At 35.1% G+C, this 72,089-nt stretch overlaps 1 protein-coding gene across 2 annotated transcripts; it reads left to right on the forward strand.

The window, feature by feature from the left end:
- Positions 1 to 23,264: 23,264 nt before the first annotated feature.
- On the forward strand, positions 23,265 to 47,306 carry LOC127545988 (eukaryotic initiation factor 4A-III-like). 2 transcript variants are annotated; one of them, XM_051973463.1, is made up of 12 exons: positions 23,265 to 23,622; positions 33,106 to 33,178; positions 34,107 to 34,173; positions 34,520 to 34,582; positions 37,012 to 37,144; positions 39,163 to 39,243; positions 43,845 to 43,986; positions 44,365 to 44,503; positions 45,112 to 45,227; positions 46,557 to 46,664; positions 46,749 to 46,876; positions 47,049 to 47,306. In XM_051973463.1, the coding sequence occupies exons 1-12, from the start codon at positions 23,340 to 23,342 to the stop codon at positions 47,063 to 47,065; spliced, it is 1,350 nt and encodes a 449-aa protein (XP_051829423.1). In that variant the 5' UTR covers positions 23,265 to 23,339; the 3' UTR covers positions 47,066 to 47,306. The 2 variants fall into 2 exon arrangements, with proteins under 2 accessions (XP_051829423.1, XP_051829424.1); XM_051973464.1 differs by lacking the exon at positions 23,265 to 23,622 and adding an exon at positions 23,869 to 24,082.
- The last annotated feature ends 24,783 nt before the right edge of the window (positions 47,307 to 72,089 follow it).

A 72,089-nucleotide genomic window follows, 5' to 3' on the forward strand; every position in this document is an offset into this window, starting at 1 on the left:
TTCATGTAAGTCTCGCCAGTCCTCTCTGTATTCATCCTGCTAGTCATTTCTTACAGAACAATAATATTCCATAACATTCATATACCACAATTTACCCAGCCATTCTCCAATTGATGGGCATCCATTCATTTTCCAGTTTCTAGCCACTACAAATAGGGCTGCTACAAACATTTTGACACATACAGGTCCCTTTCCCTTCTTTAGAATTTCTTTGGGATATAAGCCCAATAGAAACACTGCTGGATCAAAGGGTATGCACAATTTGGTAATTTTTGGGGCATAATTCCAGATTGCTCTCCAGAATGGTTGGATTCGTTCACAACTCCACCAACAATGCATTAGTGTCCCAGTTTTCCCACATCCCCTCCAACATTCATCATTATTTTTTCCTGTCATCTTAGCCAATCTGACAGGTGTGTAGTGGTATCTCAGAGTTGTCTTAATTTGCATTTCTCTGATCAATAATGATTTGGAACACTCTTTTATATGAGTGGTAATAGTTTCAATTTCATCCTCTGAAAATTGTCTGTTCATATCCTTTGACCATTTATCAATTGGAGAATGGCTTGATTTCTTATAAATTTGAGTCAGTTCTCTATATATTTTGGAAATGAGGCCTTTATCAGAACCTTTAACTGTGAAGATGTTTTCCCAGTTTGTTGCTTCCCTTCTAATCTTGTTTGCATTATTTTTGTTTGTACAAAGGCTTTTTAATTTGATGTAATCAAAATTTTCTATTTTGTGATCAGTAATGGTCTCTAGTTCGTCTTTGGTCACGAATTTCTTTCTCCTCCACAAGTCTGAGAGATAAACTATTCTATGTTCCTCTAATTTATTTATAATCTCGTTCTTTATGCCTAGGTCATGGACCCATTTTGATCTTATCTTGGTATATGGTGTTAGGTGTGGGTCCATGCCTAATTTCTGCCATACTAATTTCCAATTATCCCAGCAGTTTTTATCAAATAATGAATTCTTTTCCCAGAAGTTAGGGGCTTTGGGTTTGTCAAACACTAGATTGCTATAGTTGACTATTATGTCTTGTGAACCTAACCTTTTCCACTGATTAACTAATCTATTTCTTAGCCAATACCAAATGGTTTTGGTGACTGCTGCTTTATAATATAATTTTAGATCAGGTACAGCTAGGCCACCTTCATTTGATTTTTTTTTTCATTAATTCCCTTGAGATTCTCGACTTTTTATTGTTCCATATGAATTTTGTTGTTATTTTTTCTAGATCATTAAAATATTTTCTTGGAAGTCTGATTGGTATAGCACTAAATAAATAGATTAGTTTAGGGAGTATTGTCATCTTTATTATGTTCGCTCGGCCGATCCAAGAGCACTTAATATTTTTCCAATTATTTAAGTCTGACTTTATTTGTGTGGAGACTTTTTTATAATTTTGCTCATATAATTCCTGACTTTCCTTTGGTAGATAGATTCCCAAATATTTTATGGTATCAACAGTTATTCTGAATGGAATTTCTCTTTGTATCTCTTGCTGTTGAGTTTTGTTAGAGATGTATAAAAATGCTGAGGATTTATGGGGATTTATTTTGTAGCCAGCTATTTTGCTAAAATTATGAATTATTTCTAATAGCTTTTTAGTAGAATCTCTGGGGTTCTCTAGGTATACCATCATATCATCTGCAAAGAGTGATAGTTTGGTTTCCTCATTGCCTACTCTAATTCCTTTAATATCTTTCTCGACTCTTATTGCCGAGGCTAGTGTTTCTAATACGATATTAAATAATAATGGTGATAGAGGGCAACCTTGCTTCACTCCAGATCTTACTGGGAAAGGTTCCAGTTTTTCTCCATTGCATATGATGCTTACTGATGGTTTTAAATATATACTCCTGACTATTTTAAGGAAAACTCCATTTATTCCTAGGCTCTCAAGTGTTTTTATTAGGAATGGATGTTGGATTTTATCAAATGCTTTTTCTGCATCTATTGAGATGATCATATGGTTTTTGTTTGTTTGTTTATTGATATAGTCAATTATGCTAATAGTTTTCCTAATATTGAACCAGCCCTGCATTCCTGGTATAAATCCTACTTGGTCATAGTGTATTATCCTGAGGATGATTTTCTGTAATCTTTTTGCTAATATTTTATTTAAGATTTTAGCATCAATATTCATTAGGGAGATTGGTCTATAATTTTCTTTCTCTGTTTTCAGCCTACCTGGTTTAGGTATCAGTACCATGTCTGTGTCATAAAAGGAGTTTGGTATGACTCCTTCAATCCCTATTTTTTCAAATAGTTTATTTAGCATTGGAGTTAATTGTTCTTTAAATGTTTGCTAGAATTCACATGTAAATCCATCTGGTCCTGGGGATTTTTTCTTAGGGAGTTGATTGATAGTTTGTTCTATTTCTTTTTCTGAGATGGGACTGTTTAGGATATTTACTTCTTCCTCTGTTAGTTTGGGCAAGCTATATTTTTGGAGGTATTTTTCTATTTCATTTAAGTTGTCGAATTTGTTGGCATAAAGTTGAGCAAAGTAACTCCTAATTATTGCTCTAATTTCCTCTTCGTTACTGGTGAGTTCTCCCTTTTCATTTTTAAGACTAACAATTTGATTTTCCTCTTTCCTTTTTTTAATCAGATTTACTAAGGGTTTGTCTATTTTGTTGGTTTTTTCATAGAACCAACTCTTAGTTTTATTAATCATTTCAATAGTTTTTTTTTTTACTTTCAATTTTATTGATCTCTCCTTTTATTTTTAGAATTTCAAGTTTAGTGTTTGACTGGGGGTTTTTAATTTGTTCCTTTTCTAGCATTTTTAGTTGCAAACCCAATTCATTGATCTTCTCTTTCTCTATTTTATACAAATAGGCCTCTAGAGATATGAAATTTCCCCTTATTACTGCTTTGGCTGCATCCCATACATTTTGGTATGATGTCTCATTATTATTGTTTTCTTGGGTGAAGTTATTATGTCTATGATTTGCTGTTTCACCCAATCATTCTTTAGCATGAGATTATTTAGTTTCCAATTATTTTTTGGTCTACTTCCCCCTGGTTTTTTGTTGAATGTAATTTTCATTGCATCGTGGTCTGAAAAGGATGCATTTACTATTTCTGCCTTACTGCATTTGAGTTTGAGGTTTTTATGTCCTAATATATGGTCAATTTTTGTATAGGTTCCATGAACTGCTGAAAAGAAAGTGTATTCCTTTCTGTCTCCATTACATTTTCTCCAGAGATCTATCATATCTAACTTTTCTAGTATTCTGTTTACCTCTTTGACTTCTTTCTTATTTATCTTGTGGTTTGATTTATCTAATTCTGAGAATGCAAGGTTAAGATCTCCCACTATTATAGTTTTACTGTCTATTTCTTCTTGCAGCTCTCTTAGTTTCCTATGCCTCTTCATGAGATGTACTATCCCCACTTTACCCTTTTTCTGGTACAATGTCCTTTCCACATCAATTTCTAGAACAAGGTATACATGTATTCTTTATACATCTATATAGTCAAAATATAGTTCCCAAGATTAATCTTTACCTTTTTAGATTTCTCTTGAGTTCTATATTTGTAGATCAAACTTTTTATTAAGTTCTGGCTTTTTCATCAGAAATAGATGAAATTCGCTTACTTCGTTGAATGTCCATCTTCTTCCCTGGAAAAAGATGCTCATTCTTGCTGGGTAAGTTATTTTTGGTTGCATACCAAGTTCCTTAGCCTTTCGGAATATCATATTCCAGGCCCTTCGATCTTTTAATGTGGATGCTGCCAGATCCTGGGTGATCCTTATTGTGGCTCCTTGATCCTTGAATTGGGTTTTTCTAGCCGCTTGCAATATTTTTTCCTTCATCTGAGGGTTCTGGCATTTGGCCACTATATTCCTTGGTGTTTTGATTTTAGGATCCCTTTCAGTGGGTGATTGATGAATCCTTTCAATGTTTATTTTTTCCTCTGTTCCTATGACTTCTGGGAAGTTCTCTTTGATAATTTCCTGGAAAATAGTGTCCAGGCTCTTTTTTTCATCATTCTTTTCTGGAAGTCCAGTGATTCTCAGATTGTCTCTCCTGGATCTGTTTTCCAGATCTGTTGTCTTCCCCAGAAGGTATTTCACATCCTTTTCCATTGTTTGATTTTTTTGGATTTGCTTGACTGATTCTTCTTGTCTCCTTGAGTCATTCAATTCCAATTGTTCAATTCTGATTTTCAGTGAGGTGTTTTCTTCACTCACTTTTTTAAGATCTTTTTCTAATTGTCCAATTGAATTCTTTTGTTCTGTGGAATTTTTTTTCCATTTCGCCAATTTTGTTTTTTAGAGAGCTATTTTCTGTTTCCAGTTCACCAATCCTATTTTTCAAGGATTTTACTTCTTTATCCACTCTCTCTTTAACTGACTTCTCCAGGCTCTTTTGCCAAGCCTCCCTCTCCTTTTCCCATTTTTCTTCTAGCTCCCTTGTGAGAGCCTTTTTAATTACTTCTATGAGGTTCATCTGTGCTGACGAACAGATGATCTCCTCCTTTGGGGATTCACCTGGAGACTGTCTGTTTTTAGTCTCCTCAGGATTTAGAGTCTGCTCTCTATCTGTATAGAAGCTGTCAAGGGTTAAAGTCCTCTTCAGCTTCTTGCTCATTCTGTCTAATAATCAGAGACAAACTACCAAAGAAAAACAGAAAAAACTGGAGTCTTTCTTTGGGGGAGGGGTTGGGTATGTTATTGAGCTTCCTCTACAGACTGCAGGAGGCAGCAGTGAGGCACTAGCAGGACTGTGTGCGCGTGGGCTCTGAGGTCCCAGAGCGTGCTGAGTCACTGTGGGGGGGAAAGGAGAAGCGGCCAGGTCCCGAGAGACTCCAGCTGTTTGGGGTTGTATTCTTCAGCCCCAGTGTTTTTAGCTTCTCTGCTGGGCTGCTGATTTGCTGCCGGAGCAAAGTATCCAAACCTGTAGCAAAGCTCTCCCCGCAGAGACGGCTGCGATCACTCCCCACCCCCTCTCCAGTCTGCTCCTGTGCTCTCACTGCCGCTGCCAGCTGCCTGCGTGTAATGGGCTGAGGCTTGAGTTGATGCACTGAGGTCCCAAGCACATGAGGCTAAATAGTAATTGGACCATACTCTATTAATATGTAAGCTTGGAGAAAGAATGGCCCCCACCCACTCTTTGTGCAAGTCCTGATGTGTTGTATAGGAAATGACGATTTTGGTGGGTGGAGGCAGGGGAGTGGAAAAGAACTCAAGCCTCAGCCCTTAACAAACAGAAAAAGTTGTCGAAAGCAGCAAAAGCAAAAAGAAGAAGAGAAACAAATCAGCTAACAGAGAGAGATGTGAGCTGAGCCAACCGTGGCAATGGCAATCCCAAAAGTCTCTCCTCCCCTTCCTTTTCCACTCCCCTGCCTCCACCCACCAAAATCGTCATTTCCTATACAACACATCAGGACTTGCACAAAGAGTGGGTGGGGGCCATTCTTTCTCCAAGCTTACATATTAATAGAGTATGGTCCAATTACTATTTAGCCTCATGTGCTTGGGACCTCAGTGCATCAACTCAAGCCTCAGCCCATTACACCTGCGCCCGATCTAAAACCGTCCCAGCCCTCCAGTAAAGACAGACCTTTCTTGGCGAATCTCAAGGATGGCTTCTCTTGGTAACTATATGTGGGTTTTTTTCAGTCAAGCATTGATTCAGAGGCTTGTAATGAAGTGGATAGTGAGAGAAAGTGCGAAGCTTATGCAGCTGTGAGCCTCCTCTCCGCCATCTTAACCGGAAGTCCTGCCTTCTTATATTTTTGAAACAGCTCTTTTTGTGGATATTTTCTTTGTCCTTGACTTTCAAATTTTACCATGTGTCTATTTATTTGTATACATGTCTTGTTTTCTCTGTGGCAAAATCACTTAAGTCAAAAACTGCCATTTCCATCTTTAAGTGTATAGTCTGAATACAGTAGGTGTTTTCCCCATTTCTGTGGAATTGAACTCAAAATATTTCACATCTGCCATGAAATTTTGGACAAAAACAAAATCATGAATCCAAATATAAATTTATATTAGGCTCTTCCTCCCCTTTCTATGAAACAAAATAAATGCTTTTATTAACCAAAAAATCTAGGAAATACTCCATAAGAAGAAACTTCAGCAACAAGCCTTCATTTTGGTGTCTACTATGTGCCAGGGATTCTGGCTATTTGAGAGTTTTCAGAAACCTATTAGCAGTGCAAATAAAAATTTAAAAAATTAAATATATAGGCTAAATAAATGAATAAATAAATAAATTAGGATTGCCTGTCACACACCAAGTTTCAAATCTAGAGGTACATGACCACCAAATTATCCAATCAATAGTCAGAATTAGTTTGTGATCAGTTCCAACCAATCAGTTACTAAGACCATCACTTGACCACAAATAGCCAATCAATAATGAGTCTTGTTTATGCCTTGTGGGGAGGAAAAGGAGCTGGGAGGAGCTTCTCACTTGTTCTAAATTTTTCCGTGAGGTTGATTGTAGTTTTCTCCAAGAGATTTATTGGGGTGGAAGGGTGGTTCAGGAATTGGAGAACGTTTTATTTCTTTTTTTTTTTTTTTTTTTTTTTTTTTTTTGGCAGAGGGGCGAAGTTCTTGGTGACTGAATTCTTCTTTCAAACAGTTTAGCAAATAAATGCTGTAGTGTTTTGGTAGCCTAAAAGAAAAAAAATCCTGAAGCTAAGGGAAGTTTGTGTTAAAAGATTTGCTCTGTTCCATTTTGCATATATTTCTGGGTTATGTTTAGGTAAGAAAAAGAAAAAGTATAGGTTTGTCATCTAAGAGCTAATTTGTAAATTGGGAGTTAGAAAGCTATTGTTGGGAATACCTGTTTCAGCAAGTATTTAATCCATGCTAAGAATTTCAAATTTTAGGAAGAGACTACACAGTTGTTAACTCAAGACAGCATTTTTGTGAAATGTTTTGTGATTGTAAAATTTAAAATCATTACCAGAAGAAAAGGGAATGGAAGACAATTTATCCACAGCATCTGAGTTTTGGGGTTGGGGGGGGGGAATCCAGCTTCTCATAAATAAGCACAACCTAGGCACCTGCTTTAGTTTGAATTTCCATATGTTTACTGTGACAAAAAAGAATATTTCCTTGGGGATTAAGAAGTGTGTTTCTGGTGCAGAGAGACCAGATGCTTTCATTACTCATAATTTAAAACACTTTGTATAGCAGCAACAGTAAACACAATGAGGATATATGAACAGCAGCTAGACTCAGTGTAGGGCTTAATGAGAAAGAAAGAAAATGCAGGTGCTTTTGTTGTTTTAGAGAGCCTGTCTTGTCATTTTAGTAAATGTATTTACAGATAATCTTAATTTTCCTAGTGTGGCAAAAATGGAAGAAGAGTAAAAGATAGGACTTGAATAGGATTTTTGGTATTATGTGCTGTCCCGAATTTATACTGTCCACTTGGCACCTTATTCCATTAAAACCTTTGTAAATAGGTTTTTAGCAAAACTAATTTTTACAGGAATAACTCAAATAGGCACCACATGTGTTACTATTTATTGAAAATGAAATTAAAAATTTGGTGTAGCTTTTTGATGGAGGATCTTGGTTATTATGTTGTGGTAGTTGAGAAAGAAGGCTGTCTTGGCTTGAGATTTATTTGAATCTTGGGAGGTGTTTGGTCTTGGTAAAACTAAGCTGTGTGAATTTAAGAATTACTCAAAAACTAGTCTAAATTATCCCAAGTCCATAAAAGTACAATAAGAAAATAATAAATATTCCTTTTTTTTTTTTTTTTTTTTTGTGGTAAAGGAGAACTCACTATTTTTATTTTTATTTTTTATAAAACTTTTTGTTGACAGAACCCATGCCAGGGTAATTTTTTACATTATCCCTTGTACTCACTTCTATTCTTCTTTTTCCCCTCCTTCCCTCCACCCCCTCCCCCAGATAGCAATCAGTCCTATACATGTTAAATAGGTTACATTATATCCTAGATACAATATATGTGTGCAGAACCAAACAGTTCTCTTGTTGTACAGGGAGAATATAAATAAGCAGGGAAGAAAAACAAAAATGCAAGCAGTTTATATTCATTTCCCAGTGTTCTTTCTTGGGTGTCGCTGCTTCTGTCCATCCTTGATCAATTGAAACTGAGTTAGATCTCTTTGTCAAAGAAATCCACGTCCATCAGAATATATCCTCAAACAGTATCGTTGTTGAGATATATAATGATCTCCTGGTTCTGCTCATTTCACTTAGCATCAGTTCAGGTAAGTCTCGCCAGTCCTCTCTGTATTCATCCTGCTGGTCATTCCTTACAGAACAATAATATTCCATAATGTTCATATACCATAATTTACTCAACCATTCTCCAATTGATAGGCATCTATTCATTTTCCAGCTTCTAGCCACTACAAACAGGGCTGCCACAAACATTTTGGCACATACAGGTCCCTTTCCCTTCTTTTGTATCTCTTTGGGGTATAAGCCCAGTAGTAGCACTGCTGGATCAAAGGGTATGCACAGTTTGATAACTGCGTAGTTCCAAATTACTCTCCAGAATGGCTGGATGTGTTCACAATTCCACCAACAATGTATCAGTGTCCCTGTTTTCTCACATCCCCTCCAATATTCCGCATTATCTTTCCCTGTCATTCTAGCCAATCTGACAGGTGTGTAGTAGTATCTAAGAGTTGTTTTAATTTGCATTTCTCTGATTAATAATGATTTGGAGCACCTTTTCATATGGCTATAAATTTCTTTGAGAATTCTCTGTTCATATCCTTTGACCATTTATCAATTGGAGAATAGCTTGATTTCTTATAAATTAGAGTCAATTCTCTATATATTTTGGAAATGAGGCCTTTATCAGAACCTTTGACTATAAAAATGTTTTCCCAGTTTATTATTTTCCTTCTAATCTTGTCTGCATTAGTTTTGTTTGTATAAAAACTTTTCAATTTGATGTAATCAAAATTTTATATTTTGTGGTCAATAGTGATCTCTAGTTCTTCTTTGGTAGTAAATTCCTTCCTCTTCCACAGGTCTGAGAGGTAAACTATCCTATGCTCTTCCAATTTATTTATAATCTCATTCTTTATACCTAGGCTTGAACCCATTTTGACCTTATCTTGGTGTACGGTAATAATAAATATTCTTAATGAAAACAGGAAGATATCTATTCTTCTAAGCCCCCTCCCCCCAAAAAAAAGAACTCTAGGATGAGGGGGTCAGACTGGGAGGAACTAAAATGGGTATAATTAAGGAGCATATATGAGCCTGAGAAAAGAATCAAGTTACTAAGTTTGGACTTGTGGGGAGCCGGCACTAATCTACAGGTGATAAAGCCACATTCCTAAGACTACACTAACCTTGAACAAACATACATCTAGACGCCTCCCACATCATCAAAGCCCTCTGGTCAACTCCTCTTTCAGTGGGAAACAAATCCTTTGTCTAGGGTCCCCTCTGTACTGAGTTTGCACGGCCCCCACTCCCTTACAAACCACCATAAATACTTGTACCAACAATAAACGAGACTTGATCAAAAAGCCTGTCTTGTCTCCAATTCTGCGCATCTCTTGTCCCGCCCTTCCTCTTCTCTCTTCGCAGGGCCTACACACTCTGTCCAGCAGGTTCTGGACATGGACTTAATTTTTCACACTTCTCTTAGATTGCTAATTATGTAGTCAAAAATATTTTCCTTAAATTTTTCTAAGGAATCACATAACCTATTTGTTTTGTTTTGTTTTGTATAAAATAAGGAGAATTCAACAAGCTCTAGTGATGCAGAGTATAGGAAAGAAAAATTGTAAAGTTAGGTGGGAAACCTAAGCCTAGAATAAAGAATCATATCATAAATATGTATACATTTAACAACTGTTTCAAGACCTTTTGAAATTAGGATTTTTCGGTTAACAAACATCTTTCCATAGATGCTCTGCTGGAGTTTGTGCAAATGAATAAGACCTTATTCTTAGATTCAAAAAGCTTAATAGTTTTAAGACTTTACAGGCTTAACAATAGTAACAGAATAATTTAAAGCATTTTGTGTAGAAATTCAAGAGAAATCATTTCCCAGCCAAAGCAAATAATAAGATTAGCAAATAAACCATCACTTAAGCTGGATCTCAAATGGTGTATTCATTTACACAGTGAGAGGTTGGAGATCGAAGTCTTATTAGGCTACATTTAGGGAAATGAGATTGGAAATGCAGCTGGGTGTCAGCTTGCTTAGGAATTACAGTTTCAAATTAAGGAGACATTGTCAATAAGGACATTGGGAAAGGAGGGAAACTGACATAAATACATCTAATAAAAATTAAGAAAATTTTCTAGAGTGATGTGTGAAGCATGAAATGGAGGGGTGGGAGTGTTGAGTTTAATGGCAAGGTAATCTACTATGTTGTTTATGGGGTGGCTAAATTAACTTCACCTGCTTCCTGTTCCACTATTTGTGTTTATGCTTATACATAATTTTTGCATATTGCCTATTTAACTGGTAATCTTTCAGAATTTGGGTTATACCTGATTCTACATTAAAAAAAAAAAAAAAAAACACCTGCTCTAGTAAAAATACTGTGCAGTTAAGATGATGTAACTTCATTTTTATACTTGAATTTTAATCTTGAATCTTTGAAGATACTCAGACATATTAATAACTTTATATCTTAAAGTATTATATAACTCATCATTGTTCCTGTTGTATTTATTGTGTTGACCCTATTTGGGATCTTGTTGACCAAGATACTGGAATGGTTTACCATTTCCTTCACCTCATTTTACAGATGAGGAAACCAAGGCAAACTGGGATTAAGTGGCAAAACTTTGAAGGCCATATTTGAATTCAAAGTACGAATCTTAGTGATTCCAAACCTAGTCCTCTGTTCTTTGCCTCAATTCATCTATGAAAGTTATTTTCTGAAATTTAAGATTTTATTTTTATTTTTATAAACTACTTAAAATATAACTTTTTTCTTAGTTTTATACATCTTGGTTTTATATAGTTTTAATTTAAAAACTAAAATGTTAGTTTGCTATGCTAGAGTTTATTTTTATAGTGACAGTGCAGATTTGAGGTGTGAGATTCCCCTTCTGATCGATGCAAGTTTAATGTGAAAGAATTCATGAACCTGAGAAGTTTGACTGGCAAAAGGGAGTTTATTGTTGAAACTGCAGAACTCAGCTTTTGCTAGGAAGACTGACTTCTGAGTGACAAGGGCCTGGCAGAGAAATAAAGAGGTTTATCTCTGAGAAGAGAATGTCTTCACAGCAGGCACAGATCTTGGCAGGTAGCTATGCCAAGGAGAGAGAGGTTCTTTGATAAGACATAGTCCTGCTTTGGACATTCTGCAAAGAAATGAGTTTAAAATGTCCTTTAATAGGAAATCAGACTGAAGTTCCCAGATGAAAAGAAAACCAATACCCCCAGACCTAGGTACTTATCAATATCTGGCCCAGATCTCCCAATTGAATGAAAATCACTTTGAAGGCTTTTTCAGCCAGAATAGGGGATCTGCTTTCCCAAAAAGATCAGTGGGTGATTTGCCTTAGAAAAATCCAGCCTAAAAAGTATGATTTCTCCTAGATTCTTTGGCACCTTGGGAGACGCCAATGTCTTCTTTTGCAAATCAAAGGGAACAGTTTCAGTGATTATTTTACACAATTTTTACAGTGTTCACCTGCATCAATGGGACACATAGGAAATTAGAAATTATTTTTGAAAGAACAGGAAAACGAATGTAAACTTGAATTATTTCCTTATAACCACATTTAGTTATTTGAATCCATGACTTTCTGAAAAGGATTAATAATGATGTGATAAAATTCAGCAAGTGTGAACATATTTCCTTTCTAGGAAAGGACAAATCTCTTTCTGTCACTCTTGCTGTCTTTAAAATTACTTTGTACCCATCTCCTGCAGAGATATTAAAAAGGGGAGAAAGGAGGACTAGAGAGTGTATATTTATAATATCATAAGTTTGGAGAACATTGACTTAGGGGCAGAGTTTTAGTTTGTTATAGAATTACATTACATCATAACTCAATTCCTTTAAGTTCATGTTAGAGATATTCTTAGTATATTTGGCTAAGAGACTTTATTTTTCTTTCTTTTTTTTTTATAATAACTTTTTATCGACAGAACCCATGCCAGGGTAATTTTTTTACATTATCCCTTGTACTCACTTCTGTTCTGATTTTTCCCCTCTCTCCCTCAACCCCCTCCCCTAGATGGCAAGCAGTCCTATATATGTTAAATATGTCGCAGTATATCCTAGATACAATATATGTGTGCAGAACCAAATAGATCTGGCTAAGAGACTTTAAAAGCAAGGTATAGACAGGCTGAATTTTTGTACTATGAATTCAAGAAACATGCTTTCTTTGTGTAAGACATTTCTGGATATTAGAATGAGAGATCAAAAATCTTGACTGAGATTTAGGCGATAGAACATGCATACAGACAAATAAAAAAAAATTGAGGAAGAAGTAAATAGTAATACTTTAGGAAGCAGACTGGGGAGAGGGAAATGAGTGGGTGGAAGCTTTTAAAAGAAGTCGCATCTGAGCTCCAAGCTTTGAAGAAAAACAAGGCTTTTGACAGGAGGTGGTCTAATGGAATTTAAATATGAAATTCTTAAAATTTAAAAAATAGATACTTTGAGAATATATTAAATTCAAACAAATATTAAACACTGCATTCCATGAAGTATTGTTTCTCCCATTGAGCAACTTGTCAATACAAATTTATTCATTAAAATGCCATTATTAGATGAGTTGATCTATTTGCTTCACCATTTGTCTCATTCTTTTTTAGATCAGTAACTGGATTTTCTCCATACTCAATATTTTTAGATCGAGACTGTTTTGAAATCCTGCCCCTCTAAAACTTAAGTAAGAGAAGCTAATTTTCCCTAAGTCATAAATAAATGACTACAGTGACCAATATCACTTAGTAAAAGCTGGGATAACAAACTTTTGCTAACCCAATATTTAAATAGATGTGAATGAGTTGCAGGTAAATTCCAAAATTGTTGTGATTCTTAGTTTTAGTCAAATAGGGGATTTTGTAATGGAAATGAAAATGCTTAATTAGGTTGTTTATTAGGGATTGCATATTAGGAAATAAACACTTAGAATAAAAGACAAAAAAACAAGAAGTAAATGCATTTTAATAATTTGCATTTTACTTTGTATTGAGGCAACTGGTTCAATACCTTCCTAGGTGATCTTAGAAGTTAATTGCTGATTCCAATAGACTTAGAGTGGAAAATGTCATTGCATCTAGAGAAGAGACCTGTGGAGACAATATGGATCAAAGCATAATGGTTTCACTTTCTTTTTTGCTTTTTAAAAAAAATTCATTTTTCCCCTTTTGGTCTGATTTTTCTTGTACAATGTGACAAAAAGGAAATATATTTAAAAGAACTGCTCACATTTAACCTATATAAGATTACATCCTGTCTTAGGGAGGGAGAATAATTTGGAACATGAACTCTTACAAAATGAATTACAAAAATGAAAGTGGAAAACTACATGTATTGGGGAAAAATACACTATTGAATTCTTTTTTTTTGAAAAGTTAATTGCTGACCTGTGAAATGGCAGAGATTTTAGAGAAATTTGGAAATAATAATAAAAATTCTGATGTTCTGCAGTATCAGTAATTCTATTTGCTTTTAAAAGAATAGCTGATAGACTGAGCCTACTCAAAGATGATATCATAGTCAGTCATTGTGATGTTGAAGTCTTTGTCTCACAACTTTTGAATATTGAAACTGAAGTCAGGAAACTATTTGGCCTGCATGATTTTCATCTCGGTATTTGGTTCTGTACTTTAATGAAAATTAAATTGATAAGCATACACAAATCACCAGGGATAGTAATTGTAAGTCATTTTACTCAAGAAAACGTGCTGAGGAGATTGGGAAATAGAACAGATAAAATTTAGTAAAAACAAAAGGACTTAACATGGAAGAGAGTGCTTGCAACTTAAAGATTTAGGGAAGAATTTACTTAAGAGTGAGTTTAACTGAACCTTAAATGACACTAGGAATTCTGAGGCACAGATTCAGAGCATAAGAGACCAGTCTTTGCAGTGTCCTGGTGGTTGGATATTTCAGTTTAGGAAAAGGTTAGTAATAAAGTTGTTTGACTTAAATATAGAGTTGTGTGGAGAAGACTAATATGAACTACATTTGGGGAACTAAATCAGAATTTTTAAGACTTAGATGTCAAAGTAGAAACTTGCTATTTTGTCATTTAATCATTTTAGTCATGTTTTACTGCGTGCTCCCATTTTGGGGTTTTCTTGGGAAAGATAATATACTGATTTGCCTTTTGTCCTTCCATTCCCCAGTTCATTTTTAAAGATGAGAACTGAAGCAAACAGGGTTAGGTAACTCATAGTGTCACTTAGCTATAAAGTGTGTCTGAGGCCAGATTTGCTCTCATAAAGATAATTCATTCTGGTTCTAAGCCCAATGCTCTATCTATCCAAAAGGCTAATCTAGCTGCCCCCTTATACATAATAGGAGGGAAGAGTTTGAGAGACTTGAGGGGAAAAGAAGTTTTGAAATATTCCTGATGAGAGTGGGATATTCAGGGATTAACAAATTGAAAATGTAGATTTGATTATAGATAACATTAATTTTTAGTGGAATCAATTAGCATTGTTTCTAAATTGCAGAACCAGAGGAATGATCATGATGATAAAATAATACTTATTCTAGTAACACGTAAAAGGAACTAAGGACGCATACTTAGAAGACTTGAGAAAATCTTGTAAAGGTACTGCTTATTTGGAGTACCATATCCCCATGTAATTATATCTTTCCATGGCATTCCCTGGAGAGCCTCTCTTTTTTTCCCCCTTATTCTATTCACTATTTCCTAGAATTAATACTTGTCTATCTTCAGACAAGTTTCTGCATGCAGATCCTTTTCTACACTCCTGTGGGTGTTTTCCACACTTCTGTGATCCCAGACCACTTTGATATTTACTCAATCCTATATTTTGTAGCATGTCTCCCCCACTGATGAGACAATATCTTAATAATTCAATGTTCTTATGTTGCCTCCCAACATACAACTTACTCAGTGGCCATGATCTTTTGTGCCTTTTTCCACTTTTCTGTTAACCATTCTTTTTCAATAAGTCTAGAATTCTGCAGTTAGCAGGAAAGGAACGCTTAACGTCAATCTGCAAGACCTCTGACATCAACGGGGTGTGCCTCCTTGCTCTTTGGTAATGATTGTTTTTCCTTTTTGTTTTTTTCATCTCCATAACTGGATCCCAGATGAGCCCCTCAGTGTGTGAGAATTTACTTTACTGAACTCAAAAAGAGTGAATGTAAGTCTTTAATTACACAACTGCAGAAATGGATAGCCTGTAGAATAGGAATACTTAGAATCAACAGACATGTCTTTTTAATACTTGAAATGCAAGTCCCTCCCCTGATTCTCTTTGGCTAAGTGCTACAAAAATGCCAACCAGTCTCATTTCCCCTAATTATATCATTACATCTTTACCTAATTACATTTTACAACTTGTTTCTTATTCTAATTTATGATTTGCTCCATAAATTTTAGTTTTCCCTTATTAGCCTAAACTTTAGATTCCATTTCATAGGCTTCAAAAAAGTTTTTGGTTTTTTTTTTTTTTTTATTTAAGTTATAGTTCTCTAACTTAAGTTTTAAGTCTAACTCCCTGGAAATTAAAACCTCATCTAATTCTTATACTGGTTTCCCTAACTTTTTATTATCAACACTATTTTTTTTTCCTTAAACCTTTTCTCATTCTGATGTAAAACACTGAATAAAATGAACATTTTTGTAATGAAAGTACAACATAATAGAATTGTACGTGAAGCCGAAAATCTGCTATATGCAAAAAGACTACACAAAATCATCCCCAGGATAATACACCATGACCAAGTAGGATTTATACCAGGAATGCAGGGCTGGTTCAATATTAGGAAAACTATTAGTATAATTGACCATATTAATAATCAAATTAACAAAAACCATATGATCATCTCAATAGATGCAGAAAAAGCATTTGATAAAATCCATTCCTATTAAAAAAGCACTTGAGAGTAGGAATAAATGGACTTTTCCTTAAAATAATCAGTAGCATCTATTTAAAACCATTAGTAAGCATCATAAGTAATGGGAATAAACTGGAACCATTCCCAATGAGATCAGGAGTGAAATAAGGATGCCCACTATCACCATTACTATTCAATATTGTATTAGAAATGCTAGCTTTGGCAATATGAGCTGAGAAAGATTAAAGGAATTAGAGTAGGTAATGAGGAAACCAAATCATCACTCTTTGCTGATGATATGATGGTATACTTGGAGAACCCCAGAGATTCTACTAAAGTTATTAGAAATAATCCACACCTTTAGCAAAGTTGCAGGATACAAAATAAACCCGCATAAGTCATCAGCATTCTTATATATAACTAACATAATCCAACAGTTAGAGTTGTAAAGAGAAATTCCATTTAAAGTAACTACCGATAGTTTAAAATATTTAGGAATCTATCTGCCAAGGGAAAATCAAAAACTATATGAGCAAGACTACAAATAAACACAAATAAAGTCAGATCTAACCAATTGGAAAAATATTAAATGCTCTTGAATAGGGCAAGCAAATTATCGTAAAGATGACAAGACTACCTAAACTAATCTATTTATTTAGCGCTATACCAATCAGACTCCCAAAAAACTATTTTAATGTCCTAGAAAAAATAACAACAGAGTTCATATGGAAAAAACAAAAGGTCAAGAATTTCAAGGGAATTAATGGGGAAAAAAAATCAAATGCAGGTGGATCTAAAATTATATTATAAAGCAGCGGTCACCAAAACCATTTAGTATTGGCTAAGAAATAGACTAGTTGATCAGTGGAATAGATTAGGTTCAAAGGACAAAATAGGCAGTAACTTTAATAATCTAGTGTTTGAGAAACCCAAGACCCCAGCTTTCAGAATAAGAACTCAATGTTTGACAAAAATTGCTGGGAAAATTGGAAATTAGTATGGAGAAACTAGGCATTGATCCACACTTAACACCATACACCAAGATAAGGTCAAAATGGGTTCATGACCTAGGCATAAAGAATGAGATTACAAATAAATTAGAAGAACACAGGATAGTTTACCTCTCAGACCTGTGGAAGAGGAAGGAATTTATGACCAAAGAAGAACTAGAGATCATTATTGATCACAAAATAGAAAATATTGATTATATCAAATTGAAAAGTTTTTTTTTTTTTTTTTTTTACAAACAAAACTAATGCAGACAAGATTAGAAGGGAAGCAATGAACTGGGAAAACATTTTTATAATCAAAGGTTCTGATAAAGGGCTCATATCCAATATATATAGAGAATTGACTCTAATTTATAAGAAATCAAGCTATTCTCCAATTGATAAATGGTCAAAGGATATGAACAGAGAATTCTCAAAATTAAAACTATTTATAGCCATATGAAAAGATGCTCCAAACCATTATTAATCAGAGAAATGCAAATTAAAACAACTCTTAGATACTACTACACACCTGTCAGATTGGCTAGAATGACAGGGAAAAATAATGCGGAATGTTGGAGGGGATGTGGGAAAACAGGGACACTGATACATTGTTGGTGGAATTGTGAACACATCCAGCCATTCTGGAGAGCAATTTGGAACTATGCTCAAAAAGTTATCAAACTGTGCATATCCTTTGATCCAGCAGTGCTACTACTGGGCTTATTCCCCAAAGAGATACTAAAGAAGGGAAAGGGACCTGTATGTGCCAAAATGTTTGTGGCAGCCTTGTTTGTAGTGGCTAGAAGCTGGAAAATGAATGGATGTCCATCAATTGGAGAATGGTTGAGTAAATTGTGGTATATGAACATTATGGAATATTGTTCTGTAAGGAATGACCAGCAGGATGAATACAGAGAAGACTGGTGAGACTTACATGAACTGATGCTGAGTGAAATGAGCAAAACCAGGAGATCATTACATACCTCAACAACGATACTGTATGAGGATGCATTCTGATAGAAGTGGATTTCTTCGATAAAGAGATCTAATTCAGTTTCAATTGATCAAGGATGTACAGAAGCAGTGACACCCAAAGAAAGAACACTGGGAAATGAATATATAAACTGCTTGCATTTTTGTTTTTCTTCCTGGGTTATTTATACCTTCTGAATCCAATTCTCCCTGTCCAACAAGAGAACTGTTCAGTTCTGTACACATATATTGTATCTAGGATATACTGTAACCATTTAACATGTATAGGACTGCTTGCCATCTGGGGGAGGGGATGTAGGGAGGGAGGGGAAAAATAGGAACAGAAGTAAGTGCAAGGGATAATGTTGTGGGTTCTGTCAATAAAAAGTTATTTAAAAATAAAAAAAAGAAAAGAAATTTTCTTACCCCTCTCTTTCCCTCCCTCCCTATAGAAATCTTCTCCTTCTCTCCCCACTCAACAAACTTAGTTGGCTCTATCTTCAACTCTCAAGTGGCCTCCACAATATCTACAGAATATTTCACACTGTTTCTTACTTTTTCTTCCCATCCAGATTTTGGGCTATTTTTAAAATAGCTTGCACAGAAATATATTTAGCAGGTGTCATGCATTTCAAATGTAAACATTTCAGACACTGTCTAAGTAATGGAGATACAAACACATACCAAAATCCGTTTACTGGAAATTTCCATTGGTGGATGGTGCTCACTAATATTAAAAACTAGAAAGCTGCTCCTGGGAAAATAAGTTAGCAATTTGCATAGAAACTAAATGTGATACTTTTGATTCAAAACCACAGTGTATATATAGCTTTAACTTTGGGCGAAATGGTCACCTTCCATACAAAACAGAGGTTTCTTGATGACTATATTTGCAATTTATGATTCTAGTGACAGTCATCAAAGAATAAAAAGTACATGTTTGATAGCTGTATTTATTTCTGTTATTGTTGTAGTAACAGGCAAGTTCTCAAAAGAGGTTAGACTCAGACTGTCTCCAAATTAAGCAGAAGCATTTATTGGTGGAAACACATCCCAAAGGCCATTCTCCTTAAGGGAGGCAGTCTAGTCCCAAGCAAAAGTGATTTCTTTATAGAATGAGAGTTCCTAGTATTACAAAGATAATGAAAAAAGTCTATCATGCCACAATTGTGAAGAAACAACAGACTCAGTGCACATGTAATTTCCCAGGGACATTAGTCACATCACGATTCCCCCCCACTTCTGGAGGTGGGAGAAGACTGCAATGCTATTATATGTTAATGAGCCTAAGGCTACTAAAAGGTAGCAGGCTATATCCTGGCACTGTTTCTGAGGAAATTTTCATAATTAACATCCCGTATAAGCTGTGTATCCATTGGCCAGCTTGTTTCTCTCTGTTCACGTGAGAATTGTTTTGGGGACTAGATGTTTATTGTTCACAGAAGAAACATGTATGCTGATCGTATCATTACAGTAGGGTTCTGATCATTTAGAAGTTTGTACCAAGTATCGATAAACTGCTAAATTAGCAGTTCATAATTCCTTTTTCTGTCTGGATTTATAAGTCTTCTGTTGATCTCAGATTTCTCATTTTATTAAATACCTATTAGTTTTTCAGATTAAGTACTCTAAATATTCTCTCTTGGCTCTACAATTAAGAATTCTATGACACTTTAGTCCAGCGGTGGGGAACAGCTGGCCAGGCTGGCTCTGAGACAACTGAAATCATTAGTTAAGGCAACCACAGGTGATGATAAACTGAAAGATGCAACAACCTACTGCTTGAGTCCTTTCACTTAATAATTTTGTATGACCCACGAATGATATAAATTTCCAAATGGCCTTTGGAAGGAAAAAGGTTCCCCAACCTTTCTAGCCTATTATGGGCCTGTTAGTTGAATTTCCAGTATAGTTGAGGATTAAAATCTAAGATTTAAAGTTCACAAATTACAACATAAACATAAATTACAATCATTTGCATGACCAGTTTTGGTAGGGAGGTTTAGACCATTTCAGAGTTTTGGAGAAATAAGTACACTTACTCTTTCCTGGTGAAATTGCAAATTTGTAGAAAACTTTACTGGTGAGCAATTCCTCTATATATTAGTGACTAGAATGTAGTAATTGAGCCATTCAGAAAGTTGATTGTCCTTTTGTTGATATATAAGTGGGTATAGAAGGCACAGGCTTTTTCATTTAAAAAAAAAAAAAAAAAACCAAAGTTGACAGTTAAGGGATAAAGCATTCAAATTACATAAGTTTTTTTTTTTTTTTTTTAAGTTAAGCAATACATGATTTAAATGAAAGTGTAGATCATAAGTATTGACACACATTTTTTTTTTTACATATATGAATTTGGAAAGTAAAAGTAAAGATGATTTCAGAAGGTTTTTATCATTTATATGTGTTGCAACTAAGATCTCATCTTTCCTCCTCTTGCTATTATTTCAGGTCTGAAACACATAGAATATGTTAAAAAAATTTTATCCCAGATTTCTTTGGTTTTGTATGATTAGCTTCATGGACACCTAATTTGGACACTGTTAGCCACAGTTAATAAAATCAGCCTAATACAATAATAAACACCAACAGACAAGAAATGTGGCTATCAGTCAAGCTTGTCTAAATCAAAATTCTTAATGTTACAGGTTATCAGTTTTCCATTTACTTTACGGAATGTTTTTACTGTAGTCTAAGGGCTTTATCTCTTGAATTGATGGCAATAAAATTTCTCGGCTTGTACCGGTGAGAAATAACTTTGCACTTGGGAAGATGGTCAACTTAAAAGTCTAATTTATTACACAATTGCAGCAGTGAGTGTCCTATAGAATAGACACATTTGAAGTTAAAACATGTATTGAGAAAAACTGAGTCTGATTTGAAATGGAAATTATTTGTCAGAGGCTGCCAGGGGCTAGCAGCCCTATTCAAGCACCTCTGAACGGTGGGTGGGAAAAGGTTTATAAAGGTTAAAATCCACAAGTTTGAGGGCCAATAGTTGCATTAAGTAGGAAGACAGCAGTAGTTATAATCTTATAGCAAGGAAGTTCTGAAAACAGGAACAGAATGGATTGCTCTGAGCATAGACAAAATTCCTGGGTAAAGGACAGAGGAGAGGAACATAGGGGAGAGGAAGATAGGGCAAGCAGGTGCTAGTACAACAATACCAAACCAGAAGTTTATCTTTCAACATTCTTAAATATTTCAGATTCAAGCTATCTTTTGATCCCCAAACTTTATATCTAAGGCTTGACCCTCCTCCCCCACCAATACAAGTTCTAACAATGAACACATACACAGCAAATTTAAAAACCCATTTATCCAAATCATAGCAAAACAGAAATCAGGAACTCAACTTGAGTTCAGAAGAAGGGGACTGGTTGAGAAATAATGTCTTATTTCTCTAGTTTCTAACCAAACTCACCTTATCCTTTTGGCAGGGCAGGGCCTTCATCTCTGCCATACCAATGGACTTTGGAACTGGGGTTATTATAAATGAGAACATTGAGGCTTCTTAAGTGGTTGGTCCAAAATCATATAAATGGTGAATAAAGGAGAAATAGAAACCAAGGATTTTGACTTGACCCCTGATCTTTCTACTAAGCCACAAATAGTGGCATTCATTATTAAGAGTCCAATAATTATTTGCTTATTCAGGAAGATATTTACTCTAATTTATTCTCCCACTCCACCCTTCTTATATTTAATCAGTAAAAGTGCTGTTGATTCCTTCTGTACTAATATCCCTAGTATTTATCTCTTTTTCTATTCTCAGTGTTACCATCATGATTCATGTTTTTATCAATTTGTGTACAATTACAAGAGACACTCAAACCTTTTTTAATTCGTCCTACACACTTTTATCAAATTTAACTTATTTTTCATTGTACTGTTTTTCTGATTTAAAACGTTCATTGAATTCCCATTTCCTGGAAGATAATGACCAATCTCCTTAATCTTGAAACTTGAAACTTCAAACTTAATTCAGGGCTCTCCTCAAGCTAACATTAACCTACCTTTTAAACTTTTTCTTTCTACAAAATGTAAACACATATCTTTGTTTATTATGGCTTTATTATGACTGACTATATTAAGCAAACTTATAGAGAAATAAAAGTAATTGTTATAAGAAAAGTTTCTCCATTTCCCTATTTAATATGTAATGAAATAGAGGCCCTAGCTAATTAGTTTAAAAGACCTCAGTTTATTTATGAAAAGGATTCTCAACTTTGTTAGGGTGGTTTCATGACAGATGCAGAGCATGCAAAAGATCCATTACTAGCAAAACGAATACTAATGATGAATTATAATTCACAAAAGCAAAAATTTCTTTAAACTTCTTGTCAACTAGCCTGGAGCTAGAACACCATCTTTAAAAATGAGTTCAATTGGATCCACACATTCTGGAGAGCAATTTGGAACTATGTTCAAAAAGTTATCAAACTGCGTATCCTTTGATTGAGCAGTGTTTCTACTGGGTTTATATCCCAGAGAGATTTTAAAGGAGGGAAAGGGACACACATGTGCAAAAATGTTTGTGGCAGTCCTTTTTGTAGTGGCAAGAAAGCAGAACTGAGTGGATGCCCATCAGGTGGAGAATGGCTGAATAAGTTATGGTATATGAATGCTATGGAATATTATTGTTATATAAGAAACCATAGTGAAATGAGCAGAACCAGGAGATCATTGTACATGGCAACAAGATTATTTGATGATCAATTCTGATGGATGTGGCTGATTCAGATCAGTTCCAATAATCTTGTGATGAAGAGAGCCATCTACACCCAAGAGAGAGGACCAAGGGAACTGAGTGTGGACTACAACATAACATTTTTACTCTGTTGTTTGCATTGTTTCCTCAGGTTTTTTTTTTCCCTTTTTGGTCTGATTTTTCTTGTGCAGTAAGATTACTAACTATAAATATGTATACACATGTTGGATTTAACATGTATTTTAACACCAGCCAGATAGAGGAGGGAGTGGGGAAAAAGGAAAAATTTGGAACAAGAATTTACAAGAGTCAATGTTGAAAAATTATCTATAAATGTTTTGTAAGTAAGATTTACTAATAAAGTAAATCTTGATTATTTAAAACCCTTTAACAAACAATTATTATGAACCGTGCCCGAGAGCCGGGACTTCGTACCCTGCTAAAATATAATTTCCTCCCCATCCCCCATATTCTTTTAGCTATTTAAGTGGCTTAAGGAAGCTTTATGGGGCCCGGAAAAGGCTGAGGCAAACAAGGCGCTCAGCCCACTCCAAGAGAAAGCGCGATGTCTTTCGCGGTCACGTGACTTGGGGACGCCAACGAACCGTCTGCACGTTCCTGCATGTACACCCGCCTATCCTAACCTTTTTTATGGCGATGGGCGAATGACGGCGCAGCGATTCAGCTCTTTTTGTGCACATTTTTCTGAGGTCTCAGCTTGCGCGCGCGAGCAGTTCGTTGCCCCTCCCCCTACCCTTTTTTCCGGCTTTCCGGGAAGTATGGCTGCCTCAGCCACGATGGCTACTTCAGGTTCTGCCCGAAAGCGTTTGCTGAAGGAGGAAGACATGACCAAAGTGGAATTCGAGACCAGTGAAGAGGTGGACGTGACACCCACCTTCGACACGATGGGTTTGCGGGAGGACCTGTTGCGTGGCATATACGCCTACGGTGAGCAGTGCGTGGGGGCTGACGAGGTTGCAGGGATCCCACCGACCGAAGCAGGCACGCGGCTGGAAGGGAAGGAGGCACGGACCAGGGAGAGAAGGGTAGAGTGTGCCCCGGACTTTTAGGAATGAGATGGCGTGTTGTTGAGTCCGGTGCCTTTGTAGGCCTTCGCTCAACCGGCAGCCTAAGTAGCTTCAAGCCCCGCCCTACGGTGACCTCACTGGCCGGGCCCTGCGAGCTTCCGTACTCGAGCGTGCATCGGAGCCCTTGGAAGGAGGGGAGCTCTACGCTTCCCCAGATTCCCATCAGCAGAATAGAGTTGGGATCATCATCTAGTTCAACCTACCCATCTGTATGATGAGGAAAACTGAGGCCCATAGAAGGAAGTTCTCCAGCCATTTAGTGATTAACTGCTTTCAGATAATGCATCTTTCCATCATTTATGATCCCTTCCTCCGACCTGGTATCATTCCGCTTTGTGCCTTTATCTTTTTGGGAGATGATCGATGCACTCCAATGCCCTCATTTTTCAAGGGAGAAAAGGAGACTTTCGCTAAAGATTTCTTGGGAGTGTTTTCACAATCAAAGTAGCTGTAATTGGTGGGAGGAAAAAAATCTGCTTTAGCCAGAATGCTAACTTAAGTCGTTTCTATTTTACAGCTCTGTAAATTATTTTTAAAGTATAATGATATAATAATAATATAAAGTATTATGAGGAAAAAACCATAATTATAGGTCAAATAAAGTTGACTTTGCAAAGGTTTTTCCCCAGCGTTTCCATAAAGCTGGAAATACAAATGTTCTTATAAAGATACTGAGACAGTTATCTTTTTTACTCAATTTCTTGAGTCTAGCATTGGGATCCATAATCAAATCCTGGTCTCTTTATAGTCTAGTCATCCTGTACTACTCTACTCACTCACCTACTCTCCATATATATATTCTGGTGTGGAGGTTTGTCAATTGCACATTTGCAATAGCAACATTTATGGAATACACCCTCTTCTAACACTGCTACTGCTCTAATGCAGGCCTTCATCATCTCATGCTTGGACTGTTGTCATAAACTGCTGTCAGATAGGCCTGCTTCATGTCTCTCCCTGCTTCAATCCATCCTCCATTTAATCACTTAATAGATTTTCCTAAATCAAAGTTGTGACCATATAAACTATCACCACATCCCCACTCAAATTCCAGTGGCTCCTAAAAGATGCTCTCTTTGGTATTCAAAGTCCTTCATAATCTAGCCCCCTTCTACCTTTCCAGACTTATCATACGTTATTCCCTATCACCAATTCTTTCATCCAGTGACATTAGTTTTCTTGCTGTTCCATTAACAAGACTCTCCTTAGCACTGGGCATTTTCTCTGGCTCTTGCTCTGGCCTGAACTCTTCCCTTTCTCTGCTAACCCTACTTCCTAGGTATTTTTAAGTCCCAACCAAAAAAAAAATTTTTTTTAAACTAAAAGCTAGAATCAGCCCCTCTTTAATTCTGGTGACTTCTCTCTATAAATCACTTATATTTGTCCTGTTTATAGGTTGCTTTATATACATTTGTATATTGTCTCACCCATTAAATTTTGCAGTTCCTTGAGATTAGGAACTATCTTTTGCCTCTTTTTATATGTGTGGTTAGCACCATGCCTGTACTTAATAAATGTTTATGGATTGACTAATTTTTAGTTTTGTATCTAGCAAAGTACACATAATTTGTGTACTTAAATTCACATTTACTTGAAAGTCACATAAAGTCACTTAAAAGTATATTGGTTGAATTAGAAATGACAGATTATTGGAAGTCAAAGTAGTGAGCATTTACAAACCAAAGATATAGTCTTTTCCTTATTATGTGCCTATGTGAGTTGTTTTACAGTGGTAAATTCAGTTTAGCATTCACTCATTCTGAGCATGAGTGGGAAGAATATTAGACTTGGGATCAGACAAAACTTGACTTTGAAGCTCATCTTAAAACAGATTGTCTAACTATGGCCAAGTTAATGAGTTTTCCTTATCTTTAGTGACATAAGAATACCTCTAATACCTATCTCAGAATTTTTGTTGGGTTCAAAAGAAATCATGTGTGCAAAGTGCTATGTAAATTTTAAGACACTTTGTAAATGTCTTCTATTATCATTATTAGTCAACACTAACTTCTCTAGTTTCATCTAGAAACTAGATGAGGTTGTAGGAGGATATCAGAGGAGTGAGTGATATGAGCTCTGACTTTGTTATCTGTCTAGTTGAGAAATAAGAACATATGTAATAAGTAAAGAATATTTATATCTCTAAGGAATGTTTATATTATGTGAGCCACAGAATGCAGATGAGGAGGAAAAGGGAGGCCGAGATAGTCACAATGGTGCTCTCATTAAATACAAGTAAAAAATTAGGTCTAAAAGTGAAGGATTATTGAAAATTTTCTATAGCATTATTTTCAGAAAAAGCTAAATTATGAACTTTTAGTCTTTTAAAAACTGATAGTTCATTTAATAATTTCATGCTTTTGATTAATATGGAACTATGTTTAAAAAAATCACACATGTTAAACCTATATCTGCTTGCTGTCTTAATGGTGTGTGTGTGGGGGGGGATTTGGAGCACAAAGTTTTGCAAAGGTGAACTTACCTTTCCATGCATTTGGCAAAAAAAATACTATTAGAAAATGAATAAATTTTAAAAAATGCTTTATTGAAACTTAGGTAGCTCTAATGTTTAATTGAGATATCATGGTGATTCAGGGCTCTTTAATTTCCCCAGGCTTTGTTGACCTACAGTATCTGCTATGATAAGGTACTGGTTTTTTGGATCCCTCCTATAAACTCTTTATTTGGACTCTGCAAAAGGTGGCTAGCTTAACTATGGTAATAAGTAATCCCTAAAGAATCATTTATTCTTTCAGCGTCATGAAGCTATATGTATATACATATTTCAGATATTAGAAAATGATCATAAATGTGTGGGAAAGGAGTTGTATTTATGAGTATGATAAACTGAGTGTCTTTAACTTTAATTTTCTGACTTCATTTTATCAACAAATAATTATGAACACAAAATATATATATTTTTTCCTTGTTTTTAAGCAATTTCATTTAAACAAAAAAAAACATTCTGCCTCTTCAGTATCTCATATTTGTTCTTTCCTGCCATTCAAAATCATTGCAATAAAGGCATCAAGTCCTTATTGCCCTCCTATTTGGACTGTTGGTCTTATTGAATTCCCTAGCCTGACACATTTTATATCACTCTTCTTTATGAAAGTCTACATTTCCAATCCTACTGATCTTCTAGATTTCCCAGAACAATGCTTTTTCTCCTCTCCATGACTTCACACATACTCCTTTCTCACATTTAGATATGCTCCCTCTTTATCTTTGCTTCTTAAAGCCCTTAGCTTCGTTTGTAGTTCAGCTCAGGGGACATCCCATTTCTTTATGACTCCATCTTCTAGTTTTTAGTGTTCTCTCCTTCGAATTAAACAATTGTATACCTGTAAGGTAAAGTCATAGCAAAGTAATGGCAAAGCTAAGAATAGAATTCAAGGCTTTTGATGATCTTTAGAATGCTCTTTCCATTGTACCAGTTCATTTCAGCAAACATTTATTATGTTTCTTATGTGCAGAGCATTGTGGTACATGCACAAAGAAATGGGTAGATGAAACAAAGTTTTTCCTTCATGGGATTTAATCTGGTGGAGAGACATGACTCATACACAAAATAACAAACATCTGTTAAGCAGTTACTGTGTACAAAACACACTGCTAGGTCCTAAGGGATTTACAGTTAAAGTTCAGAATTGGAAGGGACTTCAGAGGCTGAGTAGTCCAATCCACAGCTGAATGACTTTTCTACAACATATGCAACTAGCAGCTACCCTTTGCTGCCCTAGAAAAGAGATTTTCTTTAGCTTCTTGCAGATTTTTGCTCTTCACTAGTATTTTGAATTACTGTCTTCTGAGCATACCAAATTTCTCTCCTGAATTCTCTGTTAAAAGACATTGTCATCTTAGTTATCTTTGATTCTACCTTTTCCCTTATTGCTCCTCCTCAGAAAATCTATGAAGTCTTCCCTGTAGTATTTCTAGAATTCCCTTTTCCCCTAGTTCCTATTGACCCTCCTTCTAATTGTTCACACTGTTGTGAATAGTTTAGTACTTATTTTTAGGCACTTAGTAAATGCTTATTGACTAATACAGATCATTTGCCCAAAAATTTTGAGTGATTCTTCATTGTTTCTTCAACCTGTTCAAAGAATTTTGGAATGAAGTTTCCACCATTAAAGTCTGATGACTTTAATATCACCTTTCAGACTTGTTTTACACTATTCACTTTGACATGTGTAAATATTGGTGAATCACCCAATTGAATTGCAAATTTTGAAAGAAGTGATGATCTCTTTGGTAATCTAGTTCAACTCATAACCAAAAGAACCCTCTGCCATCTACTTGAAGATCTCCAACGAAGAGGAATACTACCCCTCGATGCCTTTTCCACTTTTCAATAGCTCTAAGATTTAGAAAGTTTTGCCTGATGGCAAGTCCAAATATGTCTTTGTACTCCTACTCACTGTTCCTAGTTATGCTCTGCTGCCAAATTGAACAAATCTAGTTTCTCTTCTTATGTGACATAACTCTTCTCCAGGTTGTGTCACCATTTTTCTCATCTGGTAGTAATCAAATCACCTGCATCTATATAACCCCTTAAGGTTTGTGAGACACTTTGCATATTACCTCATTTGATGTTCACAATAAAGGTGGTAGGTGCTACTATCCCTGTTTTGCAGATGAAAAATTTGAGGGTACAGAGAAATCAAATAACTGGTCTAAGGTCATAGATGTGTCAGTCTGTCTCACTACTTAATTATCTGATTATTATGGCATGGATTCTGGACCCTTTTCCTTTAAACTTTTGGGATAGTCTCATATACTTATTCATATCTTTGAATTTATGGTCAAGTAATGATAAAAGACATAGGTTACTATGTACAAAGATACAGAATCTTTGATTTGCAGAATTTTGCTGTATGGGGAAAAAACTAAACAAGGCTTCATGTATTTAGTATTTGAATTGAGGTTTAAAGTATGGGTAGGAATTCATCAGGGAAGTGCGTGTATTTGGGTGTTAGGTATAGGCAGTACAAGTGTAGGGAGCAGCATGAGTGAAGATGTGAAGGCATGCATTATTCCTCAGACCATGCTTAAGGGGACAGTGTAGCTAGAGCATAGATTGTGGAGGCAGTAATACTACACCATTGAACTTGGGATCAGGATCTCAGGCAAATTTTCTTTGCCACGTAATACCTGTATGGTCTTGAGCAAGTCTGTAAACCAATTTTTAGCCCATTTGCTTAGCTGTAAAGTATAAAAGTTGGGCCAGGTGATCCCATAGGTCTAAGAGGCATTAATAGGTCAAAGGCATTAGCCTTTGCACTGGTCATCCCATATGGATGGAATGCACTTCCTCTTTAACACTACCTCATATAGTCCCTCTTTTCTTTTAAGAAACATACTTTTTTTATTTTTAATTTAGTATTTATCCTCCAATTACATTTTAACATCTTTAATATTTCAAGTTTCAAATTCTCTCCCTTAACTCCATCTCCTCCTTTGAAAGAAGACAAGCAATTTGATAGAGGTTGTGCATTTGCAAAACATTTCCATGTTAGTAATGTAAAAGAAGACAAAAAAAAAAAGAAAAAAAAACAAGAAAAAGAAAGAAAATATATGCTTTGACCTGCATTCAGATGTTTTAAATTCTTTCTCTGGAAATGAGTAGGTTTTTCATAAATCCTTATTGCTGAAAATAATTATGTCAAAACTTTTTTTCCTATGTGAAATTTATTTGGGTATTATTAATTCCTGGTCTTCCTTTTTCCACATTGCATTTAATTTTCCTATATACTTTCCTCACCTATTAGAATATAAACTCCTTCAAGTAAAGCACCTGGCATAGGGTAGTTGCCTAGTAAATATTTGCTGGTTGAGTAATAGAAGACTAGAAAGATAAGTGAAACCAAATTGTAGAGATCAGAGAATTTTGAACTTGGGAGACAGAGGAAGGCTCTGAAAATTATAAGAGAAGACTCAATGGGATTAGTGCATAGTAAAAGATTATTTTGGAAGCAGTGTGTGAAGGATGATTTCAATTGGGAAAAGATTGGAAGCAGGAAACCTATAAGGTGAGTATTGCAGTTGTATTCAATTACATGACAGATGTAATCAGAATAACTTGGAAGTTTCAGTAGGAATTCAGCAGTTAAGAGGGAAAGGGTAGAATTCCAGCTAAAAGGCAAAGTATGAACAAAGACAGACCCAAGTGAGAAAGCATGGAGTATATGTAGGTGATGATAAATTGTTAGTTTTTGCTGGAATGTTGAGAATGAAAATCACTAGTATGAGATACAGTTGGAAAGATTGGGTGACAACCAGATGGTAGAGAGGATATTGAATACCAAATTTTAAAGAATTTAAATTGTATGTGATATTAATAAGAAAGGATTTTAAGCAGAAAGCCATGACAAATATAGACTTATGCAAGATAATTCTTGCACAAAGACTGGTTTGGAAGTAGGAAAAAGGAGGCAATATGATATTGATGTCTTTGGTAATATTGTGGTAGCATTGAGATTCGTAGCAGTAGAAACTGGAGTGGATGCAGGAAAAATTGTGACGATAGAATCAATAAGAGATAGTAACTGGTAGATCTTTGTTATCAAGAAATAATACGCAAGCTTATAAACATGACACAAGTAAATTATGGTGTCATTGATAAAGTGAAGTGAGAAGAAACAGAATAATTGGGGGAGAAATGAAAAAAAGTAGTTTAAGATATATTGAAATACCATTAGAGAGAGAAAGTCTTTTTTGAAGACCCCCCCAAATCCCTAACTCAGGAGAATACAGTTCATCTATTTTCTATCAAGGATACCTCTGTACAGATGTTTTAGTTAAGATATTTTAAGCTCCTGGTTGATCGTTTCCCCCAGTAGGTTGAGAGTCATGACTGACCTGAATTTAATTAACTCTCGACTCTTAGCTAGTTGTATAATCATTGACAAGGTACAATCTTTCTGAACTTCAGATTAAACTTTAAATAGAATAATCGAATTAAATAGAATTGATTTAAATTAAATTAAATAAAATTAAATAGAATAATCCTTTATTTCAGGAGGTTCTTATGAAGATCCAAGGAGAAAATCTATATAGAGCAAGACACTATGTAAATACTAACTTGTTATTGGTCTTGAAGGATACTTGTCTATTGACAATGTTGGAATTACAGCCTTTTGTTGAGAAGCAAAAAAAATCTAAGCTGTCTAGATCAGAATTTGCATATAGGAAGCTAATGAGAATGTAGTAATACTGGGAAAAGGTGGCCCCAAATTCTAGGGGCTATACATTCTCAGTTATTAGCTATCCAGACACTATTTGAAGGCCTACAGTGGTGGAGAATTAATTTCTTAGGAAATATTTGATGATAAGAGTAATCTTGCTCAAATAACAATAATAGAGGGAAATATAGCTAGCTGAGTTCAGTAATTTTGTTGTGTATGGAACATCCTCAGAGTTACAGATCTAAATGAGAACAGGCTAATTGTGGACAGAGCTAGTCTAGATAATTTCTTACCATAACATTCTTTTTAGTCATGTCTTGATATTTGAGCTATTTTGGCAAAAATAAATTCAAGGTGGTCTTGTAAGCACTAAGCCCATCATAGTAGCTATTCAGCTATTCACTAATTAAAGGGAAATAAATATGCTATATACATTGCTCTATCTAGAGGCCTAGCCTAAATTTTTAATTATAGAAGATATCAAGAAAGAACAGAGTTAGATAAGCAAATAAAGGACAGTATGAAGATACTTAGTACCTAAAGAATTCAGGAGAGAAAGGTTATAGAAAATAGATGATGTGGGCTTAAAATCAGATTTTGAAATTCTTACTCAGGCCAGTCTTTCTCACCCATAACTTTTTATTTCCATGTAGTCTTGAATCTCTTCTATCCCTAATTTTTATCTTTTCATTCATTTTTAGTCCCTCATCTTGAAGGTAGAATTAGAATACATAGAGGGGAGAATTCAGGACATTTCAAGGATGGAATCAACATAAGCAAAGATATCTTATTGAAGCAAAAAATTTCCTCTATAGTTTAGTAAGGCCCACTGTTTATTCCCTACTCTGATTTTTGACAGATTCTTAGCAGTCTAATACACAGATTTGAACTTGGAAGAACAATAAGTGAAAAGGCTTTTGAGGAGAAAAAAGAGAAAAGTGTCATTAAAATAAATTTATGAGTTTTATTCCCAGAAAAGAGTTCAAACACAACAATCTGAAAACAGGGACAGCTCACAATTCTTAACAGTCATAACTAAATAGATAATTGCAAAATTACAGTTCAGTATGGATATTCAAGGCAATGAGCATAAATTTTCAAGAAAAAAAAAATTTAAAGCTGCCTAGTCTACTCTGTTTACTAAAATGGCGAAGTATCTACCATTACTTTAGAAAGTTTCCCATCAAGATTTACATGAACTGATGCAAAGTGAATTGAACAGAACCAGGAGAACATCATTTATTTATACACGCACACACACATGCATTAACACTAACATTGTACAGTGGATCAACTATGATTTAACTCTTAGCAGGATAAGGATATAAGACAATTTCAGAAGACTCATGATGGAAGAACTTTTAAGAGTGAATGCAGATTGAAGCATAATATTTTTGAACTTTAGTTTTTTATAAATGTGTTTTACATGGTTGCTTATATATAACCTATATCAAATTGCTCACCATCTTATAGAGAGGGGAAAAGAAAATTTGAAACTCAAAATTTTATAAAAAGTGTTTAAAATTGTCTTCACCTGTAATTGGAAAAATAAAATACTATTTAAAAGAAAAAAAAAGTTTCCTATGAAAATAATAAAATTTAAATGTTGGTATTTAAAGGGAAATTTATTTTATTTATTTAGAACATTACTCATCCTAGATGATTCATTGCTCAATAATGGCAGATTATTGAAATTATTTCTAACTTGATTGGTAGCAACATCAAAAATTGACAAATGGGGCAGCTAGGTGGCCAAGTAGATTAGAGCACCAGCCCTGAAGTCAGGAGGACCCAAGTTTGATTGTGACCTCAGATACTTAATACTTCCTAGCTGTGTGACCTTGGGCAAGTCACTTAACCCCAGTTACCTCAGCAAAAATAAATAAATAAATGACAAATAGAAATCTTTATAACTAGCCAAAGCCAAGAAATAACAAATAAAGAGTCTGATAACTGTTTTTGTCATTGTTACAAAAAGGATGGTTGGGGTATGGGGAGTAAATTGAGGTTTTATTTCCTGAAATGATTGTGATATACAAACAAGTATAAATAAAAACTTAGCCTTTTAAAAAGAATATGAAACCACAGAAAACAGAAAGATAACTTTTTCAGATGAATGCAAAGTCTAAAACATTTTTAAATATTTCATTTTACAGGTTTTGAGAAACCATCAGCTATCCAACAGCGTGCTATCAAACAAATTATTAAAGGAAGAGATGTCATTGCACAGTAAGTTAATTTATATGGTTAATAATGAAATCAGAAACATTCTAGGAAAGAATTGTTAACTTCTTGACTTTGAGAAAAGTTTTGCTCAATTTTGATAAAATTTTAGCCAGCTTTCTCTTTTTAATTTAACTATAGATTTATTTTATTTTTCTAGTCACTCTCTGGTAAAGGACTTATATAGGTTTATTTCCACAAGGTTTGTTTAGTTTTTATTTAGCACTTCTTAAGTGGCAATTCCAACTATTTATTTCTAAAATATTTATTTCTTGTTTGCTTAATTTATTAACAAAAGACTTTTATGTAACTTTTATTTCAAGAGGATTTTCATTTATATGTTGAAAATAGAGACATCATTTTAGAACCATAACCATTCACTGTTTGTGCATAAGTAGTTGGTGCTAACTTATTTTTCCAATTCTCTTATGTCTGGATAGCTTTAAAAAGAGGTAATTATTCCCTTTATAATTCTCTTTTAGTAGAAAAACTCTTCAAAAGTCTGAAATGATGAGCCGTGGAAAAGCACTGATTAAAAAGAGAAAAAAAGGGAGGAGAAGGCTGTCCTTTAGAAAATATTACATAGAGTCCCCAGACATTTTATGTAGTTTTGGGTTATAACGTCAAAAAAAAATTACACTTTTAAAAAGATGCTTAAGGCAGTTTACTACTTCTCATAGTAAATATGTAGAATAATACTTATCCAATATAGAATTGTATGTTGAATATGTTATAATGGTAATTCTTTTACAATGTGGATTGAAGTAAATGGTCACTGAGATCACTTCTATCTTTAAAATTCAGAATTCTTTAAATATAGAAATAAGAAAACTGAAAATTTGAGCGTTTTTTTTAGTTATTGGAATAACATTGAAATAATTGAAAATTTTCTTATGCACAAAAAAACTTACTTAAAATTTTTATGCCTTTATAGGTCTCAATCTGGTACAGGCAAAACAGCAACATTTAGCATTTCAGTTCTCCAGTGTTTGGATATTCAGGTAGAACATCATTTTTTAAATATATTCTGTTATCTACTAAAATGTAACAAAATCTTTTCAATCTTAAAAATTAAATGCTTTTTTCCTTAACTTGTACAGTTTTCCAGTGAAAGAACAAGAGGTTTTTTTTTTTTAATTTCTTGTTCTACTCTAGGTAATTGGAATTAAAATATTTTTAATATGTTGTATGTTATTCTATATTTGTAAAATTTGTATCTTTTGGAAATAAAATATCAAATAAGGCACAAAGCTAAAATGCTGACATCTGAGTTTTGACATTCTAGAACCTGCTTTCAGAGTATTAAGAGCTTTATAATGTTTTTAAGTTAAGTTTTTGTTTTACCAGGTGCGAGAAACCCAGGCTTTGATATTAGCCCCAACCAGGGAATTAGCTGTCCAAATTCAAAAGGTGAGAACACCGAGAAAAGTCAATAAATTAGCAATTAAGGTTTTTGTAATTCGGGTTATAAATGTAGCTGCTAAATTTATCTTTCAATTGCACTTTTCTTTCCCCAAAAAAGAACATGTAATCTTTTTGTGATCTCTATTAGTTCCTATATTATTATTATGTATTTATCAATAAGCCTGTTATTTTATATTACTAGTTCGTAAAATGCCTTGGTGTTTTTTTTTTGTTTTGTTTCCCCATTAAAAATGGGAGTGTAGAAAGAAAAGTCAAATGGTTGTTAAACAAAAACTGTGATTGTATTTATTTCTTTAAAATAGCTGGGTGTGCATCATGCTATTTATAATTAAAAGTTAAATTCTAAAAAGCAAACAGAAAATTGTGCTTTTTGTGGATGGAATTTATGGAATTCTCCACAATCTTTGAAATATCCTGGAAAATGAGATGCTGCTAGACCAGAGAAGGACAAATAATATAACTTAAAATTGGGGAAAATATAGTCTGCAAGCAATAGGCCAGTATGCTTGATTTCAATACCTGGAAAAATTCTAGAACTTATAATTAAAATAGTCATTGAGGAATAGGAAGGATTTGTGTCAGACTATCCATTTTTTGGCTGTGTGAGGAGGATTTTACATAATTACTAAAATTCAGCAAGAATTCTTTCAGTCTCCTGCTAATCTTTTTTTGTTTGTTTTTGTTATTTTTTTTCCTGCTAATCTTATAGATAAAATAGAGAGATAAGCTAGTACAACTGGGTAAATTTGGATTGATTGACTATCGCCAAAGAGCAATTAATGATTTGTTATCACGTTGGAAAGAAGTATTTAGTGAAATGCTTCATGGATCTGTATTTTAGTCCTGTAGCAGTTAATATTTTGATTAAACACTTAGATTAAAAATATAGGTAGTTTGAGTATTAAATGTGTAGGTTGATACCAAAGTAGAAGATAATTATTGGGTAACATTCAAGATAATGCAAAGTCTTGACATTCTAAACTGAACATAAGATGAAATTTAATTGGGATAAATGTCTTTACACATGAGTTAAACAATTTCATAAATGCAAGATGATCAAGTATGGTTAGATAACAGTTTTGGGCAAAGACTGGAGCTTTCATTAGATTGAAAAATCAAATTGATAAGCAGTAAAAAAAAATGCTATTTGCATTTGTTGGTTGCTTCAAGAGTGATATTGAGTCTAAAACTAGGAGGGCTGCTCTTTCTTTGGACAGACAACTTTTGTAGTATTTTCATTTCTGTGTCATATTTTTAGGAAGCACATTAATAAAGAGAATGGATTGAGGCTACTGACTTAGGGCTATGAACTCCTAAGATTTGGGAGATTGTTTAGTCCAGCCATCTCATGTCACAGGTAAGGAAACAGGCCCACAGATGTTAACTCCCAAAGCCACAAATAGAGCATACTGGTAGTAAGAAAGAAAGGGTTTGATTCCAGCCTCCTGTCTTCAAATTTAGCATCTTGATATTGCTATGCTATATGAAGATGGGTTAAAAGAAATTAAGATGCTTAGTCTGCAGAGGAGTTTACTTGGGAAGGACAGGAAAGAGTAGTAATAATTGTCTTAACGTATTTGAAAAGTTGTCACAAGAAAGGAGAATTAAGTTTCTTCTTTTGGTCCTAGAAGACAGAATTACAAGCAGTGGGTAGAAGTTTTAAAGTAATAAGTAAAGGTTTGATGTAAGAAGGGGGAAAAAAACCTTCATAAGAATTGCGCTACCAAAAGTATAAAGAGATTCCTGTTGAGGCAGTGGATTTTCTCTTACTGAATAGGTTGTAGAAGGAATTCTTGTTTAGATATGGTGTTGGACTAGGTGGCTTGTGAGATTTTGTAATGATGGATGCATCATAAAGACTAAATAGCCACTGCTTTAGCAGTAGTCAGCTAGCATTTATTAGGTGTTAGAAAAGTCAAAAAAAAAAAAAAAAAAAAGTCTGTTCTTAAGGAGCTCACAATATAATGATGTGATTTTCAAGGTAGTGTGTTATACTGGAAAGGCTGCTGAACTTGAAGTTATGGTGTTTGAGTTTGGATTTTGACTCTGCTCTTGTGTGATTTTGGACAAGTCTTCTGATCTCTCTGGCTCAATTTCCTTTTTGGTAAACTGAATCAATTTTGGGGCAGCTAGATGGCGCAGTGGATAGAGAACTAGCCTTGAAGTCAGGAGGAAGAGTTCAAATCTAGCTTCAGACACTTAACCATTTCTGAGCTGTGTCACCCTGGCCAAGTCACCCCAACATTTTAAAAGTGAAGCAATTGAACTAGATGATTTTTAAGGCCCCTTCCAGTTCTATTATTCTTCTAAAAGAGGAACAATCTGTTTTTGAATTTAGTAAACTTAAAAGTCTACCTTTGTAGAGGTTGGAAATATAAAGCAATTAAGCTGATCTTATTCTCCCTTGTATTCAGGGTCTGCTTGCTCTAGGTGATTACATGAATGTCCAATGTCACGCCTGTATTGGGGGGACAAATGTTGGTGAAGATATCAGGAAATTGGATTATGGGCAGCATGTTGTTGCTGGTACACCAGGGCGTGTATTTGGTAAGCGTGTCACACCATGCCAGTTTTCCTTCATTTTTTTTTTTTAATCTTTTCATGATCCCTACCATCCTTTGAAGCTGTCATCTTATTTAGTTCTTCTTCTCAAAGCTAAACTCCTAGAAAAATAATTTGTTGCCTCTTCTCATTCATTATTATAACCTTGATAAACTTTTTCCCAACTAAATCAGAAAATTAAAGCTGGTTTTTCTAAATTATCAATTTGTTTTTAAAATAATTTTAGTAATATTTTGATTTTATATCATCGTTATTTGCATATATATCCTCCTATTAGCCAACTCAGAGGACCAAAAAATGCTTAGCAAAACAGCATATGACCTGAATGGCAGCATATGTATGATGTTATTACCCCTCCCTCCTTCAAACACCCATTCCCTGCTCTTCATCTCTTCTTCAGAACTAAGTTTGATAATTATAATTATATTGTTCAGTTTGCCAGATTTTTTTTTCCCCTTCCACTTAGACATTTTTTGTAATCGTTTTAGATGATTTCCTTTTTCTGATTACTCTGCATAATTTCATGTTTTTCTAAGTTCTTCATTTATGTTTTTATTTTAGTGCAAAATTTCAACAAATCATTATAAGAAAAGCCTAAAACATTAATAATTTGTTTATAGACATTTCCCAGTCAATGGGCTTTGTTTTAAGTACTGTTACAAAAAGTGGTAATAAAGATATTTTGACATATATAATATCTTTCTGTCTAATCTCTGAGATATATGCTTAGCAGTGGGATCTTGCATCAGGAGTGTAGCCATTCTAATTACTTTCTTTTTTTAAGCACAATTTCAAATTGCTTTCTAGATCACTTGCCTCAAATAATTGTTTCACTGAGTGTATATTTGCCTATCTTTCCAACATTGATTATTCCTGGTTTTTGTTATTTTGGCCAATGTGCCTGAGTTAAGCCTCCACTGTTTTGAATTTCAATTAATTTATTGTTGATGTTTTAAAACAAACTTTCATAGATTTTTAGTAGCTTAAAATTCTAGTTTTAGAAATTTTTTTATATCCCTTGACCCAAAAGAAAGTAGGTAACCAGAGATTGAAGACAAAAATGAAAAGGATAAGGGACTCTACTGTGGAGCTAAGGAAAGAAAGACAAGAGAACCCACCACACAGACATATGTATGTATACATAAATATATACATACCTCAACATATCCAAAAGAAAATTATTCTTCCTTCCAAACCTACCTTTCTTTTAGTCACCCAAGTTCACAGCTTCAAGTTCAGAATTATTCTCAACTCTTGTCATGCTTCACTACATACACTCCATTCAGTAGCGAATCTATCCATTCCCACAATATTCTCAAATATAACTCGTGTCTTTTTACACTTAGCCATTACGCTACCTCAAATCCTTGTCATTTATAATCTAGATTGCTGATAAAATCTATAATTGGTTGTTCTACTTAATGTTTTTCTTTTTTGTTTAGCATTTAAAACCCTTTACAAACTTCAGCTTAACTGTCAGCCTTTTATAGATTACTTTCCTTCAAGCACTGTTCAGTCCAGCTAACTCCATTTCCTCTCTCCATGCCTTTGTACAGACTGCCTGGCATGCACACATTCCTTACCTCCATTTCTTAGAATCCCTACTTTCTTTCTGAGTTCAGCTGAGGCACTTCTACAGTAATCTTTCCTGTATATCTTTAAGCTGCTGTATTCTTCTAAAAACATTTTCCCTCTCTCCTCCTGTCCTTCACCCCCTCACTCACTCTCTCCCTGCCCTGTGTGTATGTTTTGTATGCTGTCTCCCATGATAAGTCATAAACCTCTTGAGGGCAGAGACTGTTTCCTATCTTTGTATTGTCAGTAACCCATGCAGTGCCTGTCACATAATAGGCCATTGATAAGTGCTTATTAATTGATTAATGTATTTCACAGATGAACTTAGTGGTTAATCAGTTAAAGTCTTATGTTCATATATGGTTTTACATGGAATAACAAGGACAAAATCATTTCTCAGTATCAGCTTTTTTATACTGATATGGTAGATATGATTCGTCGCAGAAGTTTAAGAACCCGTGCTATCAAGATGTTGGTTTTGGATGAAGCTGATGAAATGCTTAATAAAGGTATGCTTGGTCAAAGGTAAAAAACAATGTTGAATGTGAATTTGAACAAGTATTTAATAACTTATATCTTGAAAAGTAGTATGGGTTAATTAGGGAAATAAACCCTTAGGGTTATTTGGAGGGGGATGAAACTATCATAACCAGAAGTATATGGTCCTATCTTGTCAGATTTAGTTTTGTTACCTCAGTTGGCTAAAAACATAGAGGTTTTCATTTTAGTTCATTTACTTGCATTTTATTTCAATCCTGTATGTTACACCCCTAATGCTAGCTAGTATTTTTGGAAATACCTAATGTTATTCCAAAAGAGTCACCAAGCTTTGGAGTACATAGAGATTGGTGTAAATATTGGAAGAACAATTTAACAGATTCCCTGTTGATGGTTGGTCATAGTATTATCTTGCTGTGTGAAGGACAACACATTTAATTTTGTTTATTTACCTTAGTGGGATATAGTAAAATCTATATTTAAGCATTTTTATGTATCTATTTTAGTTTTTGGTTTGCAAATTCATCTATTTAACATCGTTCCTAATAAACTTTGCCACTTTACCTCAGGACAAAAATAGCTCTCATGATTCTGTTATATTTATTTATACCTAACTAAAGATAGAGACTTTTGGGAAGTTTCAGAAGAAGTGAAAGAAGATGGGATGAAAATCATAATCTTAGCAAAAAAGAAAGCTGCTTCCTTAGGAATACCTTTTTTTTTTTTTTTTTTAATTTTTTATTTAATAATTACTTTATATTGACACTCGTTTCTGTTCCGATTTTTTTTCCCCTCCCTCCCTCTACCCCCTCCCCTAGATGGCAAGCAGTCCTTTATATGTTGGATATGTTGCAGTATATCCTAGATACAATATATGTTTGCAGAACCAAACAGTTCTCTTGTTGCATAGGGAGAATTGGATTCAGAAGGTATAAATAACCCGGGAAGAAAAACAAAAATGCAGATAGTTCACATTCATTTCCCAGTGTTCTTTCTTTGGGTGTAGCTGCTTTTGTCTGTCATTTATCAATTGAAACTCAGGTCTCTTTGTCAAAGAAATCCACTTCCATCAAAATATGTCCTCATACAATATCGTTGTCGAAGTGTATAATGATCTCCTGGTTCTGCTCATTTCACTTAGCATCAGTTCATGTAAGTCTCGCCAGTCCTCTCTGTATTCATCCTGCTGGTCATTTCTTACAGAACAATAATATTCCATAACATTCATATACCACAATTTACCCAGCGATTCTCCAATTGATGGGCATCCATTCCTTTTCCAGTTTCTGGCCACTACAAACAGGGCTGCTACAAACATTTTGGCACATACAGATCCCTTTCCCTTCTTTAGTATTTCTTTGGGATATAAGCCCAATAGAAACACTGCTGGATCAAAGGGTATGCAAAATTTGATAATTTTTTGGGCATAATTCCAGATTGCTCTCCAGAATGGTTGGATTCGTTCACAACTCCACCAACAATGCATTAGTGTCCCAGTTTTCCCGCATCCCCTCCAACATTCATCATTATTTTTTCCTGTCATCTTAGCCAATCTGACAGGTGTGTAGTGGTATCTCAGAGTTGTCTTAATTTGCATTTCTCTGATCAATAATGATTTGGAACACTCTTTCATATGAGTGGTAATAGTTTCAATTTCATCCTCTGAAAATTGTCTGTTCATATCCTTTGACCATTTATCAATTGGAGAATGGCTTGATTTTTTATAAATTTGAGTCAGTTCTCTATATATTTTGGAAATGAGGCCTTTATCAGAACCTTTAACTGTGAAAATGTTTTCCCAGTTTGTTGCTTCCCTTCTAATCTTGTTTGCATTAGTTTTATTTGTACAAAGGCTTTTTAATTTGATGTAATCGAAATTTTCTATTTTGTGATCAGTAATGGTCTCTAGTTCATCTTTGGTCACAAATTTCTTTCTCCTCCACAAGTCTGAGAGATAAACTATTCTATGTTCCTCTAATTTATTTATAATCTCGTTCTTTATGCCTAGGTCATAGACCCATTTTGATCTTATCTTGGTATATGGTGTTAAGTGTGGGTCCATGCCTAATTTCTGCCATACTAATTTCCAATTATCCCAGCAGTTTTTATCAAATAATGAATTCTTTTCCCAGAAGTTAGGGGCTTTGGGTTTGTCAAACACTAGATTGCTATAATTGACTATTCTGTCTTGTGAGCCTAGCCTTTTCCACTGATCCACTAATCTATTTCTTAGCCAATACCAAATGGTTTTGGTGACTGCTGCTTTATAATATAATTTTAGATCAGGTACAGCTAGGCCACCTTCATTTGATTTTTTTTTCATTAATTCCCTTGAGATTCTCGACTTTTTATTGTTCCATATGAATTTTGTTGTTATTTTTTCTAGATCAATAAAATATTTTCTTGGAAGTCTGATTGGTATAGCACTAAATAAATAGATTAGTTTAGGGAGTATTGTCATCTTTATTATGTTCGCTTGGCCGATCCAAGAGCACTTAATATTTTTCCAATTATTTAAGTCTGACTTTATTTGTGTGGAGACTTTTTTATAATTTTGCTCATATAATTCCTGACTTTCCTTTGGTAGATAGATATCCAAATATTTTATGGTATCAACAGTTATTCTGAATGGAATTTCTCTTTGTATCTCTTGCTGTTGGGTTTTGTTGGTGATGTATAAAAATGCTGAGGATTTATGGGGATTTATTTTGTAACCAGCTACTTTGCTAAAATTATGAATTATTTCCAATAGCTTTTTGGTAGAATCTCTGGGGTTCTCTAGGTATACCATCATATCATTTGCAAAGAGTGATAGTTTGGTTTCCTCATTGCCTACTCTAATTCCTTTAATATCTTTCTCAACTCTTATTGCTGAGGCTAGTGTTTCTAATATGATATTAAATAATAATGGTGATAGTGGGCAACCTTGCTTCACTCCAGATCTTACTGGGAAAGGTTCCAGTTTTTCCCCATTGCATATGATGCTTACTGATGGTTTTAAATATATGCTCCTGACTATTTTAAGGAAAAGTCCATTTATTCCTATGCTCTCAAGTGTTTTTATTAGGAATGGATGTTGGATTTTATCAAATGCTTTTTCTGCATCTATTGAGATGATCATGTGGTTTTTGTTTGTTTGGTTATTGATATAGTCAATTATGCTAATAGTTTTCCTAATATTGAACCAGCCCTGCATTCTTAGGAATACCTTTAAAAAGAAATGTTAGTCTACGAATGAAGGCAATAGGATTGTAGGCTTTAAGACTATGGGAAAAGATTGGATGTCCTGTAGTGAGGAAGTTACTAGTAAGTTATCAAGAGATAAAAGAATTTGTCACATAGAACCCAACTGAGGTTAAATAGCACAAATTTGTGATGCATTCTAGTCAACCAGCCCCAAAACTAATGTTTTTCACTTCTAGAAAATACTTAGAACATACAGAATCATGGAAGAGCTTTGTTACTGTTACTAACTTTGTTGCCTTTCAGGTAACATTGGATCTAAGAATCAGATATAGGATCTTTGGGTAAATGATGATTTGAGGGGAGGGGGTGATGTTTGGTAAAGATTCAACTATACATTTGATTGAGAGACAAAGTTGGGGGTAGAGAAGGAAGAAGGGTGGTATTCTTGTCTAAGTACTGCTCCTGAGTAGCTTTTACCTTAAAAGACATTTAACCAGTCTGAACCTTAGATAGGTTACATGTGTTTAGGAAAAAATGCTTGATAGGCATTTAGAGTGTTTTGTGTTCAAATCCAAGCTCTGCCACTTAGTACCTGAATCCACTTAGAAAAATCACTTATCTGTCATAGATTAGATGGCCTCTCTTTCTTTCCAGTTCAAAATGCATGCTTAAATGTCATTTCACAGCTGAGAAAAGTTAGGCCTCAAAAGATTATGTGCATTGCTGGTGGTCACACACTAAAGATTATAATCTGGGTTTAATGCTTTTTCCTTATCTCAGTCTGCCTTAAGTTAAAAGACTTGCCTCTCTTCTCTCTTCTACAAATTATGTAGAATTATCAGAAGTGAAAGGTGTAAAAATTTGTTTTAGCTTTTTAATTTGAAGAGACCCTAGAAATTACCTGGTTTATGCCAAGTACTTATGTTAACTCCTACATTACCATGGCTAAATCACTTACCTCTCCCTGGCTTTCAGTTTCTTCATCTTTAAAATAATGAGATAGGCCTAGAAGTCCTCAAAGTCTCTTTCAGGTCTGTAGATGCCCCATGAAGCACAGTAACAATTATGATGCTTATTTACATATATAATTTCTTCCATTTGTATTATAAAACTAGTGCAAGTTCATTTATGCTCAGTCTATTGCATGTATATTCATGGTTATCTACTCACAAAGTTTTTGGTCTCTATCTGGTTTTACAAGTTTGGGGAACTCTTTGGGTACAAACTCTAATCAGTGGAGATCAATTCATCTAAAATTTGGAGTCTTTTGAGAGTTTCTTGGGGTACCATGGGAAGAGGTGATTTGTTTATGGGTCACACACAGCCAGGATGTGGCAGATAAAGAACACAAAATCATTACACTTAACAGTACAGTGGAAACATTAGAAGAAATACTGTTCCTGAATGATTTGCTTCCTCTTAATAGGGTTCAAGGAACAAATTTATGATGTGTACAGATACTTGCCTCCAGCTACTCAGGTGGTTTTAATCAGTGCTACATTGCCTCACGAAATCTTAGAAATGACCAACAAATTCATGACTGATCCAATTCGCATCTTGGTAAAACGGTAAGTGACCTTGGAATTAAATTTCCTGGGTTAGTACAATATCTAATACATTAATGATTTAGGCCATTTATTATAATTATTAACATTAACTGTATAATATTCATTAGTGTTTAGGGTTTTTTTTTTTTTTAATTAAAATTGGGATAATTCTCCTGGTTGTTCATCTAATCTAGTTCTAATGTCAAATAATTAATCTTGCACATTTATATAAGGTAGCAAAATATACAGTAGTAAAGATTGTATGATATTGAAATTTTTCTTTTGCTACTTAGTGAGATGAAGATCAGTTCATAATATGGTAGTGTATTGATAAGAGATTTTTGCAACATTAAATAAGTTATTAAAAAGTTTTATGCACTTTTTTTTAAACTCTTTAAGTGATGAATTGACTCTTGAAGGAATCAAACAATTTTTTGTGGCAGTGGAAAGGGAAGAATGGAAATTTGATACTTTATGTGATCTTTATGATACATTGACCATCACTCAAGCAGTCATCTTTTGTAATACCAAAAGGAAGGTATAGTAATCACATCTTGCCTATTTGGGAAAAATTGGGAGTGGAGTTCCATTATTAATTTAGATTATGATATGTAGAGGAATAAGAAGTTGCTTCTTAATTTGCCATTATAAAACATCCAATTTTATCTAACTTTGAGGTATAGGGACTCAGTATTTATCCTAAAAGTCATGTTGCAGTGAAAAATCCATTAACTCTTGGTTTGTGAGCTGTGTGATAAATGATTTCAATCTTTTCCTAGTGAGTTGAAAATACTCATTTGAGAGGCATTTTAATGACATGAACTGTATTCTGCTACTTTACAGAATAAGGAAAATATTGAATGGAAATAGTTTTATTTTTCTGTAAAATTAAATTATCAGACCATAAAATTCTGTGGCACTTACATGAGGTCTCAGGTATCACAAAGTAATAATCTAATTGGCAATAGCTGGACAAAATGACATTTTTCATTTGAATACAGTTTTATTTGTAAGGAATGGTTTTTTATCTACTGTTCTTTTATTGATTCTGCTTCTTGTTAAACTAACATTGATTTAAAATCTCAGATTTCATTAAGCCATATATCTATTAACTTACTAATCTTTTTCTGATTATTTTGCTTATAGGTAGACTGGCTAACTGAAAAGATGAGAGAAGCCAACTTCACTGTTTCATCAATGCATGGAGACATGCCCCAGAAAGAGAGAGAGTCTATCATGAAAGAGTTTAGATCTGGTGCAAGGTTAGCATAATTCAATAAAAATGCTGGGATTAGGGCAACCTTAAAAGTAGGGTATGATGTGATTACTTATGTAGTGTGAGGCTCTTAATATTTCAGAAAACTACCAACATATCACAGTATCTAATGTTTTCAATTCAGGAGATCTCTCTGCTTTGTCTTTTGGATTAAAGCATCGATGTGCTCAGCGACCCTTTTTTAAGATGCTCTGCAACAACAAGAATGGATAAACTCACAAATCTGTTTATGCTGTATCCTAGGTTGTTATTCAGTAAATTTTAAATACATACCACAAATAAGGCCCTATTTTTAAGACACAGACATGAAAAAGTATGGATGTGAAATGAAGAATAAAAGCTGCAAGATAAAAATCAGTCAGAAACATGCTAGTCCCTGTGGAAAACATGGATTTAATAATTTGAGGGTGAGAGCTAGTAAGGTCAATTTGATACCTTGGCATGATGTAGGGTTACCAACAAAAAGAGAAGAATGTTAAACTTAATAATTTGACCTGATATCAGGAAGAGCTGAATTCAAATCTAGTGTTGGACACTAAATAGCTGTGTGACTCTGGGCAAGTCAGTCTCTTTTGTCTCACTTTCCTCATCTATAAAATGAGTAATGATAGCATCTACTTCCAAGGGTTGTTGTGAGAAGATCAAATGAGATGTTTTGTAAAGCTCTTTGTAAACTTTAAAAGCATGACAAAACTGCTGTGATGATGAAGAAGAAGAAGAAAATTATGCTTAAGACCAATACATATTATTCATTTTTTCCCCTTATTGCCTAAATTCCCTGTATTTTAATTCTCAATTTTTATACTTTTTGAAAGTTACTTTTCCCTTTTCCTTCAAAATAATGTAACCAGCAGAAAACTATGTGAAGGAATCATGAGCATTTGAATTTCTGAAAAACAACTAGAAGGCAGTTTGTGTATATACCTGTTTAGTTAATTATTTACATAGGTGATAGATTGAAAGAAACAAAATAAATTCCTGTTTTTCCATTGGTTGGTAAAACAATCAGGAAATGAAAGGAGACTGGTACTCGGTAGTTAAATTCAAAAGGAATCTAATATGTCATAGAACTGGAATAGGCAAATAGAGTTTGTTAGGTGATGTTCTAGAGGCATAGTAAAAAAAAAAAAAAATTGGATAGCTTTCTCTCCACTTTTTCTAAAACCTGGCTTCAAGTGTGCTGCATGTCTTCACCAAATTAAGGTTGACAATATTGTAGGGGTGTGGTGGAAGAGTTATTTTCTTAAACTGTTTGTCAAGTAATCATACCAATGTATGTTAAGCCTAATATTTTGTGACTTTTTTTTTTTGACAGCCGAGTACTCATTTCTACAGATGTGTGGGCCAGAGGATTAGATGTTCCCCAAGTCTCTCTGATCATTAATTATGACTTACCCAATAACAGAGAATTATATATACACAGGTATTTGTGCTTTTAAAAAATATTTTCTCTTTGATACATTTACTGAATAATTATAACTAAATCTGTTTTGTTTTCTTCTTAAAGAATTGGGAGATCAGGTCGATATGGCCGAAAGGGTGTTGCAATTAATTTTGTCAAGAATGATGATATACGTATTCTCAGAGATATTGAACAGTACTATTCAACACAAATTGATGAAATGCCCATGAATGGTAAATATATCAAGAAGTCAACCTCAATATAAATTCTATATTCCTGATTTATGGTATAGAATATTATTTTGAGATTTTTAGAAAAATGTAGTACTGGTGTCTAATTATTATGCATTTTATTCACTTTTCACTTTAGTAGCCTTATTTCATTTATATCTCATTTTTATTTTAGTTGCTGATCTTATCTGAGGAAACAACTTTGAAGACCAGTTGGAGTCTATTTTCTTAGTTTTCTACTATATTTGGAAGTTGGAGAACTTACTGTCTGCCATAGAAGTACAATTTTTATTTAATAAGAGGGTTTATTTGTGTTAAACTCTCTTCACCCAGCTCTTGTCCCACAAACTGCTTTGTGGAATTTCTGCCTGCTTGCGTGTAAAATATGCATTAAGTATGTTTTTCATTAAAAAATGAGAAATTTTCACATAAAGTCCAGTTGATTTCTCTTCTTTTAAGGGTTAGCAATTATTATAGTAAAGAAGATGTATTATAAAAGTACACATTATATCTTTTGTGAAAATTGTTTCACATAGTATGGAATTCTAGTACTTTGGTTGGTATGGTAATTAAAAAAAAAAATAAAACATGGAGCTAGGATTCAGAAGACCTGGTCTTCCCATTGATTTGCGGTCTTTGTAACCTCAGGCAAGATTTAGCTTCTTTAGATTTGAGTTTCCTCATGAAGATCATGATTATCCCACCTCTTCACCTTGTCAGTGTCCCTCAGTCATTTCTCTCTAAAGGTCTTCTAATCTTTACTAGTATACCCCGTGACAGTAGCCCTGGGTTCTCATGACTTGAGGGCCTCTCTGCTGAGAAAACTCTCTATTCCCTAGCCAGACAAGGAACTATCCTAAATAACCAGTAAAGCTTCTTTAATAAATTGCTGATTTTCAATTCTATCTCAGTGTTTTGGTCAAGTATCCCATGAGTACTTGAATCAAGATGACCATTTTTCTTACTCTTCTGAGGTCATGATCTGCTCTCTAATTTTGGAGTGTTGCCTGAGACATAGGATAATTAAATGATTTCAGCGTGTTTCAGAGGCAGAATTTAAATCTAGATCAGCCAGTTTTGTTAGAACATAAGAGTTTGTAGAAAAAAATAATGTGAAATAATCATAAAGAAGTAGATTAACAAGATTGTGAAGGACTTTAAAAGCCAAACAAAGGAGTTTGTTTATGTTATCTCCTAGAGAAGGGAGGAGACCATGGGAGCTTCTTCAGAGTGAAATAACATAACCAAGGAGATTAATTAAAAGAAGTTATTATAATGGTTCGAGGAAAAGATGATGAATGATAAAAAAAAGGTATGTTAAATGCTTAGTATGTGCAAAGTTCTTTATCAAGTACTAGAGATAGAAATAGGGGGAAAAATGGTACTCACTCAAGGAATTCCCATTCTAATAGGGAAGTTGTAAAATGGATACTAATCTAAAAGTCAAATGAAAAGACCTAAAGGTCTTTAGAGAACCACAGCAAATCAGGTATCATTCGATTGATACATTTTTATCAATTTCTGATGTTAAACATTTGACAACGTCAAGGACTTTGTGATGGGAACTTTTTTGTCCTTCAGACAGCTATAACTTTTGCAAAAGACGTCTACACAGAAATAGTTGATAGGTCCCAAGTTCACAAGGATTTGTTTTCACCTGCATGGTGACTTTGACGAGTCATTTAATGGTACAGTAGATACTCTGGGGTGAGGCAGAGTGATATTGCTATTCCTAGGACTCTTGAGCTTAACTGCCTATTGGGGATGTTGGAGTGTTGAACCTATTGTCCAGAGCTTGCTCTCCTGTATGATGATTGCAGGGACTAGGCTGAGAGGATATGATGAATATCTGAATACTAGGGTGATTGTGGAGATGAGAGAATGGCAATGAAAGGCTGAATCAACAAAACTTCAGCACTTATTGGATAAGAGGTAAAAGTTGATAATTCTAAGGTTATGAATTTCATTCTCAACAGATAAAATTAAGGTAGAAGTGTGAATGGAGTGAGGGTAAGGAGAAAGCAAGGTATTTGACTAGAAAGAATGAATTCATGATCCTATTGCACAGAAATAATTAAATCCATGTTACCTGATAGTTCACTGAAATTGTAGAAAAGCCCAGAATACTCCTGATATTGGTGGACCATGGATAATGATTGATATCAAAGAAAATGATTTGCCTTAAGTGCTTTGAGCACCATCTACAGATGAATGGTCACCCAGAACTGGAATATCAAAAAGAAATAAGCAGTTTCTTAACACAAAGAAACTCCTTTAGAGTGGTCCTAGCACTCTTCCCTTACCCCCTTCATTAAAATCATCAAACATCCTACCTGAGCCATAATTGGGCAAAAAGATTTTGAGAGCCTTCTTTAATTCCTACCATGTCTTAATCTAGTTTTGTGAATCCACTCATATAAAACAACATTTTGTAGTGCTTGTCTGAGACCCACCCTGCTGACTTCCTTCAAAATCAGTTCTCCAAAAAGTCCTTCTCTTGTATGTGGGTTATCATATACTTTTGCTGGGATTGCTCCTCCAACTTCTTTACTGAATAGTATTCAAGGTTGTAGTAATTACAACTTTGAGCTATAACAGTCAGTTGCCTCATTCGAGTTGGAACAAGCCCTAATCAGGAGACAAGCAGCAATGGGACAAGATTTGAGAAATGTATGATTAAAGTGCTTGACTAAATAGGGCCATGGGAAAAGTAAGAGCAGAACCTGGGAGAACAGGGATGTGTAAAGCAACTAACTGGAGGTCATAGAATGAAGAACATATTTAGGTGTAAGAGAGATAGATAGGTTTTGATTATGGAGAGTAGTCAATTGTAGATGATGGTAAGATCAAGGATAGTAATGATAATAGCAATTATTTAGCATTTTTGTTGCCTGGGTTTTCACGATGACTTTTAAGAGGTGAGTGTTATTCATATCCCAATTTATAAAACAATATAGATTAAATAACTTGCCAGTAAGAATCTTAAGACCAGATTTGTGCTCAGAACTTCATGACTCCAAATTCAACACACTTATCTCCATTTCACCATGCAGGGTATGGATGGATACTTTACAGCTGAGATGGAATAAAGATAATGGGAATACAGGTTAATAAACTGGGAGACGAGCATGTTTAAAGGGGCATCAATCAGCATGTGTATTTTAAGCTTGTTTTAAGTGTTTTCTATATGCCAAGGTCCAAGTTAAAAAAAAAAAAAAAAAACAGGAGTGGAGAGGAAGGTCAAATTAAATATTAAATTATTTAAAGTATAATGATGTCCTAGAGACTAGGTAATCACCTAGAGATGGTAATGTGGACAAATGGAGAGAACTTGAAAGAAGGAAAAGTTGCTGAGGGATGAAGGAAGATCTGAAAGTGGTAGTGAGAAGGTAGGAGCATGACTTTCTCCTTGCCCATTGTGTCCACGAGTTGGTGCCCTCAGGGCATCTCTAGAATTGTAGATGGGGACATAGTGTCTTCATGGAGGAAAATGGATTTCTGTGAAAAGGAAAAAGGATTAAGATGGAAAAGGGAAATGGTTAATAGAATGGGTTACAATTGTAATTCATCTTTAGTTTGATACAGTTGCTCTGTCTTATACTATGATTTTCATAACCCAGAGGAGTGACCTGGCTTTAATGAATGGGCGATTGTTTTTTTTTTTTAAATTTCAGTCTGAAAACAAACTGAGTACTTCTTATCATTTTAAGGAGAGGACAGCATCTATCCCTCTGCTATGAGAATCAATTCCGTTCTGTGAAGGATACAGGTTAAGACAGGTCAGGTCTGAAAATCCAGCCTGGAAACTGATGGAAGTAAAGCCACAAATACATTATCCACTTAGGTATGTCTTTAAGGCTTATATGTAAGTGAAGAATGATGGTTAAGGGGCACTAGGAAAATTCCTTTATAGAAAAAATATACTGCATGAAATTCTACCAAATATGGGCTGTTTGCCATTTGGAAGTTAGAAGTTTTAGTTTTTCTTACTCTGGTGCAAATTATTTTAATCAGATGACTTCCCTAAATATTGAAGGAAAGGAAAGTTTTTACTCACAAGAAAAAGCCCTCAGGAATTACTTACATACATATGTATGTATAATCCTGAATTTAGAAAAATAGGCCAAATTATATTTTGCTTCTCATATTTCAGTGAAGAAGCAGCATAGCATAGAGAGAACCAGCCAAAAAAGACCTGGATCAAGTCTCACTTCTGAATTATGGCACTTAGTGCCATAAACAATTCTAGATTTAAAAAATGCAGAAAAGGTGTCAACCTGTATTGACAGGGAATTTCCTCAGCCAAGAGTTCCACTACTGAAATCACAGTGGATGTCTAGACCCTATCTCTATAGTTTAATAATAGCTAGCATTTATTTATATAGCTCTTTAAATTTACAAATACTTTACATGTATTATCTCATTTAATCCTCACAGCAACTCTGGTTGATAGATGTCATTACCATTCCTGTTTTTATGAGGAAACTTGAATCAGGCAGAGATTGAGAATTGCCAGGATCACACACCTAGTAAATAATTGAAGCTGAAATTGAACCTAATCTTCCTGACTTCTTGACTTGGGGATTTGAGCATCATGAAAGGACTAATTCCTTGGGTACCAATAGGAGATGGCTAAAACTGTAGATGAGTCCAGTAAGGGGGAAAAGAAGAAAGCCAAAAAATGGGAAAGGGAAAATCAGGAATCCAAAAGTAGGCAGAAAAGTAAAAATTAGTGCCCCATCATGGGCTGGTGGAAGAAGACACCTGGCCACAGTAGAACAGGAGTTTTAATGAAATGTGGAAATAAAGGATGGATAAAAATAATTTTGGAGCATGTGACACATTGTTAACTATAAGAGCAAGGAACATAGATATACCTTTTAGTTGCTAAGCAGAGAGAGGAAAATGGAAGGCTACAGTCTTCACCTATTTAAAAAATATTGCCTACAGTCCTGCGTTCAACCAGCTGCCATCATTCCAGTACAGCTGTCACTCAACTCCTTAGGCCCTGCACCTTTTTCCCTATTGTTCTTCCTTCTCTGTTATATGGATCCAGAAGGAGGTTGAGTAAGGCCTCAGTTTCTTCATTTGTAAAATAAATGGCTTGAACTGAATGGCCTCTTGAGATTTTTCAAGTCTAAATCTATGGTTCTATGGTTTAGCCAATTCCTGAAAAAAAGCAAAGTAGGCTTGGTGAAGCACTATACATGGAAAGTGTGCTAGCAGGTTTTTTGGAATCAGAGAAATCCTAGATTCATATTCTAGCCCTGTCACATATTATATGTATTTCTTCAACTATGATTCTCTGACTTCCCCAAATGCCTGTTACAGCTAGCTATTGCTTGATACAACACCCAAGAAACTTCCATTTAGCCTTCTCCAAATCTCAGATGCCATAGAGAAGCAATTTCCATGTTAACACCTACAGAAACATTAGGAAATTAGGAATGTTTTGTAGAGAACTTCCCACTTCACCCTCCCCCCACCAAAAAAAAAAAAAAAAAAAGCTTTGTGAGAGGATTTTGTTCTCTTGATTGTTATTCATAAGCAGCAGCCTCTAAGTTGGTGGTGTTGGGAAGAAAGTGACATCAAATTTTATAATTGAATAGGAAACAAAAATGAGAAAGAAAAACTTCTCTGCCAAATAAGAGAAATGAAATCTGATAAAAATGGAAAAGAATAAGTTCAAGGATAAACAGATAGGATGAAGATATGTTTGATAGTTATTAGAATTAAAGCAATTTAAAATTAGATTTGGAGGGAATCAAGATGGTAGAAAGTGGAAGGAAATACAGGCCAGCTTCTCATCATACCTTCTCCATAAATTCTGATTCAAAAAAGGGGAAAATACACACATATGTGTGTGTGTGTGTGTGTGTGTGTGTGTGTGTGTGTACACAGCCCGTACTGGCTTAAGGAGACAAAAGTGAGGTCATGAACAGTACAGTCCATCTGGTAGAAGTCACAAGCTTTTGAAATATTCTAGTGGGCATCAGGACAAGGGACTGGAGGTTCCAGGGGATCTTTAAACTAGCACATGGAGCATAAATGGGTACTTTCTGGCACCCAATTCCACATCACAAATGCAGGACAGAAGAGAATTTATGCCTGGTAGGGACAGAGAAAAGCAGTCACTGCTTTGGGCAGTGGTCTTGTGCTGAACAAGGAACATGTTTAGAAATAAATAGCAGCTCAGTGCTCAGCAAAGGATAGAAGGGAAGTTAAAAAAAAAAAAAAAAGCCTTCTCTGAGGGAGATAACATATAAATAACTTTATACTACAAGTAAAGCAGATGGAAGGCACTAGTAGCTAAGGGGGAATGGGAAAGGCTTCCTGCAGAAAATGGGATTTGAAGTGATTTTGAACTTTGTTCAAATGATTCACTCCTTGCTTTCTCAGAAGATAGTCACAAGAGAACTTTGTATTATATAACTACAAGCTTGTACTCCAAAACTACTTTATAAACATGATGGTGAATAAAATGCTAGTTAATACATCTGTTGGTGAATATGGAGGCACATGATTTGATCCCAATCCACATATATATAGAGTGAGGGAATTGCTATTTACCATCAGTATTTTATTCATAGGGAGCTGATTAAATCTGTTATTTATTTTTTTTTAATTTAATAATTACTTTATATTGACAGAATCCATGCCAGGGTAATTTTTTTTTTTTTTTAACAACATTATCCTTTGCACTCGTTTCTGTTCCAATTTTTTTCCCCTCCCTCACTCCACTCCCTCCCCTAGATGGGAAGCAGTCCTTTATATGTTGGATATGTTGCAGTATATCCTAGATACAATATATGTTTGCAGAACCAAACAGTTCTCTTGTTGCATAGGGAGAATTGGATTCAGAAGGTATAAATAACCCGGGAAGAAAAACTAAAATGCAGATAGTTCACATTCGTTTCCCAGTGTTCTTTCTTTGGGTGTAGCTGCTTTTGTCCGTCATTTATCAATTGAAACTCAGTTAGGTCTCTTTGTCAAAGAAATCCACTTCCATCAAAATATGTCCTCATACAATATCGTTGTCGAAGTGTATAATGATCTCCTGGTTCTGCTCATTTCACTTAGCATCAGTTCATGTAAGTCTCGCCAGTCCTCTCTGTATTCATCCTGCTGGTCATTTCTTACAGAAAAATAATATTCCATAACATTCTTATACCACAATTTAGCCAGCCATTCTCCAATTGATGGGCATCCATTCATTTTCCAGTTTCTAGCCACTACAAATAGGGCTGCTATAAACATTTTGGCACATACAAGTCCCTTTCCCTTCTTTAGTATTTCTTTGGGATATAAGCCCAATAGAAACACTGCTGGATCAAAGGGTATGCACAATTTGATAATTTATTGGGCATAATTCCAGATTGCTCTCCAGAATGGTTGGATTCGTTCACAACTTCACCAACAACGCATTAGTGTCCCAGTTTTCCCGCATACCCTCCAACATTCATCAATATTTTTTCCTGTCATCTTAGCCAATCTGACAGGTGTGTAGTGGTATCTCAGAGTTGTCTTAATTTGCATTTCTCTGATCAATAGTGATTTGGAACACTCTTTCATATGAGTGGTAATAGTTTCAATTTCATCATCTGAAAATTGTCTGTTCATAACCTTGGAATATTTATCAATTGGAGAATGGCTTGATTTCTTATAAATTTGAGTCAGTTCTCTATATATTTTGGAAATGAGGCCTTTATCAGAACCTTTAACTGTGAAGATGTTTTCCCAGTTTGTTGCTTCCCTTCTAATCTTGTTTGCATTAGTTTTGTTTGTACAAAGACTTTTTAATTTGATGTAATTAAAATTTTCTATTTTGTGATCAGGAATGGTCTCTAGTTCATCTTTGGTCACAAATTTCTTTCTCCTCCACAAGTCAGAGAGATAAACTGTTCTATGTTCCTCTAATTTATTTATAATCTCATTCTTTATGCCTAGGTCATGGACCCATTTTGATCTTATCTTGGTATATGGTGTTAAGTGTGGGTCCATGCCTAATTTCTGCCATACTAATTTCCAATTATCCCAGCAGTTTTTATCAAATAATGAATTCTTTTCCCAGAAGTTAGGGGCTTTGGGTTTGTCAAACACTAGATTGCTATAGGTGACTATTCTGTCTTGTGAACCTAACCTTTTCCACTGATCCACTAATCTATTTCTTAGCCAATGCCAAATGGTTTTGGTGACTGCTGCTTTATAATATAATTTTAGATCAGGTACAGCTAGGCCACCTTCATTTGATTTTTTTTTTCATTAATTCCCTTGAGATTCTCGACTTTTTATTGTTCCATATGAATTTTGTTGTTATTTTTTCTAGATCATTAAAATATTTTCTTGGAAGTCTGATTGGTATAGCACTAAATAAATAGATTAGTTTAGGGAGTATTGTCATCTTTATTATGTTTGTTCGGCCGATCCAAGAGCACTTAATATTTTTCCAATTATTTAAGTCTGACTTTATTTGTGTGGAGACTTTTTTATAATTTTGCTCATATAATTCCTGATTTTCCTTTGGTAGATAGATTCCCAAATATTTTATGGTATCAACAGTTATTCTGAATGGAATTTCTCTTTGTATTTCTTGCTGTTGGATTTTGTTGGTGATGTATAAAAATGCTGAGGATTTATGGGAATTTATTTTGTATCCAGCTACTTTGCTAAAATTATGAATTATTTCTAATAGCTTTTTAGTAGAATCTCTGGAGTTCTCTAGGTATACCATCATATCATCTGCAAAGAGTGATAGTTTGGTTTCCTCATTGCCTACTCTAATTCCTTTAATATCTTTCTCGACTCTTATTGCCGAGGCTAGTGTTTCTAATACGATATTAAATAATAATGGTGATAGTGGGCAACCTTGCTTCACTCCAGATCTTACTGGGAAAGGTTCCAGTTTTTCCCCATTGCATATGATGCTTATTGATGGTTTTTAATATATGCTCCTGACTATTTTAAGGAAAAGTCCATTTATTCCTATGCTCTCAAGTGTTTTTATTAGGAATGGATGTTGGATTTTATCAAATGCTTTTTCTGCATCTATTGAGATGATCATATGGTTTTTGTTTGTTTGGTTATTGATATAGTCAATTATGCTAATAGTTTTCCTAATATTGACCAGCCCTGCATTCCTGGTATAAATCCTACTTGGTCATAGTGTATTATCCTGGTGACGATTTTCTGTAATCTTTTTGCTAATATTTTATTTAAGATTTTAGCATCAGTATTCATTAGGGAGATTGGTCTATAATTTTCTTTCTCTGTTTTCAGCCTACCTGGTTTAGGTATCAGTACCATGTCTGTGTCATAAAAGGAGTTTGGTAGGACTCCTTCAATCCCTATTTTTTCAAATAGTTTATTTAGCATTGGAGTTAATTGTTCTTTAAATTTTTGATAGAATTCACATGTAAATCCATCTGGTCCTGGGGATTTTTTCTTAGGGAGTTGATTGATAGTTTGTTCTATTTCTTTTTCTGATATGGGACTGTTTAGGATATTTACTTCTTCCTCTGTTAGTTTGGGCAAGCTATATTTTTGGAGGTATTTTTCTGTTTCATTTAAGTTGTCGAATTTATTGGCATAAAGTTGGGCAAAGTAACTCCCAATTATTGCTCTAATTTCCTCTTCGTTAGTGGCGAGTTCTCCATTTTCATTTTTAAGACTAACAATTTGATTTTCCTCTTTCCTTTTTTTAATCAGATTTACTAAGGGTTTGTCTATTTTGTTGTTTTTTTTCATAGAACCAACTCTTAGTTTTATTAATTAATGCAATAGTTTTTTTACTTTCAATTTTATTGATCTCTCCTTTTATTTTTAGAATTTCAAGTTTAGTGCTTGACTGGGGTTTTTTAATTTGTTCCTTTTCTAGCATTTTTAGTTGCAAACCCAATTCATTGACCTTCTCTTTCTCTATTTTATACAAATAGGCCTCTAGAGATATGAAATTTCCCCTTATTACCACTTTGGCTGCATCCCATACATTTTGGTATGATGTCTCATTATTATCGTTTTCTTGGGTGAAGTTATTACTTATGTCTATGATTTGCTGTTTCACCCAATCATTCTTTAGTATGAGATTATTTAGTTTCCAATTATTTTTTGGTCTACTTCCCCCTGGTTTTTTGTTGAATGTAATTTTCATTGCATCGTGGTCTGAAAAGGATGCATTTACTATTTCTGCCTTACTGCATTTGAGTGAGGTTTTTATGTCCTAATATATGGTCAATTTTTGTATAGGTTCCATGAACTGCTGAAAAGAAAGTGTATTCCTTTCTGTCTCCATTACATTTTTTCCAGAGATCTATCATATCTAACTTTCCTAGTATTCTATTTACCTCTTTGACTTCTTGCTTATTTATTTTGTGGTTTGATTTATCTAATTCTGAGAGTGCAAGGTTAAGATCTCCCACTATTATAGTTTTACTGTCTATTTCTTCTTGCAGCTCTCTTAGTTTCTCTTTTAAGAATTTAGATGCTACCCCACTTGGTGCATATATGTTTAATATAGATAGTGCTTCATTATCCATGCTACCCTTTAGCAAGATATAGTGGCCTTCCTTATCTCTTTTAATTAGATCAATTTTTGCTTTAGCTTGAGCTGAGATCAGGATGGCTACCCCTGCTTTTTTGACTTCACCTGAAGCATAGTAGATTTTGCTCCAACCTTTTACCTTTAACCTGCATGTATCTTCCCGCTTCAGGTGTGTTTCCTGTAAACAACATATTGTAGGATTCTGGCTTTTAATCCATTCTGCTAACCGCTTCCTCTTCATGGGGGAGTTTACCCCGTTCACATTTATGGTTAGAATGACCAATTCTGTATTACTTGCCATCTTGTTAACCCCGGTTTATGCTTTTCTCCCTTCTTTCCCCTTTCCCTCCTTCCCAGTATTAAGCTTGTGAGCACCACTTGCTTCTCACAGCTCTCCCTTTTCAGTATCCCTCCCCCAGCCTTAGAGTTCCTCCCCCTATCTTACCCCTTTCCCTCCCAGTTTCCATATTCCCTTCCTCTTAGCTTATTCCTTCCCTTTTCACTTTTCCCTTCTCACTTTTCAATGAGGTGGGAGAAGTTTCACCATAGATTGAATATGCCTTAAGATTTTTCACTTAAAGCCAATTCTGAAGGCAGTAAGATACCCACTATATTCATCCCCCTCCATTCTTTCTCTCAGATATAATAGCTTTCCTATGCCTCTTCATGAGATGTACTACCCCGACTTTACCCTTTTTCTGGTTACAATGTCCTTTCCACATCAATTTCTAGAACAAGGTATACATGTATTCTTTATACATCTATATAGTCGAAATATAGTTCCCAAGATTAATCTTTACCTTTTTAGATTTCTCTTGAGTTCTATATTTGTAGATCAAACTTTTTGTTAAGTTCTGGCTTTTTCATCAGAAATAGATGAAATTTGCTTACTTCATTGAATGTCCATCTTCTTCCCTGGAAAAAGGTGCTCATTCTCGCTGGGTAAGTTATTTTTGGTTGCATACCAAGTTCCTTAGCCTTTCGGAATATCATATTCCAGGCCCTTCGATCTTTTAATGTGGATGCTGCCAGATCCTGGGTGATCCTTATTGTGGCTCCTTGATACTTGAATTGGGTTTTTCTAGCCGCTTGCAATATTTTTTCCTTTGTCTCAGGGTTCTGGCATTTGGCCACTATATTTCTTGGTGTTTTGATTTTAGGATCCCTTTCAGTGGGTGATCGATGAATCCTTTCAATGTTTTATTTTTTCCTCTGTTCCTATGACTTCTGGGCAGTTCTCTTTGATAATTTCCTGGAAAATAGTGTCCAGGCTTTTTTTTTCATCATGTTTTTCTGGAAGTCCAATGATTCTCAGATTGTCTCTCCTGGATCTGTTTTCCAGGTCTGTTGTCTTCCCCAGAAGGTATTTCACATTCTTTTCCATTGTTTGATTTTTTTGGATTTGCTTGACTGATTCTTCTTGTCTCCTCGAGTCATTCAATTCCAATTGTTCAATTCTGATTTTCAGTGAAGTATTTTCTTCACTCACTTTTTTAAAGTCTTTTTCTAATTGTTCCAGTGAGTTCTTTTGTTCTGTGGAATTTTTTTCCATTTCGCCAATTTTGTTTTCCAGTTCACCAATCCTATTTTTCAAGGATTTTATTTCTTTATCCACTCTCTCTTTAACTGACTTCTCCAGGCTCTTTTGCCAAGCCTCCTCTCCTTTTCCCATTTTTCTTCTAGCTCCCTTGTGAGAGCCTTTTTAATTACGTCTATGATGTTCATCTGTGCTGAGGAACAGATGATCTCCTCCTTTGGGGATTCACCTGGGGACTGTCTGTTTTTATTCTCCTCAGGATTTAGAGTCTGCTCTCTATCTGTATAGAAGCTGTCAAGGGTTAAAGTCCTCTTCAGTTTCTTGCTCATTCTGTCTAATAATCAAAGACAAACTAGCAAAGAAAAACAGAAAAAACTGGAGTCTTTCTTTGGGGGAGGGGCTGGGTGTGTTACTGAGCTTCCTCTACAGACTGCGGGGGGCAGGAGTGAGGCACTAGCCCTACTGTGCTGCGCCTGCGCTCTGAAATCCCAGAGCATGCTGAGTTACTGTGGAGGGGGGGTGAGGGGGGGGGAAGGGGGAGGCAGCCAGGTCCCGAGAGACTTCAGCTGTTTGGGGTTGTATTCATCACCCCCAGTGTTTTTAGCTTCTCTGCTGGGCTGCTGACTTGCTGCTGGAGCAAAGTATCCAATCCTGTAGCGAAGCTCTCCCCGCAGAGACGGCTGCAATCATTCCCCACCCCCTCTCCAGTCTGCTCCTGTGCTCTCACTGCCACTGCCCGCCGCCTGCGCCTGATCTAAAACCGTCCCAGCCCTCCAGTAAAGACAGACCTTTCTTGGCGAATCTCAAGGATGGCTTCTCTTGGTAACTATTTGTGAGTTTTTTTTCAGTCAAGCATTAATTCAGAGGCTTGTAATGAAATGGATAGTGAGAGAAAGCGTGGAGCTACACAACTGTGTGCCTCCTCTCCGCCATCTTAACCGGAAGTCTTAAATCTGTTATTTAATGAGATGCTCTAAAAGATGCCTAAAAGAAACAACAGTTACCTTTAATGACTGATTTCTGAGATAGAGGAGAGAGTTCTTTGAATTTTTAATTCATTTTTAGTCTTATGTGATCATAGAGGTAGAGGGTCTAATGCAATCCTTTAATTTTTACAAATGAGGAAACTGAGGCCCAGAAATGAAGTAATTTGCCAAGTTCATACAGTATCCAAACAGGGATATAAATTTTCCCCAAGTCTAGTTCTCTGTCATTGTCTTAAGCTAGAATAATACATTATACATCTAACCACTTTTCAACCAGCTGGGTATATTTCAATTCTGATTAGAAATTCTGAGGGTTTTACCCCCCCCAGGCTGATTCTTTTATAAAGACAAAGGAGGCCACCTTTTGTTTACCTAGCCTTTATTTACTGAATAGGTGTTGTCTCAAACAAACTGAAACCTGGCCAAGACCTTAGATTTGAAGAAGACCAAGATCTCTCACTGTATCCAGAGCCATCTCCAGTCGTACTGATCTATATCTTGTCATTGTATTCCAATGACTTTAGAGGAGAGTGACTTTGCACAGCCCTACCTCATTTAAATTCAATTCATTTACAACTCAAAACATCATCATCGTGATATCCCTAATCCTCTTCAAGAATTAAGGATGAACAGTAGTAAAAATATTAATACTTTGCAGATTGAGATTGGCTAATAACAGAACCAGAAGATCATTATACATGGCAACAAGAAGATTATACCATGATCAATTCTGATGGACATGGCTTTCTTCATTCTTTTTGTTATTTGCTTGCTTGCTTGCTTGCATTTTATTTTGCTTGTTTTTTAAACAAGGTTTGATTTGATTTTTCTTGTGCAGCACAATAATTATATAGATTAAATTTAACACAGAGAGAGAAAATTATAGACCAATCTCCCTAATGAATATTGATGATAAAATCTTAAATAAGATATTTGCAAAAAGACTACAGAAAATCATCCCCAGGATAATACACCATGATCAAGTAGGATTTATACCAGGAATGCAAGGCTGGTTCAATATCAGGAAAACTATCAGTATAATTGGCCATATTAATAACCAAATTAACAAAAACTATATGATCATCTCAATAGATGCAGAAAAAGCATTTGATAAAATCCAACATCCATTCCTATTAAAAACACTTGAGAGTATAGGAATAAATGGACTTTTCCTTAAAATAATAAGTTGCATCTATTTAAAATCATCAGTAAACATCACATGTAATGGGGACAAACTGCAACCTTTCCCAATAAGATCAGGAGTGAAACAAGGTTGCCCACTATCACTGTTACTATTCAATATTGTATTAGAGATGCTAGCTTTGGCAATAAGAGTTGAGAAAGAGATTAAAGGAATTAAGAGTAGGCAATGAGGAAACCAAATTATCACTCTTTGCTGATGATATGATGGTGTACTTAGAGAACCCCAGAGATTCTCCTAACAAATTATTAGAAATAATCCACACCTTTAGCAAAGTTGTAAGATACAAAATAAACCCATATAAGTCATCAGCATTCTTGTATATCACTAACAAAATCCAACAGTCAGAGTTACAAAGTGAAATTCCATTTAAAGTAACTACTGATAGTATAAAATACTTAGGAATCTATCTGCCAAGAGAAAATCAGAAACTTTATGAGCAAAACTACAAAACACTTTCCACACAAATAAAGTCTGAGCTAACCAATTGGAAAAATATTAAATGCTCTAGAATAGAGCGAGCAAATATAATAAAGATGACAATACTACCTATTTGTTTAGCACTATACCAATTAGACTCCCAAAAAAGTATTTTAATGACCTAGAAAAAATAACAAAGTTCATATGGAAAAACAAAAGGTCAAGAATTTCAAGGGAATTGATGAAAAAAAAAAATCAAATGAAGGTGGCCTTGCTGTACCAGATCTAAAATTATATTATAAAGCAGTGCTCACCAAAATCATTTGACATTAGCTAAGAAGTAGATTAGTTGATCAGTGGAATAGGTTAGGTTCAAAGGACAAAACAGCCAATAACCTTAATATTCTAGTGTTTGACAAGCCCAAAGACCCCATCTTTCGGGATAAGAACTCACTGTTTGACAAAAATTGCTGGGAAAATTGGAAACTAATATGGCGAAACTAGGCATTGACCCAAACTTAACACCGTTCACCAAGATAAGGTCAAAATGGGTTCATGACCTAGGCATAAAGAATGAGATTACTAATAAATTAGAGGAACACAGGATAGTTTACCTCTCAGACCTGTGGAAGAGGAAGGAATTTATGACCAAAGAACTAGAGATCATTATTGATCACAAAATACAAAATGTTGATTATATCAAATTGAAAAGTTTTTGTACAAACAAAACTAATGCACACAAGATTAGAAGGGAAGCAATAAACATTTTTACAGTCAAAAGTTCTGATAAAGGCCTCATATCCAAAATATATAGAGAATTGACTCTAATTTATAAAAAATCAAACCATTCTCCAATTGATAAATTGTCAAAGGATATGAACAGACAATTCTCAGATGAAGAAATTGAAACTATATCTAGCCATGTGAAATATGAAATGGCCAAGTCATTATTAATCAGAGAAATGCAAATTAAGACAATTCACTACACACCTGTCAGACCGACTAGAATGACAGGGAAAAATAATGCAGAATGTTGGAGGGGATGTGGGAAAACAGGGACACTATTACATTGTTGGTGGAATTGTGAATACATCCAGCCATTCTGGAGAGCAATTTGGAACTATGCTCAAAAAGTTATCAAAGTGTGCATACCCTTTGACCCAGCAATGTTACAAGAGTTTATATCCCAAAGAGATCTTAAAGAAGGGAAAAGGACCTTTATATGCAAGAATGTTTGTGGCAGCCCTCTTTGTAATGGCCAGAAACTGGAAACTGAGTAGATGCCCATCAATTGGAGAATGGCTGAATAAATTGTGGTATATGAATAATATCCATATCATTGTTCAATAAGAAACAACTAACAGGATGATTTGAGAAAGGCCTCTAGAGACTTACACGAACTGATGCTGAGTGAAATGAGCAGGACCAGGAGATCATTATATATTTCAATAACAATACTATATGATGATTAAGTCTGATGGACCTGACCATATTCAGCAATGAGATGAACCAAATCAGTTCCAATGGAGCAGTAATGAACTGAACCAGCTACACCCAGCGAAAGAACTCTGGGAGATGACTAAGAACCATTACATCAAATTTCCAATCCCTATATTTTTGCCCGCCTGCATTTTTGATTTCCTTCACAGGCTAACTGTATAATATTGTGGAATCTGATTCTTTTTGTACAACAAAATAATGGTTTGGGCATGTATACTTATTTTGTATTTAATTTATCCTCTACTATTTTTAATATGTATTGGTTATCCTGCCATCTAGGGGAGTGGGTGGGGGAAGAAGGGAAAAAATTGGAACAAAAGGTTTCGCCATTGTCAATACTGTAAAATTACCCATGCATATAACTTGTAAATAAAAAGCTATTAAAATTAAAAAAAATAGATTTAACATTTCTACCATGTTTAACATATATTGAGCTACTTGCCATTTAGGGGAGGGCATGGAGGAAGGGAAGGAAAATTGGAACACAAGGTTTTGCAAGGGCTAATGTCGAATTGTCCATACATATATTTTGATAAATAAAAAGCTTTACTAAAAAAAAAAAAAAACTAAATGAAACAAGGAGAGAGAGAGAGATTGGCTAATAGGACAGAAAAGGAGAATGACAAATGTTGGAGGGGATGTGGGAAAAATGAGACTTAAAACACTATTGGAGTTGTGAATTGATCCAACTATTCTTTAGAGCAATTTGGGATTATGCCCACAGGACTGTAAAACTGTGTATATACCCTTTGACCTAGCAGTGCCATTACTAGGTTCATATCCAAAAAGAGATAAAAAAAACAAAAGAGAAAAGGACCTGTATGTATATACGGAAGTACTTATAGCTGCTCTTTTGTTGTGGCAACAAGTTGGAAATGGGTTGGATACCCATCAGTTAGGAAATGGTTGCATAAATTGTGCTGATTGTGATGGAATACTATTGTGCTATAAGAAGTGATGAGTAGGATACTCTCAGAAAAACCTGGAAAGAATGATCTGATGCACAGTAAAATGTACTGTGTACAAAGTAACAGCAATATTTTAAGATCATCAGCTGTGAATCACTTGAAAGTTCTCAGCACACAATGATTCAAGACAGTTTTGAGGTAGTATCTCAGAACTGTTTCAATTTGCATTTCTCCAATCAATAGCAATTTAGAGAACCTTCTCATGTGGCTATAGATAACTTTGATATTTCCTCTAAAAGCTGTTAATATCTCATCATTTATCAAGGGGAAAATGGATCCTATTTTTATAAATTCGATTCAGTTCTCTATGTATTTGAAAAATGAGGCCTTTATCAGAGAAACTTGCCTCAAAAATTTTTTCAGTTACACAATTGCTAAATGTATTTCCCTCCATCCTAATCTCTTCCCATTTATTTCATTCTCTTTTCTTTCACCCTCTTCCTCTTCAGAACTGTTTTGTTTTACTTCTGACTACTGCCTGTCCCAATCTGCCCTCCCTTCTATCACATACATCCCTTCTTATCCCCTTCCTGTCCTACTTCCATGTAAGATAAATCATATATTCATTTGAGTGTGTGTATTATTCCGTCTTTGAGCCAATCTTCCTTTTCACTGTAAATAAATTTTTCTTGTCTCTTTTATGCCTTCATTTTACCCCTCTCTTTTCTTTTCTCTCAGTACATTATACTTTCTCACTTCTTAATTTTATTTTTTTAATGTATCATCCTTCCATATTTATACTTTTTCCTCTATTTATATTTCTAACTGCCCAAATAGTGAGAAAATTTTTTAATTACAAGTATCATCTTCCTTTAGCCCTCTATGATTTCCCTTTCCTGATTACTTTCTTTTAATACAATTATCTTGTTACACAAGAAAAATCAGATCAAGAAGGAAGAAAAAGAAAAACAGAAAAAAAATGCAAGCAAATAACAGAGAATGAGAATGCTATGTTGTGTTCTACACTCTGTTCCCATGTAGATGGGTGTAGATGGCTCTCTTCATCACTGCCTAAGTGGAACTAGTTTGAATTATCTCAGTGTTGAAGAGAGCCACATTCATCAGAATTGACCGTCATATAGTCTTGTTTTTGCTGTGTATAATGAACTTCTGGTTCTGCTCATTTCACTTAGCATCAATTCATGTAGGTCTCTCTAAATCTCTCTGAAGTCATCCTACTGGTCGTTTCTTATAGAACAATAGTATTCCATAGCATTCATATAGCATAATTTATTCAGCCATTCTCCAATTGATGGACATTCATTCAGTTTCCAGTTTCTAACTACTACAAAAAGAGCTCCCACAAAAATTTTTGCACATGTGGATCCCTTTCTCTCCTTTAAGATTTCTTTGGGCTATAAGCCCAGTAGAACTATTGCTGAATCAAAGGGTATTCCCGATTTCTTTTTGATGCTTCTTTTTGAATCTTGTATTTGGCAATCAAATTTTCTATTTAGCTCTAGTCTTTTCAGTTTCAGTTTAGAAAGTTTGTTTTCATAATTTCTTGAAAGATGATATCTAGGTTCTTTTTTTGATCATGGCTTGTAGGTAGACTAATACTTTAATTTTTTTTTTTTTATTTTAAAATCCTCTCCTGGATCTGGTTTTTAGATCAGTTGTTTTTTCTAATGAGACATTTCACATTGTCTTTTATTTTTTTCATTCTTTTGTTGTGGTTTTGTTGCTCCCCCCCCCCCCCATAAAATCATTAGCTTCTATTTGCTTAATTCTAAGTTTTAAGGATTTTTTTTTTTTTTTTAGTAAGCTTTTGTACCTCCTTTGCCACTAGGCCAATTCTACTTTGTATGTGTGTGAGAAGCAATTAGGGTTAAGTGACTTGTCCAGGGTCATATAGATAGTAATTGTTATTGCAATTATTTTCGTCAGTGTTTTTTGGTCTCCTTTTACAAAACTATTGACTGTTTTTTTTTCCATGATTTTCTTGCATCACTCATTTCTCTTCTTAATTTTTCTTCTGCCTCTTGCTTAATTTTCAAAATCACCATTCATATCTTTCTTGGAGGCTTTGGATAGTTAACTTTATTATCTTCTAATTGTAATTGCTCTTCCTTGTTACCATAGTAATTTTCTATGGTCAGAATTTTTTCCCTTGCTCATTTTTTCAATCTATTTTTCAGCTTAACTATCTGTTAAAGTAGGGCTCTGTTTTCAGGTTGGAAGGCACACTGTCTCAATCTTCAGGGGTTTTGTGCAGGTATTTTCAGAAATACTTCTAGAGACCTGTTAAGTACTTAATTCTTCCAAGATGATATGATCTAAGGAGAGGTGCATTTACTACTCTCCTGGCTTGTGCTGTGGTTTGTGAATGATCCACACAAACACTCTTTTCTACAGCAGAACTGTGTTGAGGGTCCACTGCTCCACTGAACTGATTTGGTTCATTTTCATTGTTGAAGGGAAAGAACTCTGGGAGATGACTATAAACCACTACATAGAATTCCCAATCCCTCTATTTTTGTCCACCTGCATCAGGCTAATTGTACACTGTTTCAAAGTCTGAATCTTTTTATACAGCAAATTAACTATTTGGATATGTATACATATGTTGTATTTAACTTATACTTTAACATATTTAACATGTATTGATCAACCTGCCATCTGGGGGAAGAGATAGAGGGAAGGAAGGAAAAAGTTGGAACAAAAGGATTTGCAATTGCCAATGCTGAAAAATTACCCATCCATATATCTTGTAAATAAAAAGCTATATAAAAAAAAAAAATGAGACACTTTGAACATGGCCAATGTGGGGATTTGTTTTGCGATACTAAACTTTTGTTACGAGGGCTTTCTTTTCCTTCTTTCTTCCTCAGTGGGACAGGTGAGATAGAAGAGAGGAAAAAATGCTTGTTAATTGAAAAACATTAATTTAAAAAAATGACACTTCAGTTATCATCAAAAAGCTAAGCTGGCTTTCAAATGTAGAGTAACTTGCCTTATCCACCTAAGCAGTAACACAAATGCCCAAGGTCAGAACATCTACTAAACCATTATGGAGCAATGAGAGTTTTCTCCTCAAAAAGGGTTAAAAAATTAAACAGATCAATGTCCCTCTAATTAAGACCAGCTGATGAAAAACTGTTCTCCCACTGACAAAGACACAGGGTACTTTTTTCCAGAATCTGGAAAAAAACGCAACAAAACACCAAAGTACACCAGAGTACATATATCAGAAACAAAGAATCCTCACACAGTCTCTGATAGAAGATAATACTCTGATCCTTTTTGCTTCAGGCCATTTTTGAGGAAGACACAGATAAAGGGGCCTATCTATGGCGCTATTTGTAAGTTGGAATAAGAACACAAACTCCCTGGTTACCACACAGACTCAGTATATTCATCCCTTCAAAAGGATACCACTTCTCCCTATAAGGACTTAAAGCACACACACATAGATATACCAAACAAACAAACAAAAAAAAAACAAAAAAAACAAAAAAAAACCTCAGATCTGTAATTTAAAGTATAGGGCTCTTGGTGAGTAAATTTTCTTTTGCAATGCAGAGGAGTACTTTTTCTGCCACTCTAATTTCAGTTTTCTGGACAACTGAAAGGTTAAATAACTTGCCCAGGATCACGCAGCTATTATGTATCAAAAGTGAAATTTCCATCCAGGTCTTCTAAATTTCAAGGTCAGCTTTCAAATTACTATTCTACTATATCTCTAAGCATTTGTTATCGTTAATTATTTTACTGCTTTGAAAATAAGGTGCTATTCATTTCTAATGCCACACAGCGTGAATGCTATTATCCTAGAGAGTCTAGGAGAAAAATTTTCAAGCATTTCAGTAAAAATAGGCCTTAAAATATGTAATATTCTCTTGTTGGGATTTCCTTGGGGTCCCTGAAGGCAGCCTGCATTTCAGTTCAGTAATCACCCCAAATGCAGCCAGGTATTAAAGTCCAAGTCCTTTATTGTCTCTTTCCAAGTCTTGTCTCCTTTCCTGGGGCCCAGTTAGCTTTCTTAGAGGCCTTCTGTAGTCTTCGTTCCGAGAGCTCTCACCTACCTTCTCTGCTTTTGAATCTTCCCAACTGACTCCTGGCTGAGGCTCCAAGAGCTTCTAGTGTGCTTGTCTCTTCTGGCCCCAAGAGCTTCTCCCTTATATGCCCCACACTGAGTATACACCAATCATTATATCACTAGGAAAGCATTTGTTGTAGGATTAAATCAATGCTAAACTAAATTTAACCATTGTCTCCTCAACACTTAATACCTTGTTTCAAGTTCTGACTCTAAATGCCATATTTCCTTTACTTCCTACCTCAGGGACTAGAGATATAAGTTAAATGTTTGCCCAAAGTACAGTTAAGTGATGCAGGATTTCCTGGTTGCCTCTTTAAAACTTTGAGTTTTAAAGATAGCTTAGTGAAGGTTTCTAAGGGTAGATTTCCGTTCTCTCCTCTCTCCATATTCTTATGAGAATACCAAGTAAAATATTTATAAGCTTTTCTTAAATTCTTGGGAATTAACCCCTTTACAACTAGTGTTTTTACCATTACTACTTGGATACTTGCCTTGGTTATCAGCACTGCAGGTAAAGTTGAAGATGGAGACACTATTAGAGACAACCTTATAGGGGTCATTGGTCCCACTCAGGATGGTCACTTTTCTCACTTTCAGGCTGGACACTTGTACTAGGTCATTCAGAATGACATTCTGTTTCAGGTAAAAGAGAAAGATAAAAGCATTGATGTTAAGAGGAGGTGGTAACATAATCAGGGATTTATGGAGTCAAAACACCTGATTGAAATCTGAAATTTTCCACTTAATTCCCCCATCATTTAACCTTACTAAGGCTGTTTTCTTCTGTTTTACAATAGGAAGAATAATGCTTACTTGGACCTCATCTGGCTCTTGTGGGGAAAGTGGTGTATAAAATATAATCTTAATCAAGATGGTGAAGCAGATCTCCAAGATTTTGACCATAAAGTCAAGCATCCCGGATTCCTGTTGCTTTCTATTCTTCTTAAGAAAGGACAGGTCGACTTCCGGCCAAGATGGCGGAGAGGAGGCACACAGCTGTGTAAGCTCCCCGTTTTTCTCTCACTATCCATTTCATTACAAGCCTCTGAATTGATGCTTAACTGAAAAAAACCCCACAAATAGTTACCAAGAGAAGACATCCTTGAGATTCGACAAGAAAGGTCTGTTTTTGCCCAAGGGCCGGGATGGTTTTAGATTGGGCGCACGCTGAGGGCAGACAGCTGAGAGCACAGCAGGCAGCTCACAGCCGAGCAGACTGGAGAGGGGGTGAGTTGTGATCGCAGCTGTCTCTACAGAGAGAGCTTTGCTACAGGATTGGATACTTTGCCCTGGCAGCAAGCCAGCAGCCCAGCAGAGAAGCTAAAAACACCGGGGTGAAGAATACAACCCCAAACAGCTGGAGTCTCTTGGGACCTGGCCACAGCCCCCCACCCCACTCCCCTCAGTGACACAGCACGCTCTCGGAGTCTCAGAGCACATGCGCAGCACAGTAGGGTTAGTGCCTCGCCGCTGCCCCCGCAGTCTGTAGAGGAAGCTCAGTAACACCACTCAAACCCTCCCCCCAAAAAGCAGACTCCAATTAGGGGTGATTTCTTTTTTTCTTTTTGCTAGTTTGTCTTTGATTCTTTGACATAATGAGCAAAAAATTGAAGAGGACTTTAACCCTTGACAGCTTCTATACAGATAGAGAGCAGACTCTAAATCCTGAGGAGACTAAAAACAGACAATCTCCTGGTGAATCCCCAGAGGAGGAGATCATCTGTTCCTCAGGACAGATGAACCTCATAGAAGTAATTAAAAAGGCTCTCACAAGGGAGCTAGAAGAAAAATGGGAAAAGGAGAAGGAGGCTTACCAAGAGAGTCTAGAGAAGTCATCCCAATCATTTAAAGAGAGAGTGGATAAAGAAATAAAATCCTTGAAAAATAGGATTAGTGAACTGGAAACAGAAAATAGCTCTCTAAAAAACAAAAATGGTGAAATGAAAAAAAATTCCATAGAAGAAAAGAACTCAATTGAACAATTAGAAAAAGATTTTTAAAAGAGTGAGTGAAGAAAATATTTCATTGAAAATCAGAATTGAACAATTGGAATTGAATGACTCGAGGAGACAAGAAGAATCAGTCAAGCAAATCCAAAAAAATCAAACAATGGAAAAGAATGTGAAATACTTTCTGGGGAAAACAACAGACCTGGAAAACAGATCCAGGAGAGACAATCTGAAAATCATTGAACTCCCAGAAAAGAATGATGAAAAAAAGAGCCTGGACACTATTTTGCAGGAAATTATCAAAGAGAACTGCCCAGAAGTCATAGGAAGAGAGGATAAAATAGACATTGAAAGAATTCATCGATTACCCACTGAAAGGGATCCTAAAATCAAAACACCAAGGAATATAGTGGCCAAATGCCAGAACCCACAGGCAAAGGAAAAAATACTGCAAGCAGCTAGAAAAACCCAATTCAAGTATCGAGGAGCCACAATAAGGATCACCCAGGATCTAGCAGCATCCACATTAAAAGATCAAAGGGCCTGGAATATGATATTCCGAAAGGCTAAAGAACTTGGTATGCAACCAAAAATAACTTACCCAGCTAGAATGAGCATCTTTTTCCGGGGAAGAAGATGGACATTCAACGAAGTAAGCGAATTTCACCTATTTTTGATGAAAAAGCCAGAACTTAACAAAAAGTTTGATCTACAAATATAGAACTCAAGAGGAATCTAAAAAGGTAAAGATTAATCTTGGGAACTATATTTCAGATATAAAGATGTATAAAGAATACATGTATACCTTGTTCTAGAAAGTAGATGTGGAAAGTACCAGAAAAGGGGTAAAGTGGGGGTAGTACATCTCATGAAGAGGCAAAGAGAGAAAGAATGGAGGGGGATGAATATAGTAGGTATCTTACTGCCTTCAGAATTGGCTTTAAGAGAAAAATTTTAGACATATTCAATTTATGGTGAAACTTCTCCCAACTCATTGAAAAGTGAGAAGGGAAAAGTGAAAAGAGAAGGAATAAGCTAAGCAGAAGGGAATACGAAAATGGGGAGGGAAAGGGGTAAGATAGGGGGAGGAAATCTAAGGCGGGAGGGGGGGAGATACTAAAAAGGGAGGGGTGTGAGAAGCAAGTGGTGCTCACAAGCTTAACACTGGGAGGGGGGGAAGGGGAAAAGAAGGGAGAAAAGCATAAACAGGGGTTGACAAGATGGCAAGTAATACATAAATGGTCATTTTAACCATAAATGTGAACGGGGTAAACTCCCCCATAAAGAGGAAGTGGTTAGCAGAATGGATTAAAAGCCAGAATCCTACAATATGTTGTTTACAGGAAACATACCTGAAGCGGGGAGATACATGCAGGTTAAAGGTAAAAGGTTGGAGCAAAATCTACTATGCTGCAGGTGAAGTCAAAACAGCAGGGGTAGCCATCCTGATCTCAACTCAAGTTAAAGCAAAAATTAATCTAATTAAAAGAGATAAGGAAGGGCACTATATCTTGCTAAAGGGTAGCATGTATCACTATTAAACATATACGCACCAAGTGGTGCAGCATCTAATTTCTTAAAAGAAAAATTAAGAGAGCTGCAAGAAGAAATAGACAGCAAAACTATAATACTGGGAGATCTCAAACTTGCACTCTCAGAATTAGATAAATCTTTTTTTTTTTAATTTTTATTTAATAATTACTTTATATTGACACTCGTTTCTGTTCCGATTTTTTTTTCCCTCCCTCCCTCCAACCCCTCCCCTAGATGGCAAGCAGTCCTTTATATGTTGGATATGTTGCAGTATATCCTAGATACAATATATGTTTGCAGAACCGAACAGTTCTCTTGTTGCATAGGGAGAATTGGATTCAGAAGGTATAAATAACCCGGGAAGAAAAACAAAAATGCAGATAGTTAACATTTGTTTCCCAGTGTTCTTTCTTTGGGTGTAGCTGCTTTTGTCCATCATTTATCAATTGAAACTCAGGTCTCTTTGTCAAAGAAATCCACTTCCATCAAAATATGTCCTCATACAATATCGTTGTCGAAGTGTATAATGATCTCCTGGTTCTG

The sequence above is a fragment of the Antechinus flavipes genome, chromosome 1, assembly GCF_016432865.1.
Source record: "Antechinus flavipes isolate AdamAnt ecotype Samford, QLD, Australia chromosome 1, AdamAnt_v2, whole genome shotgun sequence".
NCBI lineage: Eukaryota > Metazoa > Chordata > Mammalia > Dasyuromorphia > Dasyuridae > Antechinus > Antechinus flavipes.

Bases quoted from the DNA above. Each gene is read 5' to 3' on its own strand.
- LOC127545988 (XM_051973463.1), top strand. From the start codon at position 23,340: ATGACGGCGCAGCGATTCAGCTCTTTTTGTGCACATTTTTCTGAGGTC. The intron at 43,987-44,364 runs GTAAGTGACCTT...AAACTCTTTAAG, and splicing joins ATTCGCATCTTGGTAAAACG to TGATGAATTGACTCTTGAAG. The intron at 46,665-46,748 runs GTATTTGTGCTT...TTCTTCTTAAAG, and splicing joins AGAGAATTATATATACACAG to AATTGGGAGATCAGGTCGAT.